The sequence below is a fragment of the Magnolia sinica genome, chromosome 2 (genome assembly GCF_029962835.1).
Source record: "Magnolia sinica isolate HGM2019 chromosome 2, MsV1, whole genome shotgun sequence".
Taxonomy (NCBI): domain Eukaryota; kingdom Viridiplantae; phylum Streptophyta; class Magnoliopsida; order Magnoliales; family Magnoliaceae; genus Magnolia; species Magnolia sinica.
In genome coordinates this window covers 134,762,195-134,834,283 of record NC_080574.1, presented here as the reverse complement: position 1 = coordinate 134,834,283, position 72,089 = coordinate 134,762,195, and the positions used below count along the sequence as shown (strand labels likewise).

Genomic DNA, 72,089 nt, shown 5'->3' with positions numbered 1-72,089 from the left:
AAATCTATTTTTACCAAAACTTGGCACGGGACGACTCGACTTGTCCAACTTGTTCAGATCTGACTCAATTCGAACTGAGTGGGTGAGTCAATCCAAATCGAGTTGACTTCATTCAATCCGAACTCAAACCGAGTTGAGTTCAAATCACCCAGTAACTTGACTCGAAATCTAACTCAGTACTGACTCGACTTTATTTGAAACTCGACTCGTACACATATATATTTTTAAAAATTGGGTTTTGAGTTGATGGAGAGGTTGCAATTCTGGCTAGTGAATCTAGGTTTTGAGTTGTGATTTTAGCCCGTGGATACCTGTTGCACTTGACCCGACTTGACCTGACTCGGTACTTATGACTGGGTCGGACTCGATCCGGATTAGTCCAGGCCAGACCTAGACTCGAATTAGGTCAGGCATGCTGGACTTGGTACCAAATCGGGTCGAGTTCAGGTCAGGCCTATTCCAAAATTGGATCGAGTCGGGTCAGCCCTAGTTCGGTTCAACTTGACTCAATGCCCAACTTTAATTTTTAGTATAATTCTCCATATCGAACTTGACATTCGCTCCCTTCGATACCATGTCTCAATTTGAAACTCTAACCTGATAATCTGATCGCTGTAATACCACTTGTTGGGCATAGAAACATCACCTAGATGTGACTCGGATATGAATATATTTTTCAAAAAAAAAAAAAGTACAGAGATAGATAATTCGAGCATGCACAGAGAATGCAACGATTTACGTGGAAAAATCCTTTAGGTGAAAAGCTACGGCATAAAACAACAAGTAATCTACTATGAAAATGAAATTATAAGAGATGAACAACTTATAATATAAAAAACTCTAGAGTATAAAACCCTGAATCCCTTTTCTCCAAATCTCAGCTCTCTTTAGAATAAGTTCTCAATACCATAATCCCCTATTACACTCATTTATATAACCCTGGATCCAGAATTAGAAACAAAACGGTGCACTTACACAGAAGTTGTGTGCACCATTGATTGAACCTTTGATCGAGCATCCTTCGATCAATCGACGCCACAATATTTGATTAATCGAACATCCTCAAAGATGTCTATAGGGTTAACTTGATTTTTCATAATTATCTCCATTGATTGAGCCTCCATGTTCGATCAATCAAACATTTCCAAAACTAGACAAAACTAGCAAATTCAGGATTTTCTTGATTCAATATAGGCTTCCATCGATCGATCATAATCTCTTATTTTAGCACAGATTGAAGGCACCAATTTCAACAAAGAGTAACAAATTAGAGAGCATCACCAATGCTCCCGTATTCATATGGAGATAAGACAATGGGTCGCCATCAATTTTAAAAAGTTTAGAATCAAACACTAAGAAAGCGTAAAAGTTTTGCACCATGCATATTATCACAATGTAAGAGATCCCAACATATTTGATTAGGTGAGACATATCTAAAAAGTTGCGATACACCTCGACACCCAAAAAATAATGAACCGTGCTCAGATCCTTCATTATAAGGAATTGACCAAGATCATTAAGTAGAGCAAAGAGAATTGCAGGATAATTACCCATGATAACAATACCATCCGCATATATCACTAAGATAGCTAACTCCACGATAGAGTGCCGAACGAAAAGAGAGGTATCCACAAGCAATAATATAATTTGGCTTTGATACCATAAAATGATAATTATAATTTGATAATCAAGTCTCAAAAGGGACCTCACGCATTCATTGTTACTTATAGATAAACAAATTCCAAAAATACACGATATATTGCAACAATAACAAATATTTGAAAATCGAATTGATTTTGAAATTCCTTAGTTATCTCTCTAACCATTTGGAGGTTATTGCAGAGGAGATATATAACGAGTGTACGTTAACATCCATGTTACTTTTCTAAATCCAAGTGGGTTTTTCTCCATATGATAGGAATATACCACACGAAAGTATATGTGACATAGTCATGTATCCATCAATATGCATGTTGCATGATACTACACTTGTTTGGTAATCCTATCCATCACATTTCTTCACTTCCAAGCATTGATTGTGGACCGCTAACCATTTTGTATTTTGTACCTTCCCTTAGAAGGCTTCATATCAAGTGGGAGGATATTCGCATCTCCGCATGTACCAGCCCTTTCTCATCCACACCATAAGCAATGACATGGACATCACACCACGTAGAGAGATGACTCTATCATATTTCACTTCAGTTTCTCTTGACATCTTTTGAATCTTTTAACTAACCTTGCCAGGTTCTCTAGCACTAGCATGGAATATATGCTATATATGTTTGATCTCCTACAACTTGTTGTACAGTACAATCTTCTTCTTCCAATTTTTTTTTTTTTTTTTGAAGGGTTCTCTAGCACTAGCATGGAATATAGTTTTCTATTTTTGCAGTAAAAAATGGTAAAGGGTATGTTTTAGGTGATCCTCATTTATATACAAAGATGGACTAAAACATATCACTTTCAACCAGTTGTATGGTACATTTCTATAAGATACATAGGGTGATGGGCCTTGTTTTGATCAAGGGAAGCAAACAATAATAATAATAATAATAATAACAACCCTCATATTGGATTTTTTTTTTAACTATTTTATCATTGAATATTTTTCCTTGAATATGGACGGTCACTTTAACGTTTTCAAAAAAAATCAATGGGTTAATACTTTTATGTAGAAGTTATTTTCGGTATTTACCATCGTCTCTTGAGCCCATCGTATAAACGGTGGTGATTGACAAGGACACAGATCCAATGGCTAAAGTTCCAACATATTCTATTGCTGTATGTTGGGATGTGTTTTATATATCAAACACTCTACTTCTACTTCCATTTTTAATGTTTTATGTATCAAACTTCTCTAGAAGAATCGTCCTACTAAAGTGGGATGCCCCCAAAATAAAGCTGATCCTACTATCACATGGCCACTACATGAATTTAAAAATTTTTTGGTGGATGTCCATTATTTTTTATTTATAATTATCAGAATCATTTAAAAAAAATAGGACTCATCTATTGGACGGTACCCTTAAAATACTGATTATTACATCCGATATGTGGCCTTTTCTAGTCTATCCATTTGGTGGCTGATGATCGAAGGGATAGGATTTTCAACATCGGTGATTTTTGGACCATTGATCATCCATATCAGGATGTGTCACATCAACGGTATGGATCACCTAAATCTGGGCGCCATTTTCATTAACTGGTGGTTACTTCTTGTTACCCTTGCATTGAAAAGGGTTACTCTCAATGGGCGAGCCCGATCAAAGGCCGGCCAGTTTGGCCCATGACATGGCATGTCAAGGGCTGTTGGATAGGCCTTGGCCCACATTCAAGGTAGTACATATAAAAAGCCTAGCCAAATTGGATATATTTAGGCCGTCCGATCAAGGCTTCCATGGGCTGTGATTGGGCACAATTGATCCATGGGCCAAGCCCAGGCCCAATTTTAGGCCCAACGACATAAACAGGAAAACTCCCGCCATTTTGGGCCATCGTTACTTCTAAAGACGGCTATTTGATACTCTGGTAGAGTATGGAGTCCAATACACGGGCACTTAGAATTTGTGCACACAACATATATTAATTCAACTTAAACCGTTCAAAACCACGGCACTGACTTTAGATATTTCATGATACATAAATCAGATTGATCCAATGATTCTAGCCTCTAACCAATGGACATTTATTTATTCAATTCAAACCGTCCAAGTATCTTTAATTGCATCCCACCATTAAACATCCACCAATCAGCCATATAATTCATCAAAATTGGGCCACAATTTGGACGATTAAATTTTATTAGTTATATGCCACATGTAAAATCCCTTACCGCCTGCATATCAAGGCGCACTCTGCCAGAGTATAAAAGATTTTCTCGTTTCTAAACTGATCTATAGAGCTAATATTGCATACCCCACTAGCAAAAATCTGTAGAAGTAGACATTGCACATGAGTATTGGAGTCAAGGTTGGTGTAATTAAAAATCAACGGCATTTCTTTAGACGATATTCGATCCCAGCCATCGAATCTTTTTAATGCATCTTAACATTGGAATATCATAATAAAAAACCTAAGATCGAGTATTAGCATAATCCATCATATATACTACCTATAAAGATTCTCTCTAACATGAACATCTCAGATTCTCCTATCTTCCTTTCCCACGTGTATGGATCAACCGCATCAGAAGGTTCCGATCACACAGTAGCTTTGTGGGGCATATACTCATGAAAATCCATGGCGGCTTATAGCTGAATGTGGCACTAATCTGGGGCCCACATATAAATCATTTAAGTCCATTTTTCTACTAAAAGAGGGTTAGTCCAAATAGAAAGGCTTTGGTACTCTGGCAGAGCATGGTGGTTGATACTCATGCACTAAGAAATCACGTGTGACATACAAATAACTCAATTAAACCGTCCAACTTATGGAACCCAATTCAGGTAAACTTGCATTAATATGATCACTTATATAGCCGATTGGCGGACATTAATTCAATGGTTGAAATGAAACCTACAAGTTTCCAAGCATTGGAGGTTTAAGATTGTTCAAACAATATGATTTTGTTTTATTTTTTTTTATTCTAGATCATCCCGTGATTTGGGTGGTTTTATTTGACATAATGTATGTCATGTGTGCAGTTTATAAGTGCCAGAGTATCAACTATCACACTCTGGCAGAGTATCAAAGACTCACTTAAGCAAGTGGAATCAAGGTGGCTTGGAGAAAAGAGGATAAACTAAAATAAAACCCACATGATTTTTCTTTAAGTGGGATATTCCTTCTTGATTGGTGCATTTTTAGGACATGCTTTGGCCATTGTATTGGAATCAAATCCAGAATCATATGCTTAAAAATCTTTTATTACTAGGAGTAGGACTCTATTTAAGTATATGTTTATGAGGAAAGGAATTTCGAATTTTGAAACCCCACCAACATGCATGCATCTCTAGCTACCACTATGATTCTTGTAGAAAATTAATGTTTGCTATTTCTTCAAGTTAGTATTTACATGTGGGGCCCATCTTTAGAGGGTAAGGATCTAGAAGTGCTGATCTGATTGGAAGATCCTAACCTTTTGATCAATGGATGATGAATTGATGGTTTATAACTGTCGTAATGTTACGTAACAGAAACAACAATCATTTTTGTACAGAACATCCTGTAATATAATGTCTTTGGATTATGGTATATAACAATATTATATAGCAACATCATGGGTTGGAGACATTATTTTCTTGTGAACCACACATTTCATATTCCCAATTTACACCAACCATTGCCATTGTACCAAGTTGTAAGATGGACGCATTTTGGTGAATGAAAAGGCCATCGTTGTCTTTTCGGGAAGATTATAATGACCATCTTTTTTTTCCTTGGAATTTGGATCAAACGCGGGCTATTTGAGTTTTGACCGTCCATTGGATGCTTAAGATTTTCATTTTATCACTTTAAGATATGCTTTCAATTTTAAGCATCCATCGAATGCTTAGGATATATTTTAGAGTGACCATTGCCATTGCACCACGTTTTACAATGGACTTGCCATTGCACCAAGCTTTTTGGAAGTCATGATGCATTGTCTTTTTACAAAGATTATATCCATCTGAATTTTCCTTGGAATCTGGACCAACCATCATTTAACTGCCCAAGGAACTTTGGCTCTCTTTTTTCGTAGTCATGTAATTTTATAGACCAGTGAGATAGAGAGAAAGGAAATAAGTGGGCTACATGAAGAGAATTTGTGCAGCACACAAGAAACAAGAGTGTGTGTGTGTGTATAAACCCATAATGTATAAGATGTCTTGTATTTTGCAAAATAATGCAAGAAAAGTTATAGATACGATCCCAATGAAAGTTGCGGAGGACTTGCCCTCCTGTGTGGGGTCCGAGTTGCCTTTGCATCCTGTCGGGATTTGGAGGCAGCTTTGTCGGGATTCGGAGGCAGCGTCCCAGACCCAAACATCATATGAGCCGATTCGAAGACCCAACCTGATCAAAATAGGATATTTTGAATATTTCCATATATGAAGTATAAATATTGTTTATGAGTTGAATTAGAGTTATACAAAAAACTCTTTTCTAATTTTTTGGGACTGGAATGTTGGTAAGGCTGTAATTCTTTTGAGAATTAGTCAACATGGGCTCATAGGTAGAGCAGACACAATGCCAAACGACATAATTTTTTGGGACTGGAATGTTTGGTTCTCTTTGTTGCTACAGTTTGTTTTCTTACAAGCTAAATAATAATAATACTGCCAATGAATAATTAACACTTACTAAAGCAGGTTGGGTACAATTTGAGCTGTCCATTGATAAGCATACACACTTTCAAAATTTCCTAAATACCCTAATTTATATTCAAAATCCCTTTTAATCCTCTATTAAATCTCGAAGTTTTGCCATTGTCTTGTAAATAATTTGTTAAAGTTCTTCAATATACATCGATACTGCTGTCAATGTTTTAAATCTATCTCTAATAGAGTATGTCGATGGCATCGATAGACCACTCGATTTCATCAAGCAGATGTCGATGCTATTAACAGATGATCGATCCCATCGAAAATTTTCAAAAAAATTCCAGTTAATTGCTAGACAGTTTTAAAAGTTGCTACTCGATGACATCGAATGTGGATTCAATGTCACCAACTAGTCATCGATGGTTGTCGATGTCATCGGACATCCCATCGAAAATGCATACAGAAATGTGTAAGTGCACAATTTATTTTATATTCCAATTGTGGTATTATATATATTGGGTGTAATCGGGATTAGGATATTGTTAAGGTTATCTAAGACGTTTTTAAGGGTTCAAACGCATTACTAGGTTTTTAAAAATGAGATTTTTTTAGATTGTTTGGATCGGTAAGTCCATATATCAATCTCTTGTAATATTACTTTCATAGTAGATTGTTTGTCACTTTGTACCATAATTTTTTTCTTTCACAACGGTTTTTTTACGTAAAACTTGCATGTTTTCTATACATTTTAATTTCTTTTGATTTCATCTGAATAGTTTGAATTTGAATTTGCTCTTGCACAACCTCCAACAGATACACCATCATATAATGACTCCAACTTTTAGGGCAAGTGGCTATTTAACATAATTAAATAAGTAAAATTATCTACTTGATACATATGTTACATACATAGTAGAGATATAACATCATTCACAATAAGAATGGTCCAAATAGTTATCATAGTCCTACATGCAAAGAGGTTGAGTCACAATCATTTTAAAGCTAGTTATAAACTATTCTAGAAGTTTAAGCCTAACACTTTACTACTTCGAAGAAAAATGCATACAAGGCAATTCTTGTATATGCCACCACTACATGTGCCAACTCTGCAAATAATGGTAAAAGCTATCCATCAGGTGGGTTCGACCATGTACGTGCTTTTGCCCAAAAGTAAATTTGGTCCACTCAACAGTAAGACCAATAATGGAAATAGATGGTAAGCTTTTCATAGCTGTAGTTCGTTTTGTATGTCGTGGCCCACCTGAGCACTGGATAAAGTGATCAACGGACATGGCTTGGCCTAGCAAATGCTAAATTTTAAATAGGTTGGGTGAATGCTCAGACCAAATAGCTCAAAATCTAGTACTAAGGTAACCATAGCTTTGTTGACAGTCCTACTAATGGACCGACCTGGTGTGTGGGCCAAACAAAGCCGTGGCAATTTCTATGGAAGTAAGCTGGAATGCACCCCAGTGTATTTACTTTAGGATGCATTGGGACTATAGCCTCTTGCACGTGAAGTCATCTTTCAATGTACTAAACCAATTTATATGATGATGGTCCACACCTTAGATGTGGCACATGCAAAAAATAAAAATAAAAACTATTACAAGGGGAGATTTTAACCATTCGATCTTATGATTGTTTTTCTTTGAAGATGGACGGTTTGCTAGCATTTGGACGATAAAAAAGTTGAAATATTTCAATTCGAGAGTTTTTTTTTACGATCTCTTAAAAGATTAAATCTATTATATATACATTAGGCTACTGAGACGGAAGTAATCAGCAAGTTGAAGTTGCGGTGTATCCTATTCCAATGCATTCAGGTATGTATTCTAAATTTCTAGCAAAACCACTTTTCCAAAAATTCAGCCACCTTGTTACAGAGAGAATATCTTTTACTCTTATTCCAAAAATGCCTCACCTTTGATCTAGCCCAAAAACCTATTTGGTGGACACCTAAAAATGACTTCTCAATTTAGTTATTAACTGAAATGAGATGAACTCATTTTACCTAAAATTGAAATGAGATTAATTAATTCAATTTTAGGTGCCCACCAAAGCCTTCAATTTCAGGTGCCCACCAAAGCCTTTGTCGAGCAAATGTTATCTGTTGTGACTCTCATGTGTAATACATGTGCCAAAATATTAGTATATTAGTTGTTAATGAAAAATGTGCAACTAGCTACTTGTGAAGCTTGCTACGGTATGTGTGTGACATACAATCACTATGAGAAGGTTTATTACCAGCATGCAAAAATAGAAGACTTTTCTTTTATACTTAGGGCCTGTTTGGCCAGTTGCATTGGAAAGGATTAGGTGGGATGAGATTCAAAAAACATAATTATTACCCATGGCAGAGACCGTTGCCTGTTACCATGGGATAAGCTTAATTCGCTTTGTTTGTAATACGGTGGTACATTGAAAGGATATACCCATCATCATTTGAAACTATTGAGAATAACACACATGTGTTATATCTAAACTGTTCATTTGTTTTGTAACCTCATTCTATGTCATGGGCCTAAAAATGAGGCAGATCCAAAACTTATGTGGCCCCAAAGAAGTTTTCAACGGTAAGTATTCAATCCCCGTTGCTTTCTATGATGGGGTCCACTTGAGCTTTAGATCTATCTGATTTTTTGGCCCATGCTCTAAAATGAGCACAAAAAATGGGTGGACGGTGTGGATATAGCCCACACATCATGGTGGGACCTACACAACGTACTAACATTGAGTGAAATTGGCAGAATACGATTCCATCTAACCTATTACCACCCTTCCCAAACATGGAGTGGAATTGGCACAAGACCCAGATGCAATTCCATCCCATCTAATCCAGCCGGCCAAACAGGCCCTTAGATTCAAAGAGAGTTTCATGGCCTAATCGTTTTGATGTAATTACCTATATTTTGACTAATTTTGATATTATTAATTATAATGTTAAATGTCAATAACTATCAATTCGTGATGTTGACATTTTACTTTTTGATGGATCTTGGCTCAAAAATTGAGACAAACTATATATGCTCATGAGTTATATCTATGCCATCCATTCATTTTTTTTTTAATCATTTTAAGGCATGAGCTTAAAAATAATGCAAATATAAAGACCAAGTGGACCACATCATAGGAAATTGTGGGAATAATGACACCACTGTTGAAACTATTATTTTCTTCCGTGTATCACTTGAGCTTTGGCATGGCGTCATTTTTAGCCTTATGCGCTAAAATGATTTGAAAAAATGAATGAGCTGAGTGGATCTAATGCATACATCATTCACATCATTGTGAGCCCACAAAGTTTCATAACGAATCATCTATGAGTTTTACTGAAATAATTATTACACTTTTTACCCTATAAACAGAGGTAATTACATTTTTATAACTTGTTCTTTACACTATAAATAGAGGTAATTACATTTTTATAACTTGTTCTTTACACTATAAATAGAGGTAATTACATTTTTATATCTTGTTCTTTGTAATATTTCTTTATAATGGATTATTTCTTTGTAATTCTCATAGCTTTCCTAGTTTCCAGTAGGGTCACATTAGAAAATCAAGAACCATTGGCTAGTTGGGCCCCACCGTGGATACGTTGTCCAAAAAATCTTGTCCGTATAACAATCCTAGCCTTTTGGATTTGTGGCCTGAAAAGAGACGGTCAAGAAAAATACCCAAGCGATCCCCCTTCCAACTGAAAAGGGTCCATCTTTTAATTTATGATATGTTTGAGACATGGTCCATCCATTTGGTTCCCAGTAAATCAATGGCTTGGATCATCACCATATGTCTTGGATGACGTGCTATATATGTTCCAAAAAAATCTCTTCCACGGGACAAATACAACCTTTTGATTCACGGCCATAAACAGGCGGTTAAGAACTAAGATACAGCTATTTGACCATACTCAACTGAACAGGTCCCAAGATTGGTGGCTAGGATCCTCCAGTCAGGTGTCAACACTCAAACTAGAAAGGTCCCAAGATTAATGGCTAGGATTTTTTTTGTCATGATAATTTTGGGTAATGGTCTTCCCATTGCAGAAGCAACAGACCAACGGTCTGGATTATGGAACCAAGAACGCTAATGGTCAGGATTGAAGCCTCATGTATGGTGTACAGAGACTCAGGTTGCACATCGTAAAACATTCCCAATATGGTTAAGTTGTTGGAGTGAGGTCTGAATAGAAAGAGTAGGGCGCAGATCCACTGAGGTCAGTAGATCCTTGATTATGGGGCCCAATGTAATGTATTTTTATTATATCCACGCTGTCCATCCGTTCTTCCAGATAGTCTTAGGATATCATTCCAAAAATAAAGCAGATCCAAATCTCAAACGAACCACACTACAAGAAATAATGGTGATTGAACGCCCACCATTAAAAATTTCTTGATACCACCGGAATGTTTAGCTTCCATCTAACCTATTGATAAATCACAAAGACCTAGATTAAATTACCATACAAATATCAGGTTGATCAAAATCTTTTTGTGTCCCCTAAGAAGTTTTAATGGTCAATCACTACTGTTTCCTGTTGTGTGGTACATTTGAGATTTTGATACACTGGATTTTTTGTCTAATACCATAAAATGATATGGTGAAACGGATAAACGGAGTAGATATAATACAAATACATCATGGTGGGCCTCATAGTCAGCGATCCACCGACCTCGGTGGATCCCCGCGTCCCGAAGGATAGGGGCTACGGCTAGTAGGGGAAGAGAGGAAAAGGAGGTGCGTGCCACGCGTGCGCACCCAAAGAATGGCATCCGACTCAGACCAGCTTTTGCAGTGCTTGCCATTGGTGGGGTCCTTCCAAAAGAAATTCCACGTGGATTTTACGTTAATTAAAATACCATAATTCATAATAATTAGAAAATTAAATGATAATAGCCGAAAGTGGGAATATCATATACGATTGCTTGTATGGCAATTAACATACTATCTTGTTGTGTGGGGCCCACCGGTGATGTGTGTGTCGAATCCTAACCGTGCATATGGTGAGACTATACATGATCACCGTACATCCCGAGAATTATAGTTTTCAAGAACTCAGTGAGACAAACCACTGGGAGTAATGTAAGATACGCCTAAAATCTATATTCGCTTGTTGTAGCGTGTTGATATTTTGAAAGGTATTAGATTCAAATTTTCTGTTCATCCCAGTGGTTAAAATATTTTGAATGGTTTGGATGATATATTCAAAGCAATGTGAACCAAATATTTTATCTGGAATTTTCTACGGTGAATGTCCGACTATTCAATGTTTCCCATTGTTCCCTTTGTTATAGTATACCTGATTTATGGATCAGGATGAAATTTCCTATATAGATTTAAAGTATAGTTTTTTATCTAATGGACGGATTGGATGGTATTCAAACATCATTGTAGGTCCCACCTGGCTCGAACGTATGGTAATTACACTAGTACGTGCAAACGTATGTGCTCCGAGATGAAAACGGGCTAGTGGGCCGGTTTATCTCTCAGGTTAAATTCTCGCGTTCTTTTGAAAAGGGGGCTACTTTGGTGTCCTTGAGGGATACTGAAACATGGTGTCTCTCAATCTTAAAACTGCACATATTTGACATGTGGGTGGGATCCGGACCGTTCATCTGGAATAACCCACTAACAATGTGTAACATCCAAGATGAAAACTGCTCGAATGATCCAAAATGTTTCTACATAAAGAGAAATGAGAAACGATCTACACTTGGAGTGTCCATTGATTTCCATTTTGAAATCTAGACAGTTTATGGTATGATCAGTTAGGATCTCATCTTATCATGCGGAAATTTTGAGCAGGTGTCAATCTAGTAGACGGTTAGATGTACATTTTGAAAGTAATCTAGTTGGTTGCTGATTAATCCTTTTTGGGAAATGATCAGGTTGGACAGCTACAGCTAGCTTCCTGTTGGGGGAGCTTATCACCATCAAATCTTGCCGACAAGAAGCATGGCCCACTTGATCCTGAGATTTTTAGATTCCGAAAAGCATGTAATTCTTTTGTGAAAAAAAAATAAGAAAGAAAGAAAGAAAGAAAGAATAAAAGAAGAGTTTACGTTAGGATGCCTCCCTCCCACTTTGCCATATGTAAATAATAGTAATAATAAAAATAAATAAATAATAAATGTTATGCTCTTCAATATTATTAAATGAATAATTAATATTTGTTAGATATGCTCATAAAATACCTAATGATGAAATTTATTTGACTTGATAGTTAAAAAGTACAAATAATTATTAAATTTAACCGGTAACCATGTGAAATAATGCTTTTATCACTGTCATTTTCACATTTATGATTTATATATGGGTCTCAACACAGGCACATAATCTAGATCATTCAATAGTGGGTCATCTATAACATGTGATCTAAACCGTTCTAATATTAGAACAAAATGGTCTAAATACAAACATAACTTTTACATATTTGCATGGGAATAAAATGGAAATTTCTCTCATCTCTACGAGTTAAGGATACAAGCTATAAAATAAATGGTGTCTTCAAATTACTGGTGAATGATCCTCTTTAAGAGTAAGCACATGGTATTTTGTCGCCATATGTGAAAAGGAGAGGGTTATTTGGCATATAGCAAAAAAGAAAGAATGGTATACATCAAACAATAAAAAAATGCAAATTCATTATCAAAAGCCAACACCATTGTTCATGAAACTTCGAAGAATATTATTAAGATTGTTGTCCTTTTTTTATTTCATGTACTTCTTCGGTGTAATTATGAGTGTTCTTATTCGTATGCTCTTATACTCCATCTCAGGTTCACTTCTAATGCTTTCTAATATTTAAATATTCTAAAGAAAGAAATATCAGTTGTTTTCACGATATCAGGGATTCCATCCATATGTTACCAATCATATTCAGTTGTATTCGAGGGATTGGGACCCTAAAAGGGTGTTTCTGTTTGTTTGTTTTTTTTTTTTTTTGGGTTTTGTTGTTTCTTTCTTTTCTTGCTACCTTATCGTATTTTAATAAATAACAATATCTTTTAAAAGAAAAATTATTTCCAATATCAAGATAAAAGTATAGTAAATGTTAATTATCCTTATCTTATGATTTTAAATGAATATGATTTCTCAGCTGCATCAAGCCATAGGAGTTATGATTGTTTGTGCCGCACCACCCAAAGCATAAGCCAAGGTCACATCCATGTTTTAGAACATGGCATATGATTTTGATATATTTTCTCAAATATTTTTATTTTTCAAACTCTTGCCTACTTGCCATGCTGCCAGGTGGTAATCAATTGAGTGTTGTTTCCACTTGAGGATGGACCACATGTCAAACATGTTGTCATGATTTTTTATTATTATTTTGATCATTATTGTTATTTGAGAGAGCATGCACACCTATCAAAACCTTCCTGATTGTTTATAAGGCTCGTTGAGTTGTGGTTTAGACATCTAAGCCAATGGGAGCGGATTAGTTGTTACTAGGGTAACAGCTTTGTGGGTGTTATTCTTATTGTTTGGGGCCCACGTTGATGAATTTATTTCATATCCATGTTATCCATCCATTTTTTAAGCTTATTTCACACCATTTGAAAAAGTAGTGAACGACCATTAAAAGCTTTTTGTAGGCCACAAAAGTTTTAGATCAAGATAAACTTTGTATTTTCCCTCCATCCAATTCTAGTTGATCACCTTATTAGAGGGTTGGATTGCAAATAAACATTATGTATTTACTTACGGTGGACATTGGGAAGTTTTTAAAGGTGAGTGTTCAATCATCACTGTCTCTTGTGGTGTGGTTCACCTGAGATTTGGATATGCTTAATTTTTGAGACCATGTCCTGCATGTGTCCCACTTGGACAAGGAGTCACATTAAATTCTAGGCTTTTTGAAACCTAAATGAGCCCCACCAAGTACTTTTAAATCTTCTAGGCATGATTTCACCTGGTTTCAAATGGTGTAGCCCTCTAAACTCTAAATAAAACTAATATGTCACATTCCATAACCTAGAGTTGTATACAAATCAAGTTAGCTTGGTTAACTTGCTCAACTCAACTCGGAAAAGCTCGGCTTGAAATTTGGAGCTGAGTAGAGCTGCTAGATCAAGCTTGACTTGGCTTGGAACTTGACTCGAACTTGACTCGATTCAAATTGATTAGACTCCAATCAAGTTCGTTTAATATAAATATTTAAATAAATTATATTATAATATATATTATATATTATATATATTAAAAACATTAAAACATAAACTTGAACTCAGCTCATAGGTTCGAACTCGAACTCGGTTTGAAGAAGCGAGCTCAAGCCCTCAAACTCGGCTCAAATTGGCCTAAACCGCTAACTGGGCCAAGTTGAGCTGGCCAATCAGGCTCAAGTATTGAGCCAAATTAAGTTCAAGCTGAGATAGACTGCTGGCCGGGCCTAGCCAAGCTCGACTTGGTTCATCTCATGTACAGCTCTACCATAGCCTAAGGAGACCCACCGAATGAATAGTGTAGATATCCAACATCTTGGTGGGACCTACAGAGATCTGGGACATTGTAGCAGTATACATGAAAAATATATAACTCTAGGTGGATACTCTAGCATAATGTAACACTTCATACGCATGCGCAACGTACGTACGAGTTGCATATCCTTACTTCAATCCCAACCATCCGACTTGTCTGCAGATACAATAGAGAACTTCTGTTGAACGACCGACCCTAACCGTCCGTGGCCATCAAGTAGATGGTTAAAATGACCAAAGTCCAATGCTCCATATTTTACGCATATATATATATATATATATATATATATATATATATATATATATATATATATATATATATATATATATATATAATGTCCATTCATTAAATCTTAGGATGGGTTAATCAATCTATTTTTGAAACGTGTCCCATCCTAAAGTAGCTCCCGCATTTTGGACGGTCTAAAGTACATGCATGCTTGGGTTGTGCATGCATGTAAACCGTCAAACCATGGAGTTTCAAAGTTTTCTGGGCAGTTATTTGATACTCTGACTTTGTATGACACTTCATACACAGGCAGTCGTAAATTGTACACAAGGCATAAATTAACTCAAATTAAACTGATAAAATTGTAGAATCCCACCATGGCTGAGTAATAGTCCCAAAAACAGATTGATCAAACAATCCCAACTCCCGAATCTTGGACACTTGTTTGTTGAAATAGGATTATTGGGTATTTTCTTTTTTAACCGTTCAATAAATGTCCACCAATCGTACAGTCAGCTGATCAAATAAGTGCCATTTTTTGCTCATGATACATCAAAATGAGACCCACCATTTGGACTGTTTAATTTGAATTGTTTGTATCCTACGTTAGCAATTTCCAAGTGCACGTGTATCATCCTTCCCACCCTACCAGAGTATCAAAGTTCTTATCTACGACTAATGATGCTCAGATACCGATACCGATAGAGATATTGATACGATGGATGGAAGCGATGGAATAGGATGCGATCCGGTATGTTTTAGACAATGATCGAAACTTTGACACTCTGGCAGCTTGTGATGAATGATCCACGGGAACATAAAATTAGAAATTGCATACGTGGCATCCAATGATCCAATTTAAAAAACAAGTGTCCAGAATCAGCGGTTACAAGTGTTCGTCCAATTTGATTTTGAGAATATTACTTAGAGACGGTTCCGCATTTTTGTGGGTTTTTTCTTGGTGCCTGTGCATCAAGCGTCATGCTTTGTCGGAGTATCAAATCACTCCCTTTGAACCGTCACATTCTGGCTTTAAGTGCGATTAACAGCAGTCTAAATATACTTAAAATAGGGGTTGTGATGATGTATGTGTCTTATATCTATGCCATCCATATGTTTCGTCAGCTCATTTTAGGGCATGAGGAAAAAAATTTAGAAGATCTAAAATCAGGTGGACCACACCACAGGAAACAGTGGTGATTGAACGGCCACCATTAAAAACTTCTTGGGTACCAATGGAATGTTTATTTTACATCCATCCTGTTGATAAGGTCACACAGTCCTGGATTGAAGGGACCACAAAAATATCAGCTTTATCCAAAACTTAAAAAGTTTTAAATGGTCAATTACCATTGTTTCATGTGGTGTGGTCCACCTGAGACTTGGATCTTCTGCATGTTTGGCCTTATACACTAAAATGATCTGGCGAAACGTATGGACAGCGTGGATATAATACACATACAACAAGGTGGGCCCCACAGTCAGGGATCCAGCGAAGCCGCATCCTCTTACAGTATGCAACTCATGTGCATCACACTGCATGAAAGGTTGTGGGTCAGACATGTTCAAGAGAATGAATCGGGACCATCAATACAGTTCATCCCACTCTTTGGGGCTACCAGACGAAAATCGCATCAATTGGACGAACCTAACCATGAGATGAATAACCTTTTTTCTTAAAACCGTCCATCCATATTTTTCAAGCCCCATAAATAAGATGGTTTAGATCATATGATCAAAATGGTTCTCAAGGACCAGACACTTCAGCTGATGACCACTGAGATGGACGGTTAAGATTGATCACCGTAAGTTTTTAGTTAAACAAATCTCCACATTCTACTTCACAGGTCATCTATCACGTGGTTACGTTAGACTAATTTACAAAGTAAGGCAAAGTAGCCTATAAAAGGGAAAGAATCACACATTTACAAATGGTAATTACATACATTCAAGCTGTTTGGAGTCTATTGTGATGTTTGACTTCCATCCAATCCGTCCATTATATGTGCCACCTCATTTAGACCTATATCTATAAATCTGGATGTGATGCATAATTCAGGTGGGCCACATCAAAGAGGAGTATAGTGGACATTGGGAAGGTGATGCAACATCATAGACAGTTCCAAATAGAATGTGGGGTCCACCTAGTTGTGTCATGGCATCCAACACTGTAATTAGGTACGACGCCACTGGATGAAGGGATAAACCAAAACTCAGCACATTCCAACATTCAAGTAGGCCAAAAACAGGTGAAATTTCAGATTTTTGAATTTTGCTTGATTGTACATTTCTGCCTATGGTGTAGCCCACCTGAGTATTGGATTAGGATGATTCTTGGGATGTTCAAGTATAAATGACGAGTCGCACCAGATGCACGGTTTGGATTTCACATCTTAGGTGGGACCCAAACAGTTCGATCATAAAAAATATGTGCTCATTCCCCGAAAAGACAATAGGAGACGGTTTTAAACGGACGCGGATTGCATCCTAGCCCCGCCCGGACGGTAATCCGTCCGGGCAGGGCTCTGTGGGGTCCACCGTGACGTAAGTATTTTATCCACTCCGTTCATCGTTTTTCTCAGATCATTTTAAAGTACGATATAAAAAATGAAGCCGGTAAAGGGCTTAAATGGATCACAAAGTGGGGATTGAACGTACACCATTAAAAACTTCTTGGGAGCTGGAGAAGTTTCGGATCAAGCTGATATTTGTTTTTCCACTTAATCACGTCTGCATGACCTTATGAATAGGTTGGATGGTAAAAAAAAGACATCACGGTAGCCCTTATAAAGGTTTCAACGGTGGGTGTCATTATCACTGCAGCTTCTTTTGGTGTGGTCCACTGGATCTGTGTACCTGCTTCAATTTTAATATCAAACCTTAAAATGATCTGAGAAAAGAGATGAACGGCGTGGATAAAACACTTACACCACGGTGAGCCCCACAGAGCCCTGCCCGGACGGATTACCGTCCAGGTGGGGGTAGGACGCAATCCGCGTCCGTTTTAAACGGTCCCCCCAAGTCCAATACACCTAAGGTGCACCGTATTAATGTGCACACGAGCTGTATATTTCGTTACATGGACTTTACAATATACCACGATAAAATAACACGATAAATCGGCAGTTACTGTTAATTTGTAAGTTTGTAACAGATTTGTAGGTATATTTAAAGAGAGAATATAAAAAGAGAGAAAAATAATAAAATAAAATATCGAATCTTTGTGGGGAACGTATCGTACAAAAACATCGTATCTTTTGAGTCAGCCACCTGAGTCTCAGTGTCAATTCTCCGCAATTATTTCATTAGAGATAGATGGGGTGATGCAACATCCAACAAACAAGCGGCTACGATTTTTCGAATTTTGGCGGGGAAACATGCAACATGCCAAATTGGCGGGAAGGGGGAGAGGGGGTATGTATGGTATGTTGAGGCTGCGGCTTGGATGGAGACAATCATGCAGTTGGACGGTTGAGATGAAGTCTGGAATGGGGTATCTAATTATAATTCAAATCGATAATGAGAAAGGTTTAGAAAAGAATGAGCCACTATAGGCAGTGAATGACATTATAACAGTGTGATCATCTCCATCATATATCTTTGTGGGACCCACCGATCAATTTTGTATCCCAAGTACAGTGGGCCCCACCTCCTAAAGCCACCGTCCAAATAAGACATTGTCGCACAACTCAATAAATGGAACAATGGATGATATGGTCCGCAGCGTGTATTTAACAGTCCGTAAGGGAATGATGATTTCCATAAGAACAATAAAGAAAAAATATCCTTTTTTATCTCAATTGATTGCAACGTGAACACTCTCCCTTAGGCATTTATGGAGACAAGAAATTTAAACATGAATACATGAATACAAATCTCCATAAAGTCTGACGCTGCCGACATCCTTCAACGTCACTCTATTGATTGAGGCCTACAAATCTCCATAACATCTGCTGTCGTATCTCCAACTTTATCACCTCCACTGATTGAGGCCGTATCTCTAACCTTATTACCTCCACTGATTGAGGTCGTATCTTCAACCTTATCACCTCCACTGATTGAGGCTGTATCACCTCCACTGATTGAGGCCATATCTCCAACCTTATCACCTCCACTGATTGAGGCCTTATTACCTTTACTGATTGAGGCCATAGTTGCTGAGCTGTGACGTGTGCTAATATCATCCCGCAAACTGTGCCGGGGTTGGAGGCAAAGTTTAGTTTGAAAATAATGAAGGGCTGCCTTTGACATTGGCTTAGTAAAGAGGTCTGCAACTTGGTTAGCAATGGAGATATGTCGAGTGATAAGTAGTCCAAGCGCAACGCATTCACGCACAAAATGATAATCCAACTCGATGTGTTTACTTCGTGCGTGGAACACATGATTAACTGTCATATGAAGAGCACTAAGGTTGTTGCAGTAGAGTATGGGAGGAGATGCCATTGAAATGCAGAGATCTTTGAGAATGAAGGTTATCCATGTGAGTTCAGCTGCTGTGTTAACTATGGCTTGGCACTCTGCTTCTGTGCTTGACCGAGAAATTGTATGTTGCTTCTTCGCACACCAAGAGATGAAATTTCTTCCAAAGTAGGTACAGTAGCCAGTAGTGGAACGTCTCGTAGTAGGACACCCTGCCCAATCTGTATCTGAAAAAGCAAATAGATTAAGTGCAGTGTTGGAAGAAAAATGTAGTCCTATGTCAATAGTTCCTTTGACATATCTTAGGATACATCGAACTATTTTCAAATGTGTCAAGGTGAGAGCATGCATGAATTGAGATACACAGTTAACACAAAATGAAAGATCAGGGCGTGTTAGTGTAAGGTACTGTAATGCTCCAACAAGTCCGCGATAGTAACTAGGGTCTTCCATAAGAGTTTCATTTGATGAGGTTTTTGTCTTAGCTTCAAGAGGTGTACTCATGGGCTTGCAATCTACCATATTGGATCGTTCAAGTATGGTAAGAGCATAGTGTGACTGAGAAAGATGAAGAACATTGGAAGTTAGGGAGATTTTTATGCCAAGAAAATGATGAATTGGTCTCAAGTCTTGCATTGCGAATTCAGTGCCCAATAGTTGAATGAAATTTGTAACAAGTAATGGAGCGAATCCTGTGAGCAGTATATCATCTACATAAAGAAGTAAAATTAGTGTTCCATAATCAGAATGAAAAATAAATAAGGAAGAATCTGCTAGACTGCAAAAGAACCCGTATTTAAGGAGAAAGGCACTGACTCGATCAAACCAAGTACGAGGTGCTTGTTTTAAACCATAGAGAGCTCTTCGGAGTTTGCAAACATATGTCGGGTGTTGAGAATCCGTCAGTCCTGGAGGTGTTGCATATATATCTTCAGAGATTACCATGTAGGAATGCATTTTTTACATCTAGCTGACGAATAGGCCACCGCTGAACATGAGCTACAGCAATGATCATGTGAATGGTTTCCTGTTTGATAGCTGGAGAAAACGTTTCAGTGTATTCTACACCATCAATTTGATGATAGCCTTTTGCAACAAGACTGAGTCTTGAGTCGATCTAGAGAACCGTCGGGTTTGATTTTTTATTTGAATACCCATTTAGATCCAATAATGTGCATGTTAGATGTGCAAGGAATAAGTTTCCAGGTTTGGTGTTGATGTAATGCCACAAGTTCCTCGTGCATGGCAGCTTTCCACCCAGGATGTACCAAGGCAGATCTAATATTGTGTGGCTCACGAGGTACATTGATAGATGTGGTTGTAATTAAAGCATACTTTGGATTGGGTTTTACCACACCCAGTTTAGACCAAGTGACCATAGAATGGGATGTTGGTGCTGAAGAAACTGGAGTAAGGTGAGATAACTCTGATGGTTCAGACATGAGTTGTGGAAGCGACGCTGGTTAAGACTCGTGCAATGGAGGTGTTTCAAATAGCGTCGAGCTATGATTATGGGTAAGCATATCTGAAGTCTCTGAAAGGGAGGATAGAAAATCTGGTAGGTCAGTGGATCTAGGATGGTAGGATGGTGGGGTTGGATGATGGATGTCTGTTCCTAATAAGAGACTCAAACAAGGTGGTGTTGAAGATGCCAAAGAAGGTCCTACAGGGAAGTGCATGTCAGTGTGTGGTAACCAAGAATCAAAGATGCTAATGACCTGTGACTTAGTAGATGTGATGCGAGAAGTGTTAGTAGTCTTATAAGGAAATACTAACTCATCAAAAACAATATGCCAAGAGATTAAAAAAAATTTGCTTGAAAGATGAAAGCACTTGTATCCCTTGTGGTTATCACTGTAGCCTACAAAAATAAAGAGAAGTGTTTTTGGATCAAATTTGTGACGTCGTGTGTCCCAAGTGTAAGGAAAACATTTAGAGCTAAAGGTACGAAGTGAAGAGTAAATATGATGAACTCGATGCAACGCAAAATATGGGGTTTCAAAATTAAGGGCAAACGTAGGCAGTCGATTCATAAGGTAGACAGTTGTAGTGAAAGCGTCTACCCATAGAAATAAAGGAGCACTACAATGAAATACATAATCATACTTAGCTCTCTTATAGTCCTGTGTCGTTTTTCAACCATACCAGTATGCTCAGGTGTATACGGAGAAGATATCTGATGAATAATGTCTGTGGAAAGAAAGTGAGTTGAAAGTTTGGAGTTAATGAACTCACCGCCTCCATCTGAATGGAAAATTTTAATTTGTTTGTTGAACTGCCTGGCAACGTATTTTTCAAAGGCCAAGTATGCATTAAAAAAATCAGATTTATGACGTAAGGGAATAATCCACGTATATTTAGAGAAATCATTAACCAAACAAGCATAATATCTGAATTTTGCAATAGATAAAACAGGAGCGGGTCCCCATAAATCACAATGATTTTTTTCAAAAATACTAGTACTTGAATGTTTAGAACAAGAGAAAGGTAAATGACTAAGCTTCCCTAATTGACAACTATCACAAAAATGTTGAGATTTTATTGCCCCTAAGAGATCAATTAGCTCCTTATTTTTTAATAACTGTAAAGCCGAAGACTGAGAATGACCTAAGCATTGGTGCCAAACTTCTGCAGTGCCATATTTGAAGCGATGAGAAAAATATAGTTCTGGCGAAGATGGTAGAACATAAAGATCACCCCTGCGTCTCTATATTATCACCGATTGTCCTATTTCCCGATCCTTAACACAAAAATCAGTGTTAGAAAATTCACAATTGACAGGAAATTGATTAGTTAACTGGCTTAGAGAGAGTAAATTATTTTTCAAATCTGGAACTAGCAAGACATCATATAGAGGTAAAGCAATTTTTTTGTTTTATACACAAGTCACCAATTACAAGAATTGGCAAGGAAGATCCATCGCCAATTAGAACTGTGTCAGTACTAGAATATTTACGAATATTGGTTAACATACGTGACTTACCTGTCATATGATCGGAAGCTCCAATATCTGTTGTCCATTCTGTATCTGCGATGGTGTTGACCAAGGTAAGTGTTGCAAATGCTTGTGGGATTTCATCATGATGAGTAGATTCTTTGGGTACCCACCAACAGATCTTTGCAACATAACCCATTATTCCACAGTATTGACATCATTGGTCACGGTATTTGTCCTTCTCTGCAGGAGTCATGCGACGCTCACCTGGTGGTAGAGGACGACGCTATGAATTGACAAAAGGAAGGCTATTTGTGTAGTTCCGATTGGAATCCTTATGTTATTGTTGTTGTGCCTGGAATCCACGCCCACTAGATGTGAACTTTTGTGGGGTTCCACAATAGCCTGAGGAAGTTTGTTGAGATCGTTGCTGCTGTTAACCATAAAATGTCATTTGATGAGTGAGAGATGAGGCTGGTAAATCTATATGACTTGAAAACCAATTGTGCCTTTGATCAAAATTTTGGAGTTGAGAAACCAACTCAGAGTATGATGGTCGTGAGGGCTTCAACATGGTTGTTGTGAAAGTTTCATATTGAGGACCAAGACTGATGAGAAGATAGAAGACTTTTTCTTGGTCTGGAACAGGTTTTTCCAATAGCTGCTAGATTGTCACATAGGCCTTTGATGGTACCAATGTGGTCTATAATGGTTTTGTCATCTTCTTTTCGAAGATAAGTTACCTGTTGTCGTAGTGTAAATTCGCATTCTTGCGAGTCTTAGGCATATGCATTCTTGAGTGCTTCCCATACGGCATGAGCTGTGTCGAGGCTAATGACGAGTCCGAGAGTTTTCTCTGAGAGTGTTCCGATGATCCACCCACGAAGGAGACAATCTGACTTTCGTCAGGCTATGAAAACATCTGTTAACTGTGGAATAAAATTTTCTACATTTATGAAACTATTTGAATTTAGTGTTGTGTATTTAATGGGAGGAGGATCTTCATTTGTGAGATGGCCAACCAATTCTTGACTCTCTGCAAGGGCCAAGGCTTATTCACGCCACAAGGGATAATTATTTGAGGTGAGTCTGAGTTTAATGAAGTTGCCAACATTGAGAGATAGAGTAGTCATGGTGGAAGAGGAGAGCGAAAGTAAGAGAAAGAAGCTTTGACATGGTAACGATGTCAGGTGTTCACAATGGCTTTGATACTATAAAGAAAAAATATTCTTTTTTATTTCAATTGATTGTAACGTGAACACTCTCCCTTAGGCGTTTACAGAGACAAGGAATTTAAATATGAATATAAATCTCTATAAAATCTGTTGCTGCCAATATCCTTCAACGTCTTTCTATTGATTGAGGCCTACAAATCTCCATAACATCTGCTGCCGTATCTCCAACCTTATCACCTCCACTGATTGAGGCCATAGTTGCTGAGCTATGACGTGTGCTAATAAACAAATGGTGGGGTCCACCACTTGTTGTGAATATCACACCCGATCATTCCTCTTTCAATCTAATGTCCCACCATTGAATTTCGTCACGACACGAAAATGACTATGTTTGATAAATTATACTAAGATAATTAATTAATTTGATGGACTTAAATTAGCTTATCATTCAATGTCACAATTACCACAAGATTACTAATAATCCATTCCACTCTCACTATGGTTTATGATCACGTGAATATCAATAATTACAAACATAAAAATATCATCAGACCATCACATCTAGCACCATCCATTTGAAGTCGGGAGTGAAATTCACCCCATCATTATGGAACCAATGAACTAAACTAGTTCCATCCAATGGCTAAAATTTCCCCGTCAAAAATAAATTAATGATCATAAATATAGAGGCCCAAAAAATACTAATAACTTCTTATATTAAAGAAAGCTTGATAGTATTTATTTGATATACATTGATAATTATCATGAAATCCATGTGAATAAAAATCACTAATTATATTTAGTAGACTTTAGTTGAAATTTATTGAAATATGACAGTTTGATAAGATAATGCTTGACAACTAGTATTAAAATAAATAAATAAATAAAAAGAAGAAGAAGAAAAAAAACTATAATTTATGAATCAGTAGTTATTAAAATACACGTGAAATAGAATCATATAATTTCAGTAGTCATGAACAGTTCTTACAATAACTCAATTACTTAGGATTGTAATTCAATCAAACCCTATCAACATGGAAGAGGTTCATGCGCTATCAATGGCCGATTTAGACCTAACTAGGGTGAGGAAAAGTTACACTAGTAGAGATTCGTACACAACGTCACGGCATCAATTGACGCACATGGTATTTTCTTAAGATGAGTTTGATATTGATTAGAGATTTGATTTCTAACATAAGATAGTCATTTAAAGCAATGAAGATCTCAATCGAACGGCCGTCACATATGGTGGGTGGACCCATATCCAAGAACAGACCATGTAATGAAAAAAATGGTGTAAATTGGATGAACCCAAATTGAAAATTTACAAAAGCACGGTATTGGAAAAGGGGTTGTGGTGTGATGTAGGCCTTGATTGCTTAAATAGAGTAGTTTATCCTCTTTATAGTGCAAATCCGGCTGGTCAAATAGGAGGGGCCTTTGGTGGACCTCTTTTTATTTTTTGGGTGTTTTGGGCCTTTTGGCCAATAATTGCAGTTTACACCAGATGGGCTGCTTTCAAATCCAGCGTACGCAACCTTTTTACAAAATTACTAAAATGCCCATAAGCATGTGGGCCACTTGCTAGAAGATGGAGGGCCATAGAGTCATTTTGAAACATGCTTGTCGCACCCCTCCAAAGCCTGAAGTAGACCAAAATATACTTTCACGAAAGGTCCCGCCTGTGGAGAGCCATGAACGGGTACTTCTGTGGGTAGGCCCACCGTGATGTATCTGTTTATCCATGCCGTCCATCACTTCTCTCATATCATTTTTAGATATGTACACAAAAATGAAGAATATCCAACCATCAAGTGGAGCACACTAAATAATAAGGCTGGTTGCATTAAATCCACAAAGTATTAAATGCAAGAGTAATCTTGTGGTGTGGTCCAATCGAGCTTTGGATCTACTTCATTTTTCATTCATACCTTAAAATTATCTGAGAAAAGGAATGGACGGCATTTATAAACATATAAATAAAAGTGGGCCCGCCCACAGAACTGCCCGTTCGTGGCTAGAGAGAGGTGGGGCAGGACGCAATCCGCATCCATATGTGGTGTGGTCCACTTGACCGTTGAATCTGCCTCATTTTTTGGTACATACATTAAAATATCAAAGAAAATGTATGGACAGCATGGATAAATAGATACATAACGGTGGGCCCACCCACAGAACTGCCCGTTCATGGCTAGAGACGGTAGGACGCAATCCGCATCCATCTGTGGTGTGATAAAATTGACCGTTAGATCTGCCTCATTTTTGTAAATTTATATTAAAATATTAAAGAAAAGGGATGAACGGTATGGATAAATAGATACATTACGGTGGGCCCGCCCACAGAACTGCCCGTTCGTGGCTAGAGACGGGCAGGGGTAGGACGCAATCCGGTCCTTATGATCACTTCGCATGCCATCTTGTCCAAATGACCGTAATGCCCCCGGCCAATGTAGGGCCGACATCTACGACTAGACTAGCCGATCAGCTAGAGGCAGGCGTTTTGTTTTGTGATTTGCCAGGGTGGGACCCACCATTATCAGTTTGGACTTTCTATACCTTTTTCAAACGTGCACAGGGAAATTGTACCAAGTTCTCTAAAGGCTAGGGTACTTCAGTCATTTCATCACATCCTTTTGCCAGCTTCTCTGAACTGACCAAAGTACCCCTTGAATCAACACCAGCGGTGGAGCACGTACAAGCATATGCGAGTACCACCAACGGCACGTGAATAATTTTCACGAAGGTGGGCCCACACTCACCACTCAGATTCCGCCACCTGTCCAAAGATGTGAACAGGAAGATGCTGGCTGGTGATCACCGCATTTTCCAGCGAATCCCGCAACTTCAGCAAACAAGGTCATTATCGTCATTTCCCTCTAATATCCAAATGACAAAAATGCCCTCGGCACTCCCTTGCCACGCCTGGCATCCGGGGCACAACCAATGGTCATTTTGGCGGAGGTGGGCCCCACGCCCACCACTCTCAGCTTGCCACCCTTCTCCAGACGTGCACGAGAAAATGCTCTCCGGCCAACATATCCGACCGTCGATTCCGGCATTTTGCGGCGAATCCGGCCCGTTGTCCCCCCAACTGGCCTGCAACTTGTCCCCAGGGAAACGGGTCCGGGCCAGTCTTTCGGGACCCGATTTAAATTCGGGTCTGAGTTCGAGTCGAGTCTTAAATCATAATCCATACCATCCTAACCCGAATATACGTACAAATTTTCTACCCTACCCGAGAACCCATGGTGGGGATCAGCATTCAACGGTCTAGATCATGAAACCGTGGGCTCCATTTGTAGATAAGCTCAGGTTGAAAATCGTACTCGGGTTTGGGTGGCACTGAAAAACTGTAGGTATGATCACATTTGAGTGTAGAACTCACTCAATGGTTCTGATCAATTCCACTACTATGGCCCACTTGAAGATTCCATGGACGTGATATCATTTCAGTAGTTGCATGGACAAGTACAATTGTAACAGTCATATTTGCATTTTTTTTTAAAAAAATTTAAAAAAAACATGAATTGAAACATGTTGTTGAGGCATGTCCCTTCCAGTATTTGGGTGGACCCGACCCGACAGGACCCGAAAAGCAGAGTAGGGGGAGGAGGAAGTGGAGAAGGCATAGGATAATTTGAAGTGAGAAGGATATTTTAGTATGTGCTCTTGAGCATCTGCACGACTTGCAGGAAACACACATCAGTCACTTTCCTCTTGTAAATATAAATAAGGCAGATGGGTCCTTGTATGGAAAATGCTCAATATATCTTACAAAACAAAGACTAGATATACATACAATCTGTGATCTGAGAGTGTGTATTAAACATAGAGATAGATAGAGAGAGTGAAAGATGGTGAAGTTCTCAAAGCAGTTTGAAGGGCAGCTTGTTCCTGAATGGAAAGATGCATTTGTTGATTACTGGCAGTTGAAAAAGGACCTGAAAAAAATACATCTACTCAATGAAAAGAATATGGTCACAAAGCAGGAGAAACCTTCTTTGTCTTACACCAACCTCTTCTTCTCACGTTTCAGGAATTTCTCCATTTGTGGTCATGATCATAGAGACCATGATGTTATTCAGGCATTTCTTTTACTCTCTCTCTCTCTCTCTCTCTCTCTCTCTCTCTCTCTCTCTCTCTCTCTCTCTCTCTCTCTCTCTCTCTCTCTCTCTCTCTCTCTCTCTCTCTCTCTCTGTTTTATTAGTTGTACTTGGTAATTTAATGTTGTTATATGTTGTTTTTATTTGGGTCTCTCTCTCTTGGTTATTGTGATTATCATTTTCATGGACTCTCTCTCTCTCTCTCTCTCTCTCTCTCTCTCTCTCTCTCTCTCTCATGGTTGTTGTAATTGTCATGTTCTTAGTTGCTCTCTCTCTCTCTTTCGGTTTTTGTAATTGTCATTTCTTTATTTGGGCTACCTCTCTCATGGTTATTGTAATCGTCATTTCCTTATTTGGGCTCTCTCTCTCTCATGGTTATTGTAATTGCCATTTCCTTATTTGGGCTCTCTCTCTCTCATGGTTATTGTAATTGTCATGTTCATGTACTTGTTCTCTCTCTCTCTCTCATGGTTATTGTAATTGTCATTTCCTTATTTGGACTCTCTCTCTCATAGTTATTGTAATTGTCATTTCCTTATTTGGTCTCTCTCATGGTTATGTAATTGTCATTTCCTTATTTGGGTTCTCTCTCTCTCTCTCTCTCTCTCATTTTACTAACTCTAATTACATTTTAATGTACTTTTTATATGGTTAATCAGGTTCATAAGAAGCTTGCATCGTCGGCCAGCAAAGGCGATGTATACGAGACTGAACTGCTCGAGCAGTTTGCCGATACAGACGCCACGAAGGAATTTTTCGCGCGATTGGATCTCCAACTTAATAAAGTGAATCAGTTCTACAAGACCAAAGAGAATGAATTCATGGAGAGAGGAGAGTCACTAAAGAAACAAATGGACATTCTCATCGAACTCAAGACTGAGCTCAAGCAACAACGATCTCAGTCCACTTCGCAGGAATCGAAGGAGAATCCCTCCATCTCATGCACAATTTCATGTGGTATGTCACGTTGGTTTTTTCTTAATCCTTTGATTTCTTGTTAATCATCTGAAATTTGAGTTAATGAAGATTTTAAGGAATGGCATTTTGGTGGGTGTTTTAGTGTGTGTTTTGGAACAAGGTACCAAAGGCATCTAACCGTGCTCTCTTTTAATTGCTTGGATGTTTTGAGGGCGAGTTTAGTAGTTCGAGTGACCACCTGATATTGTGGTCTATGGAACCTTCTTCATAGTTGGGCCCCTTTATTCTCTGTGATCGCAACCATTCATCTGGTGACTCCCATTATGGATGGCCCATGGTACAAAAATCACAATAGGTCAACCATCCTTACCATCCAATTAATCGACTTTGGCTCATTGAATGTGGACAGTTAGCCTTTGTTACTTTGACCACACATCTTATGGCCATGTCTAGGCACTCCTCATCTTCCAAACGGTGTTGTTTTTTTCTTTTTTGCATTTAGAAATATCAAAGTGTAGAGCCCACCAAATGAATGGTTCCAATTGCTGATAGTGCGCCCCTAAGGTTGAGATCTTGTGCGCCACAATTAGGGTACAACTGCGGACTACTTTCCTTTCCCCTCATTATCTTCACTTTCATACGACGGTTTTCTGACCATTGAAGAAAAATGAAATGTTGATCGTGTCAAGGCGCACAAATGATCAAGTACACTGATGTCAGTAATTCATACCAAAAGTGGGGCCCACCACCATTTGATCACAGGAAGGTGGTGATGAGTGGGGCCCACCAGGCTCTTGTCTCCAGTAGTCAATGGGACAGCACCATTGATGAGTGGGGCCCACCCATTAGCACCATTGATCATTGATCAGAGGCCATGGTGGACAGCTATACACTGAGCATTCTGTGTATTACACCAAGGAAATGTACTTAGTTTTTTTTTTTTCTTTTCCCCTTACATCTCAATCTAACAGAGGAAGAAGACTCTGTTAAGGACACAACAGACAGAGAACAGCAGCGAGAGAACTCCATATCTGAGTTTGAAAGGAACGAAGTACAGTTCTCAGACTCCCCGAGGGCTGTCGATGAATCTGGGAAGCCGAAGAAAGAAGAGAGTAAGTTGAGGAGTCTTTCAAGCAAGACCTTCAACTGCCAAGGCAAGAACATGAGATTGAACATCCCACTAACCACGCCGTCTCGGACCATCTCAGCCATCACTTACTTGGTCTGGGAGGATTTAGTCAACCAATCGAAGAAATGCGGCACCGAAAGCGGTAAGCTCAACATCAACAAAACCAAGCTGCACCATGCTGAGAAAATGATCAGAGGAGCCTTCATGGAGCTTTACAAAGGACTAGGCTACCTCAAAACATACAGGTGAGTGTTTTGCACTCTTTGGTTAATGCTAGTAGGCCATGGCCACTTTGAAGCACCACCCAATGTGCGACACGTGGCACCCATAAATTTATTTTCAGATTAGTAAATTATATTAGTAATAATGATCATGTTTTTGAACTATCTTTACCATACAAAGTAGCACATGCCCATTAATCCAGACCGTCAAACCGACAAGTTACGTATCAGATGAGCCATATCAAAATCAGCATTTGTTTCTAATTGTTCTGTCGATGGCCTACTTGTGGACATTCGACAAACATCAACGCTAGATGAAACCCCATGGAGAAAATGGTTACAAGAGCATCCAATCACTGAAGCTTCCATCATGGGCCACCCAAGAAGGGGATCATAGATTGGATGTTCCCATCAATGGTCATGTGCGCAAATTGGACTAAAAAGAAAGCTATACACTGAGTTTTCAGCGTATATTTATTATCAATGCCGATTAGAACATACTTAATTTGTCTTAGACTTTGGTATTATGATGTTGCAGGAACTTGAACATGCTAGCTTTTGTGAAGATCTTGAAGAAATTCGACAAGGTGCGGTTTATGGGTGATTTTGTGATTTGCTTGCCAAACATGTCTTAATGCATTTTTATATATGAAGAAACTGACTATTTCTTCTGTTCTGTTTTTTCAGGTCACTGAAAAACAAGTTCTGCCCATTTATCTCAAAGTGGTAGAGAGCTCCTATTTCAACAGCTCAGACAAGGCAAGAAACTGTATCCAACACCATCTAAATCTCTGAATAGTAGATAATCCAGGCCGTTCATCATGTGGGTCCCACTGCCTGGGGAGAAAAATCAATCCTGCCTAATTATCAACTGGGCTACATGTGAAAAGTGAATGTGGGTCATCGGTCAATTTCTTATCCCTTCTTGTGCATGGATGGTCCATCTGATGAACGGTCTTGTGCGCAAATGTTGAGTAGGATTCAAGTTTGAAATTTGATTGGAATGAAACCCATCTGAAAAGCACTAACAATAGTCTGTGAATCAAAACAGGTATTTAAGTTGATGGATGAGGTTGAAGAACTGTTTGTAGAGCATTTTGCTGATGATGACAAAAGAAAGGCTATGAAATACCTCAGGCCTTCTCAAAGAAAAGAATCACATGCAGTCACCTTCTTCATTGGTAATTTATCTTAATCCAAATCCAACTTTAGTAATTTGATAAGAGGACCCACAATGATCTGAACCATTCATCCTCTCAACCCAAATTATGGATGGCCCACATTGCCCAATTTTTCCTAGTAAAAACTTACACCTCACTGAACTAAGTTCCACGCTCATACAATCTGTCATCTTGCAAATCAGGTCTATTCACAGGATGCTTCATCGCTCTGTTCGCGGGTTACGTCATCATGGCCCACCTCTCTGGGTTGTACACCCGACAATCGGATATCGTCTACATGGAAACCGTCTATCCTGTTTTGAGGCAAGTGCTCCCTCTAACTCTCCTTTCTTACACCAAACTTTTGTGTATCGCTGGTCGATCACTGCCTGCTATGTTGGTGTTTCTAACCTGTAATAACCGGTGGATCGAGAGATCTGAAGGTTGTTAGCAATCCAATCACATTTGAATCATTTATCACATGTAATAATGGAAGTACTAACATGGGCCTCTTTTGCAGCATGTTTAGCCTCTTGTTCCTGCATCTGTTTCTATATGGGTGCAACATATTCATGTGGAGAAAAGCTAGGATAAATTACAGCTTTATATTTGAACTGGCCCCCACAAAAGAGCTGAAATACAGAGATGTATTCTTGATATGCACCACTTGCATGACAGTGGTTGTAGGCGTGATGTTTGTTCATCTCTCCCTTGTTGCAAAAGGGCACTCTTCAACTGAAGTCCATGCAATCCCAGGCCTCTTGCTACTGGTAAAATCTTCTTTCCTACATCTCATCTCTCTCTGTTTGGCTGTGTCCAGAACACTTAGCATTGGAAAAAGAAAAAAAGAAAAAAATGTTATAGTCTAATTCTGTTACCATCCAATCTCAACTAGATTGGTGATGGGAAGTGGGTCCCACTTTCCATGATGGGTTGATCAGGATCGAACAGTCTATGGTAATTGTATTTGGAACAATTTAAAACAGACAATTGGTATTTCTCTTTTTGATTGGTTGTGTGTAGAACTTGCATTGGAAGAAAAAATGGTTTGCAATCTAATCCAATGACCGTCCAATCTCAATGGACTGGTGACTGGAAGTGGGCCCCACTTTCCATAATGGATTGATCAGGATCAAACAGACTGATGGTGATTGTATGTAGAACAATTTAAAATTGATGATTGGTATAAACAATTCCCAGAGTGATGATGGGAAGTGGGTCCTCTCCATTGATAATTAAATCAGAACAAGACTGTATTGGAACGATGCAAACGGCCTCTTTCCATCACAGTCTGATCAGGATCGAACAGAACAGAGTTGGGCATTTAACTCTCTTCTTTCTTATAAGAGAATCATTAATCAATGAGGAATTATGAAGTGTAATCAATTGAATCCACTTCTCTTTGTAAACGAACAAAACAACTAACTGATCTTGACCTAAAGGCACACTAAGTAGATTGGCCCCACACCCGATTTGGCTTAATGTGGCCATCTCGACATATAGCAGTTACCCAGCTTGAGAAGGGTCGATTCTTAGATTTTCTTCGAATATAAATTCGCTTGAACGGTTACATGATCATTTTACTTTTGAATTTGTCTTGTCAACCCAAGATCAACGGCCCTGATCATATTTCTTCCGTGTGCAGTTCTTTCTAGTGTTGCTTGTGTGCCCTTTCAACATACTCTACCGATCAAGCCGCTATCATTTCCTCCGGGTGATTAGGAATATCATCCTGTCGCCTCTCTACAAGGTATGAACACTCAAATTAAGAAGACAGATCAGTTCTTACACACATCCGATCTTAATTAGAAGCAATCAACGGTGATTTTGTGGTATAGTAGGCCCACATACCCATAGAATGTGGGGGGCCACACCCGACTATACCATGCCTATAAACCAATTGCTTATTCACTTACATGTGTGCAGGTGGTCATGGTCGACTTCTTCATGGCTGATCAACTCTGCAGTCAGGTTAGACACATCTTTTGGATGTTGTTTCATTAATTGGAAGCCTAATCAAGTCTGTTACTCGATTAGGCCCATAATAACATCTCATATGATCGAACAGGTGCCGATGCTGCGGAACCTCGAATACGTGGCATGCTACTACATCACTGGGAGCTACAAAACCCAAGATTATGGTTTTTGTATGAGGACCAAGCACTACAGGGATTTAGCTTATGCTGTTTCCTTCCTACCTTACTACTGGAGAGCAATGCAGGTTTACTACAATGGCCTTCGATTTAAAGAGAGCAAGAGATTTTTTTTTAATCTTTTGAGTTAGCATACATGTACCTAAATCCATACCATCCAAATAGTGGGACCCACAATAAATGGGAAACAGCTGCTGTGTTGGATTGATAGGAAGATCATGTTCTGTGATCAATGCACATTTTTTGTTGAATTTGGACCCTTGATTATGATTATTTCTTTTTTAAACCAATCGCCCGTTATGGTCCGTTTGGTGTGATGTTCTGGACTATGGCCCAGCTATAGTAGGGCCAGTGATTTGGACGGATTTGTTTGAGGTACACGCACACCATGGCATTCTGTGAGCTTATCGGAGTTTTACCTCCTTTTCAATAGAATTATCAATGATTGAAGAACAAACACAAACATGGTTTCTCTTAGACTTGCTACATTGGTGTGTGCAGTGTGCCCGAAGATGGTTTGATGAGGGGCAGACGAGCCATCTCGTTAACCTTGGAAAGTATGTGTCCGCCATGCTGGCTGCCGGTGCCAAAGTGGCATACGAGAAGGAGAAGGAAAACAGCATTGGATGGCTATCTCTTGTTGTGGTCATGTCGAGCGCTGCGACCGTTTACCAGTTGTACTGGGACTATGTGAAGGATTGGGGCCTGCTCCAATTCCACTCAAAGAATCCATGGCTAAGGAACGAATTGATGCTGCGTCGGAAGGTCATTTACTACTTCTCCATGGTATGCTTCTCTGCTTTCATCTTCTCCATCATCTTGATAAAAATATACTGTATATAACGCCAGTAGTGGGGAAATAGTGAGGATGAGTTGCTATCACTCACTTCTCTCTCTCTCTCTATCTCCCTCTCTCTATAGCATGCACCTATATGTAGCCCCCACCTTTCCCTCCACTTCTCTCTTTTTTTTCAGTGCCCTCTGAATCTTTCCCTTTTCTCTTCTCATCTAAGCGCATATTATTACCCAAGTATCCCATTGGCCCAGGTTTGGACCATAATTAATAAAATGCTTGGGCCCACCACCTGATCACTATCATATCATGATCTGAAGGTGATAAAGCTAATGATAAAGTTTATAGTATGCAAAACCATTCATAATGCATTGTTGTAGTGTCTAACAGCTGATGTGTTATTGTAGGGTTTGAACCTCGTTCTAAGGCTTGCATGGCTACAGACTGTTCTTCACTCAAGCTTTGGAAGTGTGGATTACAGAGTAATTGGATTTTTTTTAGCAGCTCTTGAAGTAATTCGACGGGGGCAATGGAATTTTTACAGGTAAACTAGTTTTCTCAACATCACTTGCTGAATTTCATCGAATCAAGATCGACTGCAAAGGCCCATTTGAATGCTGCCAAAATGCAGGCGGACCCACTTTCTCATTGCTAGGCCACTATTACACCCCTTGCATTTGGGCCCGAATAATAAATCACAAGAAAGCACAAGAAAATCAATCCCTACATCAATATTCACCTATTTCAAAGAATGCGAAACGAACATTTTAATAGGAGACTAATACATGCTCTTTAAAATCACTATAATAGATCTTCAACATAGTAGGTGCATAGATAAAAGAGGAGATCATTGTCTTCTTTCCTGAGATGATCCTTGAATGGCAAGGAAAGAAAGTCACGAAAAGGAGAAATAAAATTGATATCATTAATGAAAAGTGTTACTTACAACATATCTGATAGCCTCATGTAATCAAAAAAGACCTCATACTACTTGGACTCAAACTAAGGAACTTTTCTAAAATAGTAAAAATTACTAAAAATAATCAAATACATAAATCTACCCTAACTCCTAAAGAACTCTTAGATGAAAAAAAAAAAAACAAGAAGAAGAAGAAGAAGAAGACTATACTTCAATCTGACTCCTAAAACCCTAAAAATAGTAAGAACATAATTACTAAAAATAAGTAGTTTTAACTTGAAACCCAAGTTTGACCATTGCAACGATTGGATATTGCAAAGCCATTTGAGAGCCGATAAAATTGGCTAGGATGTAGCTCTTCAATAGCTTTCCAGAAACATATTGTACAAACAAAATGAAATTGACTACGATGTAGCTCTTCAATGGATTTCCAAAAACATACTGTACAAGCAAACTCAGACACGCAACCTCGGACGATCCTAACCATCGTAACTATTTAACTTTTTTTTCCTCACTCACTTTGGGCCTCAACCATGTCTTTTTTCAACTGTCCGATTGGTGCCCCAGTTGAATAGCTAGGATTGTCCGATCATCATAATCTGTGGGCAATATAGGCTGTCACCATCTTCCAAGTTGCTCCACATGCAAGTTTGTAACTTACACTCGACACCCACTTGCTCATGAATAAGATTTTCAATGTTCCAGGTTGGAGAATGAGCATCTGAACAATGCTGGAAAATTCAGGGCTGTGAAGACTGTACCACTCCCTTTTCATGAAGTGGACCAAGATTGACAGACACCCTTAATGGTATCTTATCACTTGAAGAATACTCTAACGTGCCCATCAACAACGCTCGGGCCGTGCCGAATATTTCAAAGGAGAAGCTTTTACTCAAACTACAAGTCCAAGCACCAACTCAACACTTGTATCGAACTCCATTGTGTTTCGGGTCACCTCTTGAAAAGGACCGAAACATTCATACAAAATTCCTTCACAAGTCAAGGAGGAGAAGGCAGTTCAATTGCTGCTTTTCTATCATTTTTTGTCTATTCCAGTCGCCCTGTTACACTCTATTTTAATCCCAATAAATGTTAGTATAATTGCATTGTGAGATGAGTCTAAGCACATTGCAAAATGAATTCAAGAATCATGGTGGGTTGAGTGAGATAAGGATGTAGATGCAGAGCGCACGTGCAAGAACTAAGGGCCATTGATCAAAGTGAGTCCCACCAAAAACATAACCTGAAGGCCAAATCTATAGGGGTCTGGCATGAGAGACCTTATCAAGGCCTGTTGAGTGAGAAGGTGATATTAGTTAAGAGAGAGTTGGCCCATAAGCTGACATGTGCTGTCTCATTTTGATTGGGGCATGTTTGGTTGCACCAAAATTTTCTGCAATATCATGAAATTTGCACCAAATTAGAATTGATTAACTATGAAAGAATCGTTGCAACCAAATACACCTTTAATTATTTATTTATTTATTTTAAAGGAAATTTTACAAAAAAAAAAAAAAAATTTAATAGAATTTACATTTCATTACCTTCTTTAAAAAGGCTACCTCAGATGATGGGTGGCTTGGGTGGGCCCCAACATGATGATTATGTAAAATCTCCTACTTCCACCAACCGTGTCACCCCACGTAAGGTCAAGAGCCCAAAAATCAACTCAATCTATGATTCAAGTGGACCACATGATTGGAAATAGGGTACAAGGCAATTCTTACCCTCCAAACTGTCTCCATTACTGTGCCCCAGGTGAATCGTGGATGGGTATGATTTTTGGCATACAAGCCTAAATGTTTGTATTGAATCTAATAATTTGAGTGGATTTTATATAATTATGATAATGGGCCTTGTAATAATAAAGACTGAACATCTCTCACTATTTCCTTTGATGTGGCCCATCAGAATCACAAGCCACCCCCCATTTTGCTCACATGCCCACCTAACCTCCCGTTTGAAAAAGTGTAACAGAAGGTAGTGCAATGATAAACATGATAGCTTTTGAAAACCTATTTGAAAAAGGTACCAAAATGTGAATTCCCTTCAACCCTACTAGCCAGTCTCCAAGCCTTCAGAGCCTTTCTAAAAAATGAAACAAAATAAAATAAACCCAAAGCAAAACCAAAACCAGCCACCCAAACCAGTATAAACCATCTCATCGAATCAACACGTCCCTTATTATTCCTCCTTCCTAATGGGCTTGCTGCAACTGGACCGCCATTTTCTATCCTGATCAGTCAAACATTTGCAAATTCCAAAACTAAATCCAGTTCCCCATTTCGAAGAGAATGCACAAAAAGCAGTTATTGCTTGGACAAGTGGATAATCCTGGACGATTGAACCTTGATTTCTATGATTCAAGGACGGGGCTGTTATAGAATTTTCAAAAGGAACTAGCAAAACCCCTCAATGTAACATAGTGACTAGACATATACCCCATGTTCGAAATATCAGTCTCGTGTTACGTATCACACCCTTGAGATACAGATAGGTATCGGTTATTGCATGGGATATATCGGTTGTATTGCGTAATGTATCACTGTTGTTGGAAACATAGGAAAACATTGGAAATTGGTCAAATTTTTTAATGAAATTTCAGTGATTGTTAAAAAAGACATCAATACACACTAAAAGATCAAAACATTACAAAAAAAAAAAAAAAAATCGGTTATTGCATGGGATATATCGGTTGTATTGCGTAATGTATCACTGTTGTTGGAAACATAGGAAAACATTGGAAATTGGTCAAATTTTTTAATGAAATTTCAGTGATTGTTAAAAAAGACATCAATACACACTAAAAGATCAAAACATTACAAAAAAAAAAAAAAAAATCGGTTATTGCATGGGATATATCGGTTGTATTGCGTAATGTATCACTGTTGTTGGAAACATAGGAAAACATTGGAAATTGGTCAAATTTTTTAATGAAATTTCAGTGATTGTTAAAAAAGACATCAATACACACTAAAAGATCAAAACATTACAAAAAAAAAAAAAAAACAAGTGCACATAATAAGTTTCCTTTGTATGGGGTCTTAATCTATGCGTTGGCTAACTGAATTGATGCAAGTATATTCAAAGTTTACTCATATAATTTATAAATGTAAGAAGACGTATGGAAACACAAGCAATACATTCAAAAGCAAAAGAAGAATCATTAGATCAGGTTACATACAAGTTTGATTTTATGTTTGGACATAAAGATTGCAACCAATTTGTGAGAAATTGGGAAATTTTTGATTTATTTTTTTTTTCAATTTTCCACAACTCAGTCATTCTCCTCCAAATCTCAAAATCGAAGCTCCCGTTCCATGATTTTTCATGCAAAACATGAAAAAATCATTGATTTGTAACAATTTCACACTGATTTAACATAATTTACAGGAAAAAAATAAAATAAAATGATTGCAAATAAAAATGCTCACCGGATCAAACATGAGGGATATATCCCACTACTTCTGTGTTTCATATCGCACAGGTGGAATACAAGATATATCGTGGGATATATCAGCCACTATCGTCGATATTTAAAACACTGCATATACCCCACTCTATGATTATACTCATTCTTTATTTTCTCCTTCGCTATTATAAGCCTAGTTCCTGTATTTTATGATTCTTAGCAACTAGCTCATCACCAGTTGGTGAAATATAAAGCCTGCCCTGATTAATCTTTACAAAGGGTAACCCATCCCAATACTACTCTTCGGCCAAACAAGCTGGACTGGAGATGTGTCAGAGTGAAGTACAAGCTTTGCACAGTACAGTGGGTTAGAACTACATGATGCATATATGAAACTTTCTGAACTTTTAAGAGCATGTTATGCATGGTAGGACCACTTCTTGAAAACTTGAAAATAAGATTGCCGGTAGGACCTACTCCCCACCTTGGAGAATCATGCCTATTTTGCAACCATTCATTTTTCACAAAGGTGTGGCCTACCTGATTAGTGAAAAGCCTGATTTTCAGGCCAGAGGATGTTCATGGTAGGCACCATTCTCACATGGATGCAATGAAGCAACCCAAAAAAGAAATAGGAAATTTTAAAATTTTAAAAATAAAATAAAAAAAAAATCTCTCAAACTCAAAAGAGCAAGTCCCGATAGTGGCCTTCCATTCAACCATAGCAACACATGATTCCTCAAAAATAAAAGTAACAAACTTCACGACCTCCATTGATACTAAAGAAAGAACAATGATGGAACATATCAAATTGCTATGCACTGGGCGGACATGCACAAATTAGTCTCTTCATTTTGTAGGGAAAAAAAGGTGAAAAGATTGGTGAATAAAAATATGTTGGGTTTACAGGATCTTCCATTTCAGTTCCAGCGCATTACAGATCCGTCCTATGCAACATGCGGCACTCAGTGGATAACCTGAAACTGCAGAAAGAAACACAGACCATGAGCTAAAAAACTATGTGCATGGATCCAACAGTTTTTTACTGAAACCCATTAGTTTTATCTGGGCACTTGTTTAAGTGGGCATGCTGCCATGAGAACGAATCCCATGAATCACCCAGATAAGTGGGACAAGGCTAAGATGGTGGTGGTGAATCCCTCAAACCATGTGCTTAGTGAGCACCAAGAGATGGTTTACATGCCTCCTGCTGTTTAAAGATCGTAACAAAATTTTCAAAATGCAAATTTTGCAAATGCCGGCTTTGAAATGTGTCAAGATTCCTGGTCACCATATAGGAAGGTGAGATATGTGCACATGTACTCTCAGTGACCACTGTGACCCAAAAACTACTCCCTTTATTTCCATAACTCACACTCACATATCTGAATTAAACATCTTACTAGGCCATATGGTGCAAATAGTTCTATTTGATATTGACCATTCATATACACCTGGCCTACTCTTCATGGGTCACCATGTGAAAATCACACTGATCATCCAAACAATGGCTCTTTTTGCTAAAATGTATGTTGTCAAAGATCATCAGATGTTTAAAATCATTGGATCAAAGTTATTATTCACAGACAAGCAATCCAAGACGGAATCAATCTGGATGGACTGCCAAGCTATTGGACCTTTTCTTATATGGAGTGTCCAATTTGCAAGCCATTAGACAGATCTGATTAGACCAATGTTACTAAAATACCGAAATCCATTCTAATTGTTGGAATTAATTTTGAAAAAAGTAAATAAAGGGAGTACCTTTCAAAAAAAAATTTATATGGAGTGAGCCAAATATTTAAAGAGCATACGAAGACGGATAATATTAATGAGTTATAGAAATAAGAAAAGTCCTGGAAATATGTAGTCTTCATTATTGTTTTTACTTAAATTAGTTTAACAGTTTGGTTCTCCTATAAAACCAAATTGTAGTAGGATGTGTTATAGTAGAATGTGGTATTGTAGAGGGAAAGGAGTGTAGTATAAGCACATAAATCCCTCTTAGTAAAAGCCTTCCTAGTAAAGTGACAGAGCCCTAAGGCTGTACATCTCCAAAAGAATTCTCTTCTTTCTGTAAAAGCCTTCCTAGTAAAGTGATAGAGCTTTGTACGGCCTTCCTAGTATAGTGATAGAGCTTTGTATGGCCTTCCTAGTAAATCTCTCTTGTAAAACCAAATTGCAGTAGGAAATCATGGAGTGGCAAGTGGTATTGTGAAGGGAAAGGAGTATAGTAGAATTGTAGTAGAAAGAAGTAGAAATTCTTTTTGTTAAAAGCCTTCCTAGTGAAGTGATGAAGCTGTACGATCTTAGGGTTACACCTTTCCAAAATAGTTCTCTTCTTTTTAATTTATTTTAAACCCGCTTCTGTTGTGCTTTACGTTTTGATGTTAACACTGATCTCATGATCTCGATTACCAGTCATTTACGGTCCAAATCACTATTTTTACCAACCTGAAACTATGGTTAAATGCTCTTATTGTTGATTAAATAGTAATTAGAAAATTTAATCAGAACTTGGAGATTTTCTTTTGCTGTTTTTGAGGAGCAAATGTAGAGATTTATGCTTTGATTTATGCCATATCAAGCATATACAATGTACGACTATGCATGCAGGATTCAAAATAATAAGACCCTCAGTTTATACATAAATTGCAAGATTAATTTGTATATATAGCAATATATTGCATATACCTAGCAATATGTACTCGAGTGACCCATGCGATCTTACCTGGGGTGGCAATGGGTCGGATTCAGGTCAGGACAGGTCAGGTCAGGGTTAGCCTGAGCCCGACCTGTTTGCTAAACGGGCCAAGATTTCCAGCTCGAACTCGAAACAAGACCCATTACCATATGGCCCAATCCAACCCACTAAAAGATAAGCCCAAGTTTGACCCAACCCATTTATTTGTAAATGGGTCGGGCTCAACCAATCCGACACAACCACACTTGAGTTTAAGAATGGAACTTGGGGCTAAAGGCATGCTCAGTCTGGCCTGACCCAATCAGTAGATACAAGCATACATACATCATGTGTATATATCATACTTATTGTCTATAATTTTTACTAGGTGAGGCCAAGGTATCGAGTATCAGTACTGGCCTCGAATATGATTCGGTTCATATCAACCAATACAGCCCCGCAGCAATCGATTTTTTTTCTTTAGACAGATTTCCAACACAAAAAACAAAAAATGGAATTGTCTTAAATTGTGAGGAATCTTGAATATGGTTTTTTTTTTTTTTGGACATGTATTTGATGGTGTTACAGGCAAATTATTTGGTAAGACTGTTGTTTGTTGGGCAGTGTCAGCTTGGCATGTAGGCCTAAATCAAACACAAATCAAGCATGATTTGGTTAATTAGGGCCCATTACATACAAATAAAACATAAAAGATGGAAAATTGAAAGAAAGTGATGGTTTACACTTTCTGATATTTCCCAAAATACTTCACTCTGCTTTGGTTTTCATCGACCTCCACTTAAATCTAATGTTTTGATCCTCAAAATAGGCCTACATCTAGTTTAAAATTAGTTTCTAAGCTTCATGGTTGCAATGAATAAAGAAGTGGAAAAATGAGAGAATTTTGAAAATAAAAATTGAGGGTGTAATGGCCACATCACACATAATGGTGTCAATAAGGCGCATCCACCAATACCACTCTTTTTGTTTTCATAATGGAGAGCAAAACGAACTAAAGGGAGTGACCAATATGGTTATGTAACAACCTATGTGGTTGTAATGTAAATGTTTTTCAAAACCATGAGCTACATGGGTAGGGTCGGTTAGGGTCCTGTTTAGCTTGGCTAAGGGCATCAATGGGTATCCAGACCCATGGGTACCGGATGGATCCGACCCAATCTTTGGGTCCAGTTTGCTTTTTGCATCTATTAAGAAATCAGGTCAGCTTCCGGTCTCACTTTTTAGGACCTAGTTAAAGAAAGGGTCCGATCAAGTCCAGGCCAAGTCCATCAACTTGGCCAATAAAATCAATTGGCTCTGGTCCAGTTAGTTTTATTAGCATTACTATATATATTTAATATATATTTATTATTCTAGCAATAGAATGAGGTTTCCTAAACCATGTGCATGTAAGACAGCCTGTTTACACACCGCGCACGTGTCAAAGTGGTACATGCATGTGCAATCTAAACCATCCATCAGGAGGGCCCAACCATATAAATAATCTTATTTGACCCACCAAACCTAACTTAAAACCTAGATCCAAGGACACGATGTGTACTCAATGTGTACTAGAACCCGATTGGGTCCAGACGCTCAAGAACACGACCTCGACCAAAGAGGACCCAAACCCATTTAGCTAGGGTGTGGATACTATATAACATGACGCATTAACAACCCCAAGCTTGGTCCCAACCTGCATCAAAAGTGGATTGGGCCAATTGACCCACAGGCCGACCCGACCCGACCCACTGCCACCTCTAACCCTAACCCTTACCATACCATACCACGCACTGGAAAAAATACCATTCTATGTACCGGTAACATCTACTGGAGCAACTGGTAATCCAAGCAACCTTGAATTAGACTACTCATGTGTTCAATACATATATTTTGCATTGTAATGCCAACTTGTTGGATAATGTACGGGATCATTCCAATTTAATTGTGTAGCCATAGTTACACGAAAGATAATCTTGCTTCCTGCATTGTTTCTTGGCTGATAATTATGGTGCAGAACATTCTCCAGACAGTAAAGGGTTATAAACTTCAATAACAGATTGGGGATGACTTACATAACACAGAAACAGCATGTTTTTTAAATTGCGTTGTGTACACATGTCCGACACTTCTTTTTTTAGAAAGGCAACTTGCATTGATAAGGAAAAAAAAAAACACAAAAGAGGGAACCTGCTGAGATGGCAGTCCCTTAAGAGACAAGAAAAGAAAGATCTACACTGGTGGACATGTCCGACACTTCTAGACAAGGCAGATATAAGAAACTCATTCTCTACATTCAAAACAAATTATTATTATGTATGTTTGGGAAGCTTCATTACATATAAATAACTGATGTTAGGCTAACATCATTATTATTTATGTTAAGATTTTTTGTACATACAAGTGATTGCAATATACTATTAAGTATTAAGACATAATATATTATCATTTTGATATTTGTCTGGACGATGTCGACAAATCGAACTTTAAAACCACCATGTCCACCAGTCCATATCTTTGTACTACACTGACACATTATACAGGGTATGTCATTTTGTCTTCTACATTGAATATAATCATTAAACATCATTAGCAATTAATGTCCATGCACACAGAAAAGAAAACAAAAAACAAAAAAACAAACAAACAAACAAATAAATAGAACTTAACGAATTCAAGCCAATCAATTTTCCTAACAAAAAAATATATCCAACCTATTTAATTTAAAGAATGACTTACCTGATATAAAATCATCAGTATACTCTTGATTTATTTTTCCATGGGCCATTGCACCAACCTGAACATATGATCAAATGAGATAACAGCATTTCCATTAGCTAAGATGTACTAAACCACCATGTAGAAGAATAAAATATGAGAAAGACACAATTATAAAAACTGGACATACCACGAAAACAAGGTCAACATCATCAGTAGCAGCAGCAACATAGTCCTGCAATTTAACTAACTTTTCTGAACTATATGAGAGGCCTGCAATGTCGGCAGATTCAGTTACATGTCTAGAATTATTTGATATGTTGGAAGATTAGGAAACAACAATATGCATTTACTCACACATTACATACGGCATACATGTACCCAAAATCCAAGCCATCCATATAGGGGGGACCCATTGTAGATAGGCATAGATCATAAATCAGAAACTGTGCATTCAGATTAACGCACATTTGTTTGTTGAATTCAGAACATTGACTATTTTTTATTTTAATCAACATAAGATGTAATTTTTGGGTTATTACCCACCAAAAGAGGGGCCCATAATTTGGACAGTTTAATTTGAAGCACATGCATGCTATACAAGGTATTCACTACCAGTAACGGTTGGTGATAATGGCCGCTACGGCCTTCTTCTTCTTTTTTCTTTTTTTTCTTTTTAATAAGAACCTGTATTGACCTCGTAATGGACCATAACAGGGCTATTCCAGGCCTTTTTTTTTCCATAACCCCCATTATGGCCCCGTAAGGCATACTAGTTCCCCAGCATTACTGTTACGTAACCATTTTTTAATACTTTGATGCCATATGTATAGTAACTATGTGTGTATCGTCTGGATCCTCATACTCAAGTAGTGATGACATGGGGAAATGCGCTTACACAAAATCATGTGCTCACCTATTTTACGGGAATTGATAGGTAAATGGCGAGTGACTGGGTTCTTAATCTCACGAAGGAGCTTTTCCCGACTAGAAGTAGCAGTGATTGAATGATTTTGTAGTAGCTGCACTGCAATAATTGTTGGAGAAAACAATGCATGGTTAAGAAAGAAACTAGCAACGAATCCTTAAAATCTCCAAATTTTACACATGGAAATAGGTAGAGAAATCAATCACTTACACATGAGCCCACAAAACCGCTTAAATGTTCTTGGCATGCGAACATGTGGTTTAACTTCAAAAAGTACCCCTTTCTCTGTCCTCACATAGAGTGCTCGCAGCCTTCCAGCTTTATTCAGGGGACTATCTAGTATTGCAAGGAGGGCCTAAAGGAATCATCCAGTGCAACCGATCATAGTTAAAAATCAGGTATCATATAAAAAACAAAAACAGAAAGATAAGTACAAGCCTAGTCCAAAACAATTTAATCCCCATTTTTCCCTTTACAACAATAGATGATGAAGTTTATGGCCGGTGATTCAAGGCAGTCCAACATTAGGATCCTACATTTTTCTTTTTCTTTTTTTTTTGTTTCCTTTTTTTAAGGGTCATTAGGATCCTACACTAATGTTGTAGACCCCGGAACCCACCACCCCACAAAGGAAGTCAACAGCCCCAAGAATGGGTACCACTCACAACCTAAGAAGACAGCCAAAAGAGGACCCTACAAGTGCAAATGAACCCACAGTGGAGCCTACTAGCATTAGAAACCATTCATGGCTGGGTTAGTTGTTAGGTCCAGTCAAAGCTAATCAAAGTTGGTTAGGAAAATGGGTTCCATAATCAAATTTCTATGTTTACCTATAGTAGGTTTCTAAGTAGATTAGGAAACTATTGATGATTTTAGTTGTTAAGCAAGTCCTGAGCAAATTTAAGCCTATTTCTGAGATGCAGTAAGTTCAGAAGTCCTAGTATGATAATAAATTTGAGTCAGGAGTCCATTAATCTTAGAAAGTAAGCTTTCAGAGTTGCATAAGTGCTCAGAAATATGACCCTAACGGGAATAAAGCTATGCATGATAATTGATTATGTTATTCAATTCTTTATAGAGTTCTTTCTCCTCTAATCTATTACTCTCCTTTTGAGTAGTCTGACTATTGGCAGGTATTGTGGAACCCATTGAGAAGATTCATCTTCTCTTTCCCTACCCACTTTAGGGTCTATGACTCACAATCTTAAGGTTTAAGCAATGTTTCTAAACAATAGGGTAATGTGGGACTAAGATTCTAAGACGAAATTGAACTAGAAGTTTTTATATTCGAGTCCACACCAAATGATAGATTACTTATATCTCTAGCTCCAATATGTTTCAATCGATCCAATAATCGGCAAGCAAATAACATATAACAGTAAATAAGCATAAGTTCTTGGAATTGCTCTACAAAGAGCCTAAGAGTCATATCAAATGGTGCTGGAAGAATCCCTCTTGTAAAGTTTTGAATCCCATTGCATGAAACAAAGAAATCTAATTTTTATCCATTCATGAAGTTTCAACATGTCTCCATAATAACCCATATGATTGGCTTTATGGGCAAGTTATAAAGCCCTACTAACAATTTTAAAAAAAAGGCCGATTCTAAAAGCCTATTGGTCCACATAAATCATTCGCCCAAAATATCTCAATCTTGCAATAAAAAATAAATGAAGAATAAAGCTAAGGGTCCTGTTTGACGTTGTCTAAGTGCTTTTGGCAATTGTAATTCCCAAAAGCTTTTAAATAAGTGCATTTAGCATTTGATTAAATTCCACATTAATTACTTTTTTTTTTTGAAAGGCAATGAGATATATATATATATATATATATATATAAGAAGAAAAACAAAAACAGAGAGTCTACTGAGAGGGCAGAAACTCAAAGAAAACACATTACACGCCTATGAAAGATAAATCATGGCCCTTTAACCTATCTGAATGAGACACCCATTCCACTAGCATGCGCTTTACTGTAGAAGAGACTACAAGAACTGAACAAGATGTGTCCGAGAAGCATCTTTGGTTTCTTTCTTCCCAAATTGCCCACCATATCGCGAGGATTCCCACAAGAACTGAACATTAACTACTTTTTAAAAAGCAATTACTTAAATGAGAACTATCTTCATAAGTAGGTTAGACACGTTTCCCACAAGGCATTGTCTCCCACTTCAGCCTTGATTCAATGATGAACCCCTCATGTACGTGGGTGGACGTGTGTCCGGGATCCATGTGAACACTATACAGCACACATGTTAGATATCCAGGCCATTCATCAGGACCTTATGGTCCCTCATCCACGGAAATGTCAGGATCATGATGTTGTGGACAAGGTTCAAAAGCAACCTTAGTCAACCGACAAAACTCATATAAGTGAGAACCTTAGACGAATGTTGGTACACATTCCAAGTGTAATACAAAAAAATATGAAGAACGCGTGCAGTTAAAACATTTCATAATATCAGTGAGGGTACGAAAGACATTCCCATGGCCCAATAACAGAGTGGCACAAGGAGCACGTGCAACATAGGTGACTAGTGGATTATATATCCGGCCAAGACATTCAGGTCATTGTCCACCAATAAATGAGGCCCGCATTGATGGTCGCAGCATGCCTAGTGGGGTAGGTCACGTGGCAGAGATCAAGCCATTACTCCAAAATCAGTATTAGGCCACGGGATAGTGATGTAGAACGTGTCACAGATACGTTCCCAGCATGGTTGAGCCAAAAGAAGATGGACCGCGAATTGACCATAACTTTTGATCCGGGTATCGTTATGGGGCGTACAACCTATCAATCTTTACTGAAACGGGCCATCCGAGGTGAACTGACCCACAAAGTGGGTCGCATCTGTCCGTTTCGTCAGAAAATGTGCGTTTTCAGCTCAAAAAAGAATTTTTAGAAAAATTTTACTATTTTTAGTAATTCCGATTTTTTTAATATTTTTAGAGTTTTAGATTTTCTTTCCTTTTAGAAATAACTTTTAGTTATACTAGGACTCTTCTAGAGAAAGTTTATTTGCAATTTTTATTTTTAGAAATTAGGCCTTAGAAGAGTTTTATTAGAATTAGGATTTTTATTAGAGTTCGAATTTTGCTATTTTTGGTAATTACGAATTTTAGTTTTTTTTTTCTATATTAATGGTGTAAGGAGACACATTAGACAATTATCAATAATCAATTAATCAATTTCGAATTTCTTAGAATTTATTTCTAATTTTATGCTTTCTTTCCTCGTGGATTCGAGAAGTCTCTGTGAAGAGTCCAGAGAAGCTCCGTGGATTCGGAGTAGTTATCCTCATCACGTTCATCTCTGCGTCAGATAGGCATCCGAATAACGCAGCACTATCAATTGATTCGATTCATGTAAATGGTGCGGATCACTTATCAAACTTTTAAGTTATAAACCCTCGGAAAAAGGTATTGATAGGGTTGACAACAGTTACCCAAATAAATTGATACCCAAAGTATCTAAAGTTCTAAACCCTATTAAATCGCATGGAAATTTAAAAAATAAATTAAAATAAATAAATTAAAATAAATAAATAAATAAAAAATAAAAAATCAGCCACAGTGTTGTCATATGCAATCGCTTATTATGCGATTATGCAATAGTATAAGCGATCGCATAATCGCATACAATGGCTCAGATCGCTTATGCCATGCAGGAAGTATGCCATGGCATACTAAAGTGTGCCATGATTATGCGATAGCATAATCGCATTCATGGCATACTTTAGTATGCCATGGCATAATGGCCAACGGTCAAATTTCTTGCAGATTGTAATAAGTTGTAAGTTGTAAGTTGTATTGTATGCATCAACTCATCAAGATAAGTCATCAATACAATTTCTATATTTGTAGTTTTCAATAATTAATTCTTTCTTAGTGTAACTTGTTGATTTTATTTTTATTTTTTGTTATATATAACATATAGATGGCTTAATAGTCAAACAACAATGAAATAGGTAAATAAACCCAATCCAATCACTTGCAGTAATTATACATAGTTTTAGAAATTTTTTTCTATTTTTTACCATTTTTCAATTTTTTTTAATTTTCAAAAAAGAAAAAAGCCATCAGCCTGAGTGATCGCTTATGCAATTATGCGATGGCATAGGCATTTAGCCCAGGCTGATGGCTTATGCAATTTTATGCAATTTGACAACATTGATCGGGCACGATAATCGGGTTAGATTCGGATCCATTGATTGGGACCCAATTAGAAATCTAGTCAGCTACCCCCAATTTATGATTTTTTTTTCAGTTTTATCCTTTATTATTTATTATTTAAAAACCATACAAAAGGCATGTTTCTTGTAGGAACATGAACTGGACACAACCAAACATGAGTCTGGACCTGATTCTGAATCAATTCTAATTCATGCTCAAAGTTAGACTATAGGACCTGATGGCATACCAAAACCTAAAAGGATTAGGATCCAGTAACTCCACTAATCATTAAAAAGAAGAAGAAGAAGAAGAAGAAGAAGAGTGTAACTCAACAAAATACAGTGCTTGAGAACAAGAGGGGGATATATGACTATGATAAAACAAAGCTATAAATACTTGTAGCATTTGGGTTTTCTACACAGGTCTGTCCACTACCAATAAAATTTTGTTCCACTACCAACAAAATTTACGAAACCTATTACCTACTGTTAAATTAGCAAAGTCAAAACCTCCAAAAATGAAGAAATACACTAACCTGGTGAACAATGTCAGGTCTGTAATCAGCAGGATTCCTGTTATTCTTCTTCAGGAAATTGGCATGATCATCTGAGTTTAAAATCTGGGGCGTCTGAACATAGAGAAAAATAAACCCTAAATTGCATAGACAGTAGAAACACAAACTCCAACAATATAAGCATGTGATGAAATAAAACCCTAAGTCTAACTAGCCCTCTTAGCATAAAGAATTCTTCATAGAAGAACCTAAAATTGCAAATCATGAAATCAAGACAATTTCAATCTGCATCTCAGGCACAGAAAATAAAAGAAAACCAAATTGAATTGAAAGAAAATAAATAAATAACTCATCAATGCTCAACTGAATTTAATTGCAAACATTCAGATTAGTAAAGAGAAAAATGACAAAATCTAACGATGTTTCATTGCTCCTAGAACTCACGATGAGAAAATAATCCTTAAATTGCGGTAACATTGCTTTTCATGTCTGCCTTTAAAGTTGCACAATTGCACGTTGGAGCCAAGACCCTCTATGTGAATAATGGGGAAGAAAATCACACTTCAGCTATTTTCACTTTATCAGGCTGAGAATGACTTCCGACTGTGCATAAAAACACAACCTAAAATAATCTAAACTGCATAGGACCAAATTGAACAAGCAAAGTGCAAAGCATAACAGCATGAAAAATTGAAACTGCATCGCAGCATAGGGGAAGACTACATTTCTTTGAGTGTCCACGACAATCTCGCAATGACTAAATTGCCCTTATGGGAGTGGAGTGGAGCTAACAGTTTTAGGGGTTCTAGAGATCCATAATCACATAGAGGGATATAAAACAATGAACCCAAATTTCATTTAAAAAACACTAACCATATAAGTATGAAGTATGCTATTATTAATAACTATAACAATAGCAATAATAATAACAACAACAACAACAATAATAACAATTAGAAATGCTCTAGTGTTCTCAGAACACTACAAGTTCTAGTGTTCTAGTTACATCTGGCCACTTGGACAGTCCAATCAATCAATCTGAACTGTCTATCAAGTCCAGAACACATTGTATGGGCTACCATACAAAAATCACACTGATCAGATGAGCCAATCCATCCCTGATTTTTCCTTCTTTTTTTTTTCTTTTTTTTTTCTTTCTTTTTTTTTTTTTTTGCGGCCATCCTTTTTCTGAGCCATACATGCAATGGTTAGGATTTTCCTTAGGCAACCTGTGATGGTCCGCAACAAATAGATTGATAAAATTGTTTGTTGGACATATTTTTGTCAGAATGATCTTGACCGTCCATGTTAAAGGCTAATGCCAAGATGGTAGAAAAACCCTGAGCTCCCAATTCGTTTGGCAAAACATAAAAAATAAACAAAAATAAATAATCCAAAATTTCATCAAAATAATAAAATCCTAAAACCCTAAACCCTAAAAATTTATAAGTCTGAAGTAATTTTTTTAATACCTTCCCAACTTTAGCAATTTCTAAAGAAGCTCTTTCAAGGACGAAGATTGTCCCTGCCTTGGGCTTCTGATCGGATGGCAAAATGGGAATTCCCGGAAGCTCCTGTACGGCCTCCTCTGCTCTCCTTTCATCCTCTCCTTCTTCTTCTTCTTCTTCTTCTTCTTCTTTTTCCAGTGCATTCCTTTTCTCTACTTTGTTTTCCTCTTCTTCTTCCGCTTCTCGCTTCTTTCGTTTCAGTTCTTGGCGAACCATGGTTTTGCTGCTCTCTCTCTACTCGCGGCAGATGGGAATTTCCTCTCCTCGAGGATTGAGTTCCTTCAGGGTTTTTCACACAGACAGAGATTGCCTTCCCTCAGGCTCAGGGTTTTTCTCGCAGACAAGCAAACGGGGATTGTCTCAGGGCTTTTGGCAGCGGATTAGCTACTGACGAGCTGCAGGTTGAGCAGCGAGACTCGCTATTGAAGTGACGTCACCTAATTCTGTGAGTTCCACCATAATGTATGTTTTGTATCCACACCGTCCGTCCTTTTGGAGAGACCATTTTAATGCGTTATCCCAAAAATGAATCAAATCCAAAAGCTCGAGTGGACCTCACCACAGAAAACTGTAGAGAGAGTGACGCTCACCGTTAAAAACATTTAAGCGCCATAAAAGCTTTCGATCAAGATGATATTAATATTTTCCGTTCTTTAATGTCTGTGTTAACTTATGAACAGGTGGGATCTCAAATAAACATCACGGTGGACCTTAGGAAGGTTTCAACAGTGGTGGGGTTCACTCCAGCTTTCGATCTGCCTTATTATTTTTCTCATGTACTAAAATCATTTCTAAAAATGGATGTACGGTGTTGATGCAACAAATACATTATGGTGGGCCCACAGAACTTGGTGACGTCACTTCATAGCGAGTCTCGCTACTCAACTTGTCAGCGAATTAGGTGCGGCTCCGGTGCAGCGCTTATCGTGTAATGTTTGTGAGAAATTCATCTTATCCATCCATTTTAAAAAATAGGCATGTGCAGAACTGAAGTGAGGGTGAGGATTAAACGTACAACGTTGAAACATTCGTGAGGGGCCAATGTTGGGTAAAAGCTAAAACCTTTGTGTTTTCAGTTTATTATGTATGTATTTCTTTATGTGTATCTATGCCGTCTAAATTTTCAGATCAGTTGAAGCACATCCAAAGCTGAAGTGGTGGGGCCAATACACTTCTCAACGGCTAGATCTTTGTTTTCCATGGTGTGGTTCACTTGATGAGTGTATGGGGATGCCGATTATGTGTTACTCGCCATGGGGCCCAGCTTGATGATGTGTTGTATATTCATGCTCTCTATCTATTTTTTAAGCTCAGCTCATTTTAGGATGTGATCCCAAACATGCACTAAGTAGATCCAAATCTTAGTTGGATCACACCACAGGAAATAATTGTGATTGAAGGCGCACCATTTGCCATGCAACCAGTTTATATGGTGAAAAAGACTTAGATGAAGGGAAAATGCAAAGCTAAGCTTAAAGCTAAAAAATTTATGGCCTATAAAAAAATAATAATAATAATCCGTATTTACTATTATTTCTTGTGATCTAGTTCACCTAAGATTTAGATCTTAAATGATCTGAAAAATCAGATGGGCGACATAACTATACAACACATTCATCAAAGTGAACCCCATGGGTAAGGGTGTTACCCGACTAACACATATTCGGCTCCATGCATGTGGGGCTGATTTCTGCACAAAGCGGCCAACTTATCGGAAGGGTGGATGTTGCAAGTGTATGATAGGTTGGAAGTCATTTGTTGGGTGGACCATGAGCTGGTTAGAAGTCATTTGTTGGAAGTCATTTATGGTCTAACTGGTTAGACCATAAGCTGTTGTCCACCCAGCAAATGACTTTCAACCAATCATGTGGCCAACGTCCACCTAGTCCAATAGATTGGCCCCACCATAAGGATCATCTTGTGCGAAATTCAGCCCCATCCACTTATCAGGTGGGCCACAGAACAAAATACAAGTGTGGTCCACATGATGAGTGGATAGGGTTGATTTTTACGTAAGATGATCCTCATAGTAGAGCCAGGTTGGATGATGCATCACATGGCATGTTGTAGTATATAAACATTAAAGCAGTTATACAAATTTCTTCAGAAATTCAGAGTTAGAAATGGAGTTTTGCCAATTACTAGATTCCTTAAGAGAGTGTGAGCTTTGTAGTTTGTTGGCTCAGTCAGGTTATCTAGGTGGACAAGTGGCTCGTTTGAGTCGACTCACACACACATGGCCTATTCAGCTCTGAACCGGGCAATATTTCACGAGTTTTCATGGCTTTGTATTCAGGTGAACTTGTTTTGGTTACATGGTCAGGTATTTGGACCGTCCTTTTAGCAGGGCCACTGCTGATGGGCCACAATAAAAAAGTCACGAGGTGGTGGTGATCCTGACCATCCATTGAGAACCCTTCAAATGATCTATTAGAAACACAAAATCATCCATGGTCCACATTAAGTAGGAAAAAGTACAGTATAGCACTGTTCAGATTGTCTACTTGGGTAATTTGGACCAAGGGCCCGTCTATAGCAGGACCCACCAGATGTATATCACATATCCTTTAACGTTTCTGCCATGTGTATGGAAATTATGGGTGACTAATATATGGTCAGTCACTCATAATTAAGGTTTTCCTTATTCATTAGGATGTGGTATGGTTGGAAAAGTTGATACATATAGATAACAATCATGACCGTTATACAACGTGGGGTAAAACAAGCAGTTGATTTTTGACATGGCATGATTTTTGATACCCGCAAACTCTAAATGAATGTGCATATGGCATACATTAACTCAAAAGTAAACCAACTATATTATGTAGGATAGTACAATTAAGTACAAATCCCAAAAATAAAATAAAATAAAAAATAAAAAATCATATTAGATAAGAAATCATAGACTCTATCTTAAAAAATAAATAAATAAATAAAATAAAATATAAGATGACTATATTTTATTTGAAAAGCAAAAGAAATGGATACAAATATAAAGGACTTTCATGAGGCTGTCCAAAAACTACCCAACGAAAGTCATGTTACAATCCTTCAAATATAGAACATAAGAAGCATATTCAATAACCAATTTCCTTGCATAGAGGAAAATATTTTCAACCGGCTTGCTTAATTTGTTGAAGCATTTCACATTTCTTTCTTCCCAAACCGTCCTCCAAATAGCAAGGATTGCCCTTTTTACATTGCCTGGATTTAACTTTCCCTAGGTTAACCCCAACCCACTAAAAGATGGCCAACCGAATCTGGAGCAACCCACATCACCTGGAGGTGACTCAACATATCAGACTAAATCACATTTAATAAAGGGCAATGCACTAAGAGATGGTACACGGTTTCCTCATCCTTTATACACATGATGCATATGTTTGAAATAACCATAGTGAATACTCTCAATTTATCACCTATGGATACCCCTTGACCAGGTGGTGATTTCAACACCTTTGGATAACTCGAACCCTTGACCGGGTGTTGAAACTCCTGAGAGTCTACCACCGGAGCAAGAGAAAGGACCCATATTTTGGACAGTTTAATTTGAATTGATGGCATGCAGCATATGCAATTTCTTAGTAATTTATGAATGCCTGAAAATCATCTATCCCACTCTGCTCGAGCGTCAAAGGAAAGGGAAAACGTAAGTCATCCCTCGAGAGGGTTGGAAATTTGCCACGCTCAATCTCCAGCACACACATGAGCAGTTGTGACGGTCCTTTACTATGGCCTACTGATAGTGGGCTGCATGGATCATCCTGTGCTACGTATACAGTGGTGATGAGCGGTTGATATGTTAGATAGACTTTATAAGTGGTGAATGAAACTGGTAGAGGTACTCAATCTGTGGGGTGCGTTTGGATGGAATATCTATTGAATTGCAATTATCATTCAGGGAGTTATTTGATACTCTGGCAAGGTATTACACTTTATATGCAGGCATTCTGAAATTGTAAAGGTGGCATACATTAATTCAAATTAAACCAGCTTAATTATTGAATCCATTGTCGCTAGTCACAGTTCCAAAATCAGATTCGTTGAACAATCCTATTCTCTTATTTACATACACTTGTTTTTTGAACTAGGAATATTGCATATTTTTTACTTTTAACTGTCCAAAAAAATCCACCTATCCCATTGTCAGATAATCAAATAATCTTCATATTTGATTCACGAAACATCTAAGCAGGGACCCCAATTTGAATTACTTCAATGCCACGTATGCCATTTCTACACACATGCGTATCATCCATCACACTCTGCTAGAGTATCGAAGTGTCCCTTGTAAGTCCAAACCACCAAATTAAAATTCAATGTGGGCTCTTCATGCGAGGATGTGGAACATATGTCTGAGAACCGGGCCATTCATCAGGTAGGGTACACTGGAACATGTCATGGATTAAGGAAAACGTTGGTCCACTGTTCAGGTGAGCCAAAGTTGTATGAGAAAAATGGACAGTAAAAAAAAGTCCACCCATGTTTACAGTGCGGACTACCTGATGAACGGACAGTATTTTTTATACGTGGACTGTCTGCCCATGTCCCATACCTTCACAGGAGGGATCCCTCTTTGAATAAAAACCCAATTGCAATTCAGTCACTTTTCAAGTAGGACATGAAAGAATATGCAATGGCAATTTGAGGACATCAAAGGCCATCAAATTTCTATTGTCTTCTTGTGAATGCATGTTTGCAATTCAATTCATGTGGACGCCCAAACACACCCTTAGAGAATCTAATATTCTAAACGGGAAGCTTCTATGACGATGATCTGCATGTTCAAATGAAAGCTGCCAAGGGCATCCTCAAACAAGCCAACTTTTCACACGTGTGAGGAATCCAAGCTTCTCGAATGGGCCACGAGACAGTTACATTGACCCAAAAACAAGATTGATTTTCTCATCAACCTGCACGTGTGGCCCACCAGATGAGCAGAACCAACTGGCTTTTAACCTGAAGAATCTACACTGGGGGGCCCATTTGATGAGTGGTCTGGATCTCAAACCAAGTTAGCATGCTTGAGAATGACTGCTAGAAAACTGCACATAACTCGTTTCTAGTTCTACCAAAAAAAAAAAAAAAAGACACTTCGAATTCTACCTGATTTTTGCCAGGACCTGTCTTTAAAATATTGTAAGAGAGATTTTACAACAATCAGCTTTCAGTTTGTTTAAGTGGGGCCCTTTTCCAGTGATCCAGACTGTTAATATTGCGGCCCACCGTGTATAGTTCATGCAAAAAAAGAAAAAAAAAAATCCCAGTTGAAAATCTAAATCCTTCAAATAAAATAAAGGCAAAGTACTCTGTATATAGGATCCTTCAAAGTACAACACAAAATCCAGATTGAACACATTTCTGTGGACCATCAGATGAGCAGACAAGCCTGATTTAAGTCCCACACTATCTATATGGTCCACCTGACGATCGACCTGCATCTCACAGATTTGGATCTTGCAGATTGGTACTTGTAGTAGTGATTCAATGACTTTTCTCAGTTACAAAGAATTCAAGGTCAAGAGAATAGCTTTACAATGCGTAGAAGTTGTGCTGGAAAAGACCATCTAGTGTCCAGTACATAACAGTAACAAAGCACATTTCAATTAAGAAGAAGAAGAAAAGACTGGTACAAAACAAATAAAAGAATGAAAAAATACATCAATGATCAAATGATTTTGTTCGGCACTCCACCTCTCCCTCTCACTATAAAATTCAGGTTCTCTTTATTGGTTACAAAGGATGCCATCCACACCATCCTTCCAAAAATTAGACAAAGCTGCTTCTTAAATCTACACTTTCGGCATTCATGCAAATGGCAAAATTGTGGGCCCGCTAAAACTGTCGCACAAATCAAGACTGTTAATGCCTGTGTCAAAATTCGCTCTGCTGGTGATTTTATAATCCAGTTTAGGAAGCTAAGGTGCCGCAGCAGCATCATCTTCCTCGGTGGGCCCCACAGTCATTGATGATCCAGTCTCACCAGTGTCTGCCCCCCTGTAATTGTACTTCTTATACACCCTCTCTTTGTTTTCCTTCCACCAGTCTTCTGCCTTCTTCTCTGCAAACTTTCTCTTGCTGCAAAATGCATTGGAAACAGATCAAACACAGTAGCCGTGAGAACACGTGCGGTTGGAAACTATTGTGAAATTGCATAGGTAGTGCCTAAGTAATTCAAACTAAACTGCCCCAAATGTATACATATCATTTTAGATGCATCATGAACCAAAAATTACTTTTATTTGGTTGTCCAGCTATTAGATTGATGGACATTTATTGGTTGGTTAAAATGAAATAAATCCAATGGTCGCACTTAAAAAACAAGCATCCATGAATCTGAGGTTAGGATTGTTCAACCAAGCTGGCCTTTCTATTTAAACTTTAGCGACAGTGGATTCCAGAGTTTAGTCAGTTTAATTTGAGTTAATATATGTCACATATACCACGTCTAAGTGCCTGCATATCAAGTGTGATACGCAGCCAGAGTATCAAATAATTCCCGTCTTTAATGTCTTGTAGAGAGTATGATCTTGGTGAATTTACAATTTCACCTTCAAAAATGTCGAGGCAATTCACAAAGAGGGATTGAAGAGGCAGTTCACCGTACACGTGGCAATGAGGCACACGATCCTAGCTACTCATCAGGTGGGGCAAGCCATACTTGTACGTTGAATATTAGACTGTTGGTCATATTTTCTGGGCATCTCACGTAGAGCTGTCAATGGGTAATTGGAACCATGGGTACCTGATGGACCTGACCTGATTTTAATGGGATCTAGGTCCCATTAAGAAATCAGGTCGGGTTTGGATCTCACCTTTTGGACCCAGTTGGATCGTGTTTCGATCAGATCCAATTAGTTGTAATGGTAAAATTATGCTTCTTTTGTGTGTGTGGAGAGATAATATAGATATGGACATGGATATGGATTATTCTAGCAAAACAAATGGGGTTTCACAAGCCACACACGTAAGAGGGACTATTTAAGCACCATGCATGTGTTAGAGTGGCATATGTGTCCCATCTAATCCATCCATCGGATGGGCCCAACATGTAAATGCTCTTCTTTGTCTAGAACCCAACATGAAATCTAGATCAAAAGACCTAATGAGTACCCGACCCGACAAGACTTGGTATGAGTATCATAGGACTCAACCCACACCTGACTTGTTGATAGCCCTAGTCCCGTGCACCTGAGTGAAGCCGACTGATTCTTTCAGCCAGGGCATGTTCATGGTGGCCTCCTACCTGATTGATGCATGCCCACGATGCACCTAGGCCCACTGTATGGCCCAACAAAACAAAGACCCATAACCCACCGTAGGCCCAACATGTGCTGATTTTTGGGCTGATTATTTACAGATTTGGAGATTATAATTTACTATTTTTGAGAGATATGGGGTTTTGATTTAAAGATATGATGGAAGATATGGGTTAGATTTAGAGATTTGATTGCTTTCCATTAGACTTTTTGCCATATGAAGAAAGAAAACATTAGTTTATAATAAATCGTGATTGATTCTCTTAGTTGTGGTGATTTCAGTTAAGGAGATCTATAAAAGGGGTAGTGGTGTTAGAGTTGGTAGATTTGAATTTTTTTCTAAGTGTGGTTTTTTCTTTAAGCTTTGTAAGAGAAAAGATTGATATTAATAAAAGTTCTCGTTCTCTCCCTCTCTACTCCATTGTTCTTGTGATTTTTTATTTTTTTTATTTTTTTTGCAAACCCACTATCGAGATCTCATTGACTCGATAACCAGGTTGCACCATTTTGTTATCAGAGCGGATTGTCTTTGGGAATTTTCAACTCCACGTCATCTCCTAATGGTATCGAAAGAGGTGACACAGGAAGAGTTCGCACATGTAGCTCAATTGATCCGCGCACTTGTAGAACAGGTAGATAAACTCACACATGTGGTAGGCAATCTCACTAGTAAAATCAAGGAGCTCCAACGTGGAGGGAATTCGAAGACCGAAGTTGGAGCATGTGGACACATAGGGGAAGGTCCGCACCAAAGTCCTAACCGACAATAGGTTGCCCCACCTTATGAAGGCACCAATGATCGAATCCTTTGATTGTTGGAACGTGACAAAGAACCCAAAATTAAAGTAGAAATTTAGGGGGAAAAAATGAAGCAATCCACGTAGTCAAATGAAAAGTTGACATATGAAGTGATCGATGCATTAACATTAGACCTACACTTGACTTCACCGATGGATGAATCGATGGATCCAATGATAATGACAGTCATAGACATGCAAGTAGGTCTCAATACTCAAATTGAACCATCTTTGCAAAAGATGACAATGGCATGAAAAATAGGGCAAATGTTTCAGGATCCACAAAGAACTTTAAAGTTAAAACAAACGAGTTGGCACCCACAAAAGTGTTGGCAAAAAACACATCATTTACAATGGACTCCAACAAAAGTCATGCCAAGCATCATCAACTTCCACCAAAGAAGTACATGATTTGTTGTAATCCAAAGGTTGATATTGGTTTCCAACTCAAGGATGAGTTCTTTCGAAGCCAGGGAGACTTGATGCAGGCCCATGACGCACTTAGGCCGACAACCCACTTAGGCCCATCAAGGTCCACTGTATAGCCCAACAAAACATAGGCCCACTGTAGGCCCAACATATGCTGATTTTTAGACTGATTATTTACAAATTCGGATATTATAATTTACTATTTTTGGGAGATATGGGAGGTTGATTTAAAGATATGATTGAAGATCTTGGCTAGATTTAGAGATTTGATTGCTTTTCATATTTGCTTTTCATTAGACTTTTGTCATATGAAGAAAGATTGGATTAGTTTGTAATAAATTGTGATTAATTCTCTTAGTTGTAAAGATTTCAATTAAAGATTCCTTTAGGATCTATAAAAGGGGATAGTGGTGTTGGAGCTGGTAGATTTGAATATTTTTTTAAGAGTAGTTTTTTCTTTAAGCTTTGTAAGAGAAAAGGTTGGTATTAATAAAAGTTATCTCCCTCTCTACTCTATTGTTCTTGTGAGTATTCTTTTTTTAATTTCTTTTCAATTTAGGTATAGAGATCTCATTGACTCGATAACCGGGTAGTGCCAATGATGAATGGCCTGGATTTCTTAAACATGTGAGGTGGTTTGCTTCTTTAATCTCCTTGGCATTTCTCATCTTCCATTGGAAAGAATATGATCTAAAATTACAACCTTCATTGGCACAAAATTGTGTTATTGTATAACGAAAAAATAGAAAAGATGGATGTATTAAGTAGTCAGACTAGGTGCCGATAACAATTTCCTTAAAGATTTGGTTGAATTCCAATTAACTAAAGCACATAAATGAAGAGAGCTTTGCTAAGCGCATACGCTTGTGCAATAAAGCTCATGTACACCCCACACATGCCAGCATGGCACATAGATGTGAGATCTAATCCACGTGTCACTGGTTCAACCTTCTACATGTTTTTCCAATAATAAATCCGGTCAACTCAGTATGCGATCCCCAACATTGGAATCAGGTGGATGGGTTGCAAACTGTGACTATGGCCCTGATCGGTGGATTAACCTCATTCTTGGGCTAGGGCATCAACATAGTGGTTCCTTTCTCATGGATGGATTGGATCTCAAACCTATCATACCATTCTGACACGTGTGGCATGTACATGAGCTTTATGCACATGCGTGTGAACTTAGCAAAGCTCAAATGAACAAACACATATTTTCTCACGAAAGAGATGAAAATCGGAAAATGCAAGATGTTAGGTTAGCCATCTATTCATGAAACTTCAAAAAGAAACAGCCTGGTTAGGTGAATACCTGAATTTGACTCGTTTGAAAGCTCTGGTCCCGTTTCGACGTTGAATGAGAGTTACATAGACACCTGGCTCGAATTGCTCAATCACTTGAACTTCTCCTTCATTACCACAGCTCACCGTTGACACTCTAGGCGATCTCGAGTCATTCTCCATCTTCTGGTTAGGCATATCCTCCTTGGCATCAGAAACACTCGATCTGTCTTCATCGGCATTCTGTGGTAAGTCTGTAATCCCTCCACCATCACTACAATGATCTGTCCTATCATTGATCAAGAGAGATTTATCTAATGAACAATCAGCTGCCAAGGAAGAGCTTTCCAATGTCCGGCTCTCACTGCTCTTCAGTAAATCTTCTAACTGGGTATGTGTGGCACTTAAGTTGTGAATGTCATAAACCTCTGGGGGTATTTTCTCTGTCATCTCACCCAGCTGAATACCAGGTAAAAAAGTAACAACGGAATGGAATAATTAGCAAGTGTTGGCATCCTTTGTAAAAATACAAAGCATAAAGGCATAGAATAATGTTGCACCGAACTATTAGGCTCCACAGAAGCTCTTAAATGTATTCATTTGAATGCATGCTCAGCGGGAATAGATCTATGTTGTTTGCAGATGACATAGTTTTGATTGACAAGACAAAGGAGGGTCAGGGTGTAAACACAAAGCTATATTTATGGAGAGATGCTTTAGAATCTAAGGGGTTTAAAATTAGTTAGGCTAAACAGCGTATATGGAATGCAATTTTAGTAATAATAGGAGTGAAAATGAGGAATTAGTTAAGATTGTTGACTGAGAAGTCTCCCAAAATGACAACTTTTGACACCTTGGGTCAATAATTCATTGGAGTGGAGAGCTTGAAAAGGATGTTGCCCATAGAATTCAAGCTGGTTGGAATAAATGGAGTTGTGCCTCTGGTGTTTTATGCGATTGTCATGTACCACTCAAACTGAAAGGGAAATTTTATAAGGTAGCTATAAGACCGTCTATGCTTTATTGGATAGAATGTTGGGCAGTTAAAGAACAATATTTTCATAGGATGAGTGTAGTGGAAATGAGGATGTTGAGATGGATGAGTGGCAAGACAAGGACAGAATTAGAAATGAATGCATTCAAGGGAACTTAGAAGTAAGCACCAGCAGATAATAAGAAGAAGGAAAGTACACGTAAGATGGTTTGGTCATGTGCAACAGAGACCAAGAACCAAGCCAGTTAGGAGTGAGTTGGTACAAGTTGAACACTCTAAAAGGACAAGGGGAAGTCCTAAAAGGATGTGGATGGAGGTAGTAGGAAAAGAATTGATGACCTATGGTCTAATTGAAGGTTTGGCCCTTGATAGAGTAGAATGGTGGAACAGGATTCATGTAGCCAATTAATTGGGATAAGGCTCAGATGATGACGATGATGATGATTTGAATTCATGCTCAATGCATGAGACATTGCAGAATGTCATTAACATTAATTACACCGTACAAAAACAAAGTGAAAGATAAGCATAAAAAGGTCATCTGAAAACACTTGGAATACAAGGTGCGGATAGCTAACACAGGGAAAGCAATGGAGTTGCAACATTGCCATACATAATGCTACCACCATTCTGATCTGCTTTGGATGTCCCCATAGATTGGGATGGTTCAACTTTTATTTTGGGGCAGCTCAGGAAATGAGAACTGCACCAGGCAAGTTCCTGTTTTCTGCACTTTGTGTCATGAATCACTAGTGGAATAAGAATGTCTCACTAGTTGTGCCCTCCCCTACACACACACACACGCACACACATAGACACACCCATGCACACTCACACACGTGCACACATGTATATCAATGTGTATGCATGTATTTACCATAACTTAGAAAATGCATATTATATATTCAAAATAGATAATTTGGTAATGACTGTAACTTCAATGATGTAATGACTGTAACTTCAATGACTTGCAAAGGCTGAGTAAAATACCTGGCCCGCTAGAGACTTGAGAATTTCTTTCACAACAGAATGCCTAGACGACTCCTCAGCCACAAATGAAGCAGCTACTTTAGCTTTCTTTTCCACTTTCTGCAGCTCGACATCTTGAAATTCACACTTGTGTCTCAGATTTTTAACCTAGAAGACACTCAGTACATCAAGAAGAAACTAAATTACTACCACAAAGTAATTTAATAATTGTGCTCACATATCATTTCCCCATGAATCAATTGGAAGACATCTGGGAAAGTAAAGGATGCTTTTGGATGTACCCAAACGGATCACCAAATGAAAATTTTGGCAAGACAAATGGTTATCTGTTCAACCAAGCATTTGTGGCAGCACAGAAAACCAAATAGCATTATGCGGGAAATGGTTTTTCCACCTTTTTTCCACACCAAATCAATATCACAGTGTGTTTTAGATCCTGCCAAGAACGCATCAGATATTAATGCAGGCAGAAAAGGATCCTGCATGCCTGTACTTCCAGGAACATTGAAACGTATCAGCGAAGTTGTGGGTGGAAAGGAATTCGTTACTTACTTGGGCATGCAACTTCAGGACCTCTTGGTTTAGAAGTTCGTTTGTCTTCTTGAGGCTGTCAATGATGCTTTTAGAATATACAGGAGTTACAGAGTGAGGAGGGCTTGGCCTCCTAGAGTAAGGTGATGCAGAACTCGAACTGACTGCTGGTTGCGTCACTGATGTAACGATTGGTTTCAAAGCATTTTGAAGTACACTCAAGGAACTTGGAAAAGCAATATCTTTTAGCTGTAACAGCGATGGAACTTGGGGCACTCGTAATAGGGAAAGCGAGTCAGTTTTAGGCCCCTGCTTGATCGATTTCACTTCAAGATACTGTACAGGTTCTGTGTTAGGAGATAACAAAATCCTCGACAACCTTATTTCTCCCCTTTCCAACCTCTCCCTGGTGTCAATATAGCGGCGGGGGGCTACAATCTTGCTATTGACAGCCGATGAAGCACCAACTTCCGATGCTTTAAGCTTTGCAAAGCAAGCATCACATACACGGTGTGGTTTGCCCGGAGTAGGAGCCAATGCAGCTTTAAGAACCTTTCTGGAACTGCAAGCATGGCAGTGAACAAGTCCACAATTATAGCAATTGTGCCTTTTCCGAGTAAATCCAAATGCCTGACGACACCCTGAGCAGAGTGATTGGTCTGCGCCAGAAACCCACTTGTGAATGCATATAATAGCAGTGAAATTCGAGCCGCAAGATATGCTTTTAACGTGCCTGTCTTTTAAAGCTTCAACAAGTGTAGGCGTTTTCCGATCTTCGATGTCCCCATGTCCCAGTCTTCCATTGGCACCATGCCCCCATGTGAATACTTCGTTTCTTGATGTTAGGGCGGCAACGTGGCATGCACCACAGGAGATTTCGTCGACCAATTCACCCATCAATCTATCTTGTACTAAGCAAGGTACCTTACCATCAGAATTTGGATTGCCCAGCTGGCCATAAATGTTACTTCCAATTGTAAAAACATGCCCTGATGTAGTGAGGGCAACAGTAATACTATGTCCACAGGCCAGCTGGTGGAAGTTGTAGTCAATAAGTGACGAGACGCAAGTGGGAACCAACTGTGCTTTCTTGTCCCCATGACCCAAACGGTTTTTATCACCATCACCCCATGTGAACAATTTTCTAGATCCAATGTTTCCGCCGTTCTGTCCTATAACCTCTACAATTGCGGCTGTATGCCATACTCCACAGGCAACCTTAATGGTCTTTAGTCCGCTCAAGGATTGAACTTCTCTCGGGTACCAACAGCTTTCTCGATCACCATGGCCCAAAACACCAAACGTCCCATCGCCGAATGTAAACAATTTTCCGTTCGAAGTTGCTAAGGCCGAATGCCATGTACCACATGCAACAGACAGCACTTGAAATCCTTCTAAAGGACCACATAATCTTTTAGGTATCCAGTGGCTGACACTGGTTCCATGACCGAGAAGTCCAGCATTATAGGTACCATCTCCCCAAGAAAATAGGTCACCGGCCACCGATACAGCACATGTGTGATACTCACCACATGCAACATAGTCCATGTTACTGACTGCCAAAGTCTCCACAAGTTGGGGTCGGACACGATCCGTTTCTATTCCATGGCCAAGACGTCCTCCAGACTCATCACCCCAAGTAAATACCTCACCTTGCCTTGTCACTAGAGCAGCATGCCTAACACCGCAAGCAATCTGATGAACATCCAAAACCACGTTTGATTCTAAGGGCTTAGGAAGTAGCACATCAGTTTTTGAACAGATAGGATTTCCAATTCCATCAGCTAAACTCGCATCACACCAAACCTCTCCCCAGACATAAACATCACCTAAAGATTCACAGTCATCAGGTCCAGATCCTTGACTAGAATAGCTAGGGGCAGCACTTGAAACACTAAGACGGCCATCTCCTGCGTTACTTGCTCTTGGTTGCATATTTGCACGGTCCGACCCCACATCTGAACTCACCAAATTCAGAGTAGGTTCCCGAGAAAAACAATCAACGAAGGAATTCGCGTTAGGACTACGAGCTATACTTAAAGGAACCTCTACTTTTACGCTGGAAGGATGACCATCTTGAATGAAGTTCCTGCCATCCTGGAGGGAAGATAAGAAAAAAAAAAAGAGCTATAGTTACAATAACAAAAAACATAGGGACTTTTATCAGATGATGAAATTGTTATGCATAAAAAATTTTAAAAAGAAAAGATAACTGGATAAACGAATAAGAGATTCTGTAACAAATGGTTCGTAAGTTAGGTAGCTCACGTCAAAATGACCATGAGTCTTAGAACATCTATGTCGGCCAGTAGAAATCAATGCCTTAAGACTTGCAATCCAGACCTCTGCCTCAGCTTTGTCTTTGCAAATCTAGTGAGTACAGATAATAGAAGGGAATTATCATAATTTAGAACTTATCATCAACTAGTCAATGTTCACTTTCATATTAGAATATGAAAAGGATAAATGCTTATAATTTCACTTACCAGATCAAGAGATCGTTCACCATTATTATAGAGAAGAGAAAATGACAAATAGTCCTTTTCAGGGCATAAATATCTCTTAAAAACAGCCTGCAGAGTAGGATAAGCCAATAGAGCACCATATAAAAAGCCAGGTGAAATCATTTACAATCATTAAAAAAAATAAAAAATCATGAGGCCTGCAGCAAGGTTAATCTCACAGTTCTCTGTCCCGGGATAATACGTGAGACCGAAGACAACTTCAAAGTCCTTTCCCCTCCGTGCGAATACCAAATCAGTGTCGTTTCATCCTGTGAATATAATAGTACATTAAAAAGAACTGGTTAAGCCATGCTACAACAACGCCAGAGCATGCACACACATACTGACCAGATATCTAGAAGAGAATTCAAATGCCTTGAAGCATTTATGCTTAGCAAAATTATGCATAAGTTTAGCAGAGAATTTTCAATCATATACACTGAAAGTTGGTGTTTACTGCTAGTTTTAGTTGGGATATAACTTGAAATATCGGACATCAATCAAATGTCTGTATTTGATGCAACCGCCACATACAAATGGAATATCGAACAAACATAAACGAAAAATAATTTGTATGCATGAGAGAAATACTGTCTAAAATAGAAGATTCATCAAAGCCTGATGCATGTCGTTAAAGGAAACATTACCATAGAGCAATGAGTTGAGAAAGAATAAATGTATCTACCTTGTTGATTAAGCAATTAAATATACAGGAATGCTCAATCAAGATGCCTCATCTTCTTGAATCAGAAAGTAATGCACCAACATGACACGTGTGCAGGATCTGGGATGTCCATCAGATGGTCCCCCGGTGCATGTGTCCAATCCTAAAACTAGGGTAGTCCACTCATCAGGTGAGTGACACATTACCATCGGTTATCATTTTTCTAAATGTCCATTTCATTCTACATGTATTTCCCACCTGATAAATTGATCTGTCAGATTTTTGGGCTGAGGAACATTCCATGTGGGAACCACCCTGCCAATGTCCTAAAACACACACCCATGTGTCACCTTGACACATGTGGTGCATTTATATTTCATTTTTGAAGATGTGGTGTCTGGAATTAGCATTACTCAAATAAAAATCTCTTAGATGTATCCAAACAATTGAATGTTGTTTTTTTTATAAGTAACTCAGAATGCCAATCTTCAGGCACCAAGTCCATGCATATGACTAGAAAATATCTTGACTATTGTGGAAATGGAACATGGAAGAAAAGGAAGCAGGAGGGGAAAACAAAGAAAAAAGAAACAGAAAATGATGAAAGTAACTCAATACCTATCTTCAAAATAACAACAACAACAACGGTAGTAGTAGCATTATATATGCATCAGCACACATGTATGTCTGTCCGCATTCCATTCTCCTCTTTATTCCAAGTCAATCATGTCAGAGTCTACGTATTGTGGACATGATGCCTTGCATCCATGTCTCAGCAAAATAGGCCAGAAACTGAAAACTATTACAGACTGCAAAATAACTTAAATCTCTTAATTGAAGGGGAAAAAAGGGAAGGTACTCACAAGAGAAATTCTGAACGGACAAAACCTAGGCTTCCCTTTTCGACTATACTTGATTAACTGAGTACCCTTCTTCAAAGCAATGAGTCCCTTCAAAAGAGACAAATGAAAATATTTTAAGCAAAACAAAAGCATCCAGAAATCATGAGAGAAAAACCCTGCTAGTTAAAGTATGCAAATACACACACACACACACACACTAGAAAGCTAAAAATTACTTGCATGCTAGCAGTATGAAATTTTCATTTTCTTTTGACATATATATCAGCAATGAAAGAGAAAGTCAATCTTGATCAACAACTGTCAATCAATTCAGTGCATATGGCACATCAAAATGCAAAAAAGGACTACTTTCAACTTCAAAAGTGATTCAATCATTTCCATTTTTCATGAATAGATTGTTCAGATGCACCAGAAAAGGTGGAACTTGAGTCAATAATGAACAACTTTAAATGCATATCATTATGTGTAAAAAAAAATAAATATACATAATGCACCTCAGAATATATGAACAGCCACAAAAAGCCAATCAATTTTTTTCAGATCATGTTTGATAAAATTCAACCAGACCTCCATCAAGGGCTTTCCAAAGGACAGTCAAGACTCTCCAGTTTATGGCTGCTTCTCCATGGTACCAATTGCCGTTCCAAAGGAAACAATCCATGCATAACAAATACAAGAAAATTCACCACCTCACGATTTCATATGCAATTCCAAACCAGTGTTTTAAATCACTACGCTATGTAGTGTATAGCTTACGCTATGTAGCGTAGCTTAGCCTAAACACTATGTAGTGTAGCTTAGCCTAAACACTATGTAGTGTAGCTTAGCCTTAACACTACACAGCGTAGCTCGTGAAAATGGCTTAAGTTGCGTGTAGCATACGCTCCATGATTAATTCGCATATGCTACATACTACATAGCTCACATTACAAGTTATTTTTCACTATACCATTAAAATCAATTAACAATTTTAATTATTTGTTACATTTTTTCTATTTTCAATAAAAATTAGTTAACCATTTCAATGCTTTTAGTAAAATAATATAAGTAGTACATTAAATCAAAATTATTATTTTTTGCTCTTTCTTTACCTTTATATTTAATCATCGCTTGTTCTATTACTTCAGGTTGTGTTTGGTTGCACCAAATATCCTGAAATTTTGTTAAATTTCATTATTAATTGGTCTAATTTAGTACAGAATATCATGAAATTGATACAACCAAGCGCAACCTTGATTAAAAACTTAAAAGTAGTGTGTAGCTTATGTTACACACTATGTAGCTCACGCCTCATACTTTAGAGGGGTGAACGCTACGTTACAAGCAATCCGCTATTTAAAACATTGTTCCGAACCAATGCACCCTCGACACGAATTGCAATCATTGGTCTAATGATACCAATAAAGTGAATAACCAAATTGAATTTCCTTCCTTGGAATACATATCAAGAGTCTAGGCTCCATATTTTAACTACATTACTTTCAATGTGGGCCCACAAGGAACAGTACTACCAATCAATGGAAGCTCATTCATTTTTGTTCTTTCCTCTCTATTAACTGTTGTTCGCAATCCAAAGGCTCCATTTGGATGCTCAATCGAATTGAATAACAATAATTCAATAGAATGAGGGCAGAAAAGACAAAAGCGGGGCTAGCCCACAAATCAAAATCAAGATCCTTTCAGGCCCAACCTGAAACGCATCGAATTGGAATCTGGGTTCAATTGTCATTACGGATTAAAGCCGTCCCACCCTACTTTCGTCATTTCTTCAATATTGAATTGGATCATTGCAATTAAACGCAATCCAATCATCGAACACAACATAAGCATGTGAACAACAGATCCATCCGTTGAGAAAACTTATATTCCAACATGAATAAACAAATGCAATTCGAATGAATTACGATTGGACAAAAACAAGGAAGAAAAGGAGAAAAAGGTTAGAAAGCGAAGAACTAACTTGCTCGACCTCACGCTCGGAATGATCTGCCATTCCATCTTCGGTTCCCCAGTCTTCTTCATCAAATTCCAATCAATCTTCGAAAATAAAAGATCGGACGACAGAGAAAGAAAAGAAAAGAAATCAGAGATCTTCCTTTGAGAGCTCAAGAGATCTCTGAATGATCGAATTCCGAAAAGAATCTTCCCAAATCAGCACTGATGATTTTGTCGGAGAAATTCAACGGATCGGATCGATTGGAGAAATGACGAGTCTTTTTTCTTATATCCAAAAACGCTCAAATAAATAAAAATGAAATTTTTTACTGATAAGACTTTTATGTTAGTTCTGTACTGTTTAAAAAAGGGTGGTGACTCATCCTCCTCACACGTGGCACTCGTGTACAGTCATCCAAGCCGTCCAATTGTGGGTCTGATTGGGAATAGAGAATATCTAGTCAAACTGATCAAGAAATCCACACTGTTTCGTGTGGCCCACATGAGTTTTGGATCCGCCGGAGTTTTAGAATCCTGTCCTACTGTGGTCTTTTCAAAACAGATGGACAGACGGAGTGGATTTGACAAGACTCGGGTGTGGAATGACGTTTTGGTGCACTCTAGAAGCACATGGCACGTGTGGACAGTGTACTCATTTATCTGAACCGTTCATTCGGCTTTGCCTACTGATCATGGTCTACCACGAAATTTTTGTAGTGATTCGAGGATTTTAACATCCAAACCTTGGACTTTATTTTCATAGCCGTCAGTTTTCCCAGCCAAAGTGGACTATATTGAATAGGCCATTGATATTGATCGCTGGACCTTTCTTTATCAGGTCAGCAATTTTTTTAACCGATTGGATAGAAATTTTCCTCTGATTTGTTTGTATTTTACTACAATAGCCTGCTAAGGTTTTTTGAACCTAATGTACGGTCAAGATAGGTGATTTAACAATCCCCTTTCTCAAAAAGCACGCACGCCCACCAACACTCCATGCGCGCAAAGACCACTTGACTGGGCACACTCGGGCGCGCGCGCAAATATACATACATGTATGTGTGTTTGTATGTGCGGGTGTACATTGAGTCGAATCGAGTAGAGTTGGCCTCAGCCGGGCTCGGCTCAGCCACTAGCTGACTTCAGCCTGAAGACAGCTTGGCTCGGTCCTCAAGTTTGATTGGCCAGCTTTGGCGCAGTTCGGTTAACAGTTCAAGCCGAGTTCACCATTGCAACATTTTCACAAACATTTAGATTGTATATTTAAAATCTCACTATATTTGAGACAATAACAATGGTTTTACAAATATTTTATCAAACACCTTCTAAGCAACATAAAAATAAAAATAAAAATAAAAAAACAGATGTTGATTTCATATACATACCTTCCTTGTCAAAAGTCACACTTCTTTGAGTCATTTCATTAAACACTTGGTGAGCAACATCAACATCAAAGTAATTAAGTCACTAATTTGATTTGTTCTGAGTTGGATCCAAGCTGGGTTCGATTCGAGTTGAGTTAAGCTGGGGCTAGCTCGAACTCATTTTCGAGCTAAAAAATTCAGCTTGACTCGGCTTAAACTCAGCTTCGAACCGAGTCGAATAGAGCTTTTTCAAGTCAACCTACACTATCTAAAATCATGTGAAAACACCATTAAAACATATAAAAGCACTTGATGAGGCCCACATGAGTTTTACTGCTGAAACTTGGTCCGAACCCTCATACAAGTGGGACACACATAATGGATGGTGAATTTGCAAACCACATCTCGGTGAGCTCAATAAATAATTATGAATGTGTTTTAATGGTGCACAACCCTCTCCACTTCTATATATGGTTTGTGGCCCACACAACCACGTCCGTCGATTGTTTCCTTGAACTCTTTGGTGGGCAGCGTGATTGAGTTTTCCCCATGTAATGACAGCATCAGTCTCGAGATTGATGTTAACAGTGAGCTTATTTAAGAAGCTTTATATATATATGAGTCCGGATCCTCTGTTACCGGGTAAACAGGGATTTCCTGTTATCCTGATCCTCATTGGTCCACGTCACCACTCACTTAAACGATAAAAAAAAATAAAAGAAAGCTTCGGACGCCAAACCGTTATTAAAAAAAACAAAGGAAAAAAAAAACCAGAAAAAGAAAAACGGAAAGGGAGGGAAAAGAAAAAGAAAAGAAGCTTCGGACTCCACCCATACATGCAGGATCTGCGAAATCTCCTGCAATTCCACCCAACTACATCAATCTTTCAAAATCCTGGGAAAAAAGCTATCAGAAATCTTCTTGGTTAATTTGAGCTCGACTTCAGCAACCGATCGCTATCAGTCTTCATCAGAACCGTATGTAATCCATCCATCCATCTTCTTCGTTCATGAATTCTGTTTTCTGCTTCCTTTTCCGTTGATCTTAGGATTAGTGTTTGGTTTTTGAACTTGAGCTCTTGAAATTATCCTGTTTTGGACGAGAATTAGAGAAAAAATTACCCTTGTTCAAGAATAGGCGTGTATTTTAGCGGATTGGGAAAGGGAAACCCAACAAATTAGCCCGGTTTATGATAATGTTAACCATAAGATAAGAGGATTCAGTTCAGTGAGTGGTCTGAGTGTGAATTTTTTTAGCTGATTGAGAAAGGAAAAATCTACAATAAACATGGGTTTATGAATGCCTAGAGAGAGAGAGAGAGTGGTCTGGGTGTGTATCAGAACCTGTTTAAATATCGTGCAGATTCACAGCCCAGACGGACCACACCACAATCAGCAGTGGAATTGAATGCCTACTCTTAAAATTTTGTGGCTTTCAGAAGTTTTGGATCATGCCGATACTTGTATTTTCCATTCATTATGGTGGTTATGACCTTATGAACGGGTTAGATGGCATATAAACATAAGGCTGGCCCCCACTAAGGTTTCAATGGTGGGCATTCCCATTTCATCCCACTGTTTTCTATGGTGTGGCTCACCCCAATTTTGGATATGCCTAGATTTTTTTGACCCATGTCCTAACCCAAGCCTGTAAAACTG

General features: G+C 38.3%; 3 protein-coding genes across 8 annotated transcripts; 1 reads left to right on the top strand and 2 right to left on the bottom strand.

Moving 5' to 3' along the window:
* Positions 1–27,226: 27,226 nt before the first annotated feature.
* On the top strand, positions 27,227–35,999 carry LOC131237762 (phosphate transporter PHO1 homolog 1). Its single transcript, XM_058235723.1, has 14 exons — positions 27,227–27,574; positions 28,252–28,549; positions 29,482–29,884; positions 30,399–30,447; positions 30,548–30,619; positions 30,912–31,041; positions 31,224–31,344; positions 31,541–31,790; positions 32,666–32,770; positions 32,947–32,991; positions 33,089–33,241; positions 33,675–33,959; positions 34,374–34,510; positions 35,591–35,999. Exons 1-14 carry the CDS (start codon positions 27,344–27,346, stop codon positions 35,676–35,678), a joined length of 2,367 nt encoding a protein of 788 aa, XP_058091706.1. The 5' UTR covers positions 27,227–27,343; the 3' UTR covers positions 35,679–35,999.
* Positions 36,000–38,979: 2,980 nt separating this feature from the next.
* On the bottom strand, positions 38,980–51,208 carry LOC131237761 (uncharacterized). Its single transcript, XM_058235722.1, has 7 exons — positions 50,785–51,208; positions 49,334–49,426; positions 44,837–44,981; positions 44,615–44,725; positions 43,889–43,971; positions 43,720–43,777; positions 38,980–39,280 (listed from the first exon to the last, which is right to left on the bottom strand). The coding sequence occupies exons 1-7, from the start codon at positions 51,034–51,036 to the stop codon at positions 39,201–39,203; spliced, it is 822 nt and encodes a 273-aa protein (XP_058091705.1). The 5' UTR covers positions 51,037–51,208; the 3' UTR covers positions 38,980–39,200.
* A 5,092-nt stretch (positions 51,209–56,300) lies between these two features.
* On the bottom strand, positions 56,301–69,375 carry LOC131237759 (PH, RCC1 and FYVE domains-containing protein 1-like). 6 transcript variants are annotated; one of them, XM_058235721.1, is made up of 9 exons: positions 69,093–69,375; positions 67,133–67,219; positions 65,785–65,874; positions 65,588–65,674; positions 65,343–65,471; positions 63,123–65,198; positions 62,571–62,717; positions 60,618–61,045; positions 56,301–56,898 (listed from the first exon to the last, which is right to left on the bottom strand). In XM_058235721.1, exons 1-9 carry the CDS (start codon positions 69,123–69,125, stop codon positions 56,739–56,741), a joined length of 3,237 nt encoding a protein of 1,078 aa, XP_058091704.1. In that variant the 5' UTR covers positions 69,126–69,375; the 3' UTR covers positions 56,301–56,738. The 6 variants fall into 6 exon arrangements, with proteins under 6 accessions (XP_058091704.1, XP_058091698.1, XP_058091699.1 ...); XM_058235715.1 differs by having other exon boundaries at positions 65,370–65,471; XM_058235716.1 differs by having other exon boundaries at positions 65,370–65,471; positions 69,102–69,375.
* Positions 69,376–72,089: the final 2,714 nt, after the last annotated feature.

Excerpts from the sequence above, each read along its gene's own strand:
- LOC131237761 (XM_058235722.1), bottom strand. The coding sequence starts at position 51,036 with ATGGTTCGCCAAGAACTGAAACGAAAGAAGCGAGAAGCGGAAGAAGAA. Across the intron at positions 44,726-44,836 it reads GCGGTTTTGTGGGCTCATGT|TGCAGCTACTACAAAATCAT; the intron begins GTAAGTGATTGA and ends CAATTATTGCAG. Across the intron at positions 39,281-43,719 it reads TACTGATGATTTTATATCAG|TTTCAGGTTATCCACTGAGT; the intron begins GTAAGTCATTCT and ends TTCTTTCTGCAG.
- LOC131237759 (XM_058235721.1), bottom strand. The coding sequence starts at position 69,125 with ATGGCAGATCATTCCGAGCGTGAGGTCGAGCAA. Across the intron at positions 65,675-65,784 it reads TTATCCCGGGACAGAGAACT|GCTGTTTTTAAGAGATATTT; the intron begins GTGAGATTAACC and ends CCTACTCTGCAG. Across the intron at positions 65,199-65,342 it reads ACCTAACTTACGAACCATTT|GATGGCAGGAACTTCATTCA; the intron begins GTTACAGAATCT and ends TCTTCCCTCCAG.
- LOC131237762 (XM_058235723.1), top strand. The coding sequence starts at position 27,344 with ATGGTGAAGTTCTCAAAGCAGTTTGAAGGGCAGCTTGTTCCTGAATGG. Across the intron at positions 27,575-28,251 it reads GAGACCATGATGTTATTCAG|GTTCATAAGAAGCTTGCATC; the intron begins GCATTTCTTTTA and ends ATGGTTAATCAG. Across the intron at positions 31,791-32,665 it reads TCCCAGGCCTCTTGCTACTG|TTCTTTCTAGTGTTGCTTGT; the intron begins GTAAAATCTTCT and ends TTCCGTGTGCAG.